Below are 71,557 nucleotides of genomic sequence, written 5' to 3'. Positions count from 1 at the left end.
CATCCTCACAATTTGTTTCTGCAAGAACAACGTCTAGACAAATCTACCTGTTTGCTTCAATGATAAACCTTTTGGGAAAATATGAGTCCCTTGTACTCTGGGGTCACACCGCAAACCATGACCTCTTTTGGGCAGATCTCATGTCCATTATAATTGCTCAAGCCAGGTGCAGACTGGGCATTCTGTACCAGATAAAGCCCTTCCTTGCTTAAGCCTGGCATAAAAAGCATTTATTACCAAAGCGAAGAGCGGGGTTAAGCAATTGGTTCACTACTGTCTCTACAAACGACAGTTCATGAGCGAGGAACAACTTGATTTCAATCGAATGTTATCTTTTGAACACAAATCGGAACATGAATGAGATTTATTTATTTATTCATTTTTTTTACTCTGCCTGTCTGGCAGTCAAACAAAATTTTAAATAATTTCAAACAGTAAACTTACTGTTTTATATGACGTCATAAAGGACACAAACAACAGGCACGAATAACTAATGTAACGTGTTCGATCGGGTGGTGGAAAAGGCACTGCAGCAAAGACGATAAACTTCCGAAATTTTTTTTTTTCTTCACCAACCTTCTTTCAAGTCTTTATTAGAACCTCGACAACTTTCACCAGAGAGGACGAGAGGTTTGCTCTCCGTCTGTCCGTCCGTCCGTCCGTCCGACCGATCAAATTTTCCGCTTGCAGATTCCGCCCATGTCCTTGTTTTTCAAGATTGCGTGGCGTAAGGTGTTCTCTGCGCTCTCTTGTTTGAAATATAATACGAACAGAATATTATTTTGCCTTGTTGGTCACTGCACCTGCATAAACCTCCGAGAGCTCACTCCTCGAAGGGATGGACGCCAACACAAAAATCTAGGCTCATCTCGGCGCGAAACAAAAGAGGGCGGCAGATTCGTGCTTCGATCCCCAGAACGACCTTCAAACTATTCACTTGTTGGTGGTCTTTCCATTTTCTGTTGTCTGTCATCCAGTCTTGCTCCCCTTCCTGTTTCATCAGTCCACCCCTCCGTAACTCTCCCAGGGAGGATGCGTTCATTTCGTAACCCATTCCTTGTCAACCTTCCAAAGTCCAGGCTTCTTGCTGCCTTGCTTTTTTTTTTTTAAGTTTCTCTTTTCCCCTTTGTCAAATTGCCTTCCTGTAAATGTCGCATAATTTTCCTGTTCCACCGGTTCAAGGTTGCATCTCGCTGCCACTTTTTTGTTACTCATTCCCATTGATGATATTTTTTTTTGTGTTTTGTTTCACTCCAGCACATTAACTGCCTCTTCTTGCAGGTCATCTTTGTCTGTGCACTCATTTCCTTCTGCGCCAGTCTATTGTTTATGGGTGACCAAGAGGGATGCAATTGGCTCCATAGGTTGATTTTATTCATTTATATATTAAATCTACATCGAACTGGGAGCGTGGCACTGCCGATCGGTTTTTAATCTCCATGTACAATCTTTGAAGCTTGCAAACGTTTTCTCATTTCTGTCTTTATTTGTCGAAAATATCCCGAGTGTTGCACAAACGTTCTCTAAAGGCTTCCAGTTGTCCAGCTACAGCAGGATTGTGTGACGTCATCGGATGTTGTGTTTTGGTTTAATACGAGACAATGGCCCTCAGATTGTCTCCCTCGGTTAAAATGAAACGTTTTAAAAGTGTAACCCAACTCCCAATAAACTGCAAAAACATAAGTTTTTGGTGATGTTTGGCCTTTTTTGTGAAGTTTATTTGGGTTTTCTGAGGCTCAGGACCTGAACTTCTGCTTGGTAACAATGGCTCGGTCGAATGCTTACCTTGTCACTTGCTGCTGTCATTCCACAGGTATCCATTGTGGATGACTACGCAGATCCGTATGACGCACCGATGGTCCGTCAAGGCTCTCGTCATACCCAGCCCCAGCAGCAGCATCGCAATGATGGCTATATGGAGCCATATGAGGCTCAGCGCATGATGGCAGGTAGCACATGGTTTATTCTATTAGGTTTCCAAGCGGACAGGATTATTATTCGAGTTCCACCGACTTGTGCAACGACTTTTGAAAAAGACTGCTCGAGCTGGCTACGGCAGTCTGTGCATGTTTATAACACACCCTTGGAAATTGATCCTTAAACGGATCTTATTTCTTGAATTTTATCTCGTATTGGTGGCCACGTTGGCGATCATGTACGTAACCTGGGTTATGGGTGATCAACCATCATTGTGGCGACCCCTTGTAAAAATAGAACCACGCGTCCTGAAGCTCACCCGGACCAGGAGCAACAATCACTCAACCCCCCCCCCCCCCGTAGACCCCCTCAGATCCTGATTTTTTTTAAATCTAATTTATTTTTAGCAGCATCTCGCGTAGTGAACGCTGCTCTAAGAGAGCTTGGCGTTGTTCTTCTTGTTCTTCTTGTTCTTGTTCTTGTTCTTCTTGTGAAGACAAAACCTTTATATTAGGACTCGACTCCTTTATATACACGATCCGGATCTCCTTAAATACTAAGCACTTGTACACATCCTCGCATTGAGGGTGCCTTTTGAGAGCGTCTATCATGAACTTTTAAATATATTCGGACATTTGCTTTAAAGTTTCGAAAAGTTCACGTTACTATTGAAAGATTATTCCATTTAATATATCGTAATTTCGTAAATACATTATTTATTTCGTGAATACGCGATATTTCGTAATTACGTAAATACACTATGACGGGTCTCGCTATTGGCTTAATCAAGGCACGTGACAAAATATCGGAAGTTGTTATTGTTGTTGTTTTTTTTTTGTTTTTTTTTAGCCGACAAAACCTTGAGGACGCTGATGCGCTCAATACACCTTCGTTAAGGATCGGGTATGAAGTTTGTGGCCAAATTTCATCAAAATCATGTGTTTGGTTCAAGCGATCATGACTGACTCACTCACCCACCTACGGACACTGCTCGATCGCATAAGCTCACTGGCCTAAAGTCCAGGTGAGCTAAAAATGGGAAAAGCCAACACAAGAAGAATAAGAAGAAGAGTGATGGTAATATTGGATTTTGCCCCAAATATCAAACTATCTTTTCCAGGAATACTAAACCGATCGCCATGAACTTAATTCGACAGCTTAAGCACCCTAACTCTGACATAAAATGATCCTGAAAGTTTGACTCTCACCAAATTGGGATAACATTTATTGGATTGACAGGTAGGTTTTACTGTGATTTGTGGATTGATGATGATGGACGTTTTATATATCAAGATTCCATGAATATCTCATGGATGTCCCTTGGGTAACATAGCCTCAAAAAATTGACCTTTATCAAAGTGGATAACATCACCGAATGGCCCTCTGTCCGAGTTCTGCTGCAATGTAATGTATGGATTGTCAAGGGATGCTTTATACGTGTTGTTTTTTTTTTCCTGCTGACGATGGATTTGGGCTCTGCGTTCCCAGAAAACGTACGAATGGGGCTCCGTGTGGACGGCAGGTTCGGAATGCTTGGAAGCCGACAGCGCTGCTGGCCGTTCAATATATTTTATTTCAAAAATTTTTTTTGAATTCCACCACCCTGCAACTTGTCTGATACGATGTAACAGTTGCCGGAAACGATAAATGAAGCAATAAACCGATGATTCATGTCTGACACGACGAATCCTCAGTTTATAGCTTCCTGTGAAAAGCAAAGGACCAAAATCAAATTTAAACACCACATTCATAAGTGTGGATTAATGATAATTGGGTGACGGCTTTCGTAAGGAAAAATTCCCCGTCCCTGTGACATGCCTGTAATCGGAGGTCACTAAGTTTCATGAAAGGCTCTTCTATCCTCTGGAGAGGATGAGACCTCTGGTGGAAGTTTTCAACTCGAAAAGTAAGCTCTTCGGATCAATTTCCCCCTTTATGTTACCCAATCCTCGATTTATATTGGTGAATGAAAAAAACAAAAAAACAATTACAAACAGTTTGGAAAAGCCAAAATAAATTTAGTTTTTTTTTTTGCCCCCCCCCACCCCCCGACTTCAAAATGACAAAGGTCAAAGCTTGATGCCATGGAAGTTTTCTGAATATTAATATTTACTAACAGGTTGTTCCTTCATTTTTTGGTGTTTGTGTGTTTAAATTTTTTTTTTTTTTTAATTCTCCTAATTTAGCGGGTCAATTCCCCTGCCTTCAATTCTCATGTACACAGAGATCAGGAAGCAGTCATCGATGGAGCGAGCGCAACCCTCTGCTCCATTGTACGACAACCCTTATGAGCCATTGCGACAGAACGGAGTGTTCCCTCAGCGGATGGAAGAGGTGGCCGTTCAGGCACACGACAGTTCCAGTGATGCAGCAGCCCGCGTGGCCCACAGCCACACGGCGCAGACTTCTCGGGAGAGTCACCTGCCACAGGACGACGAGAGGCCGCCGGATGAGTACGAGGAACCCTGGGAGTGGAAACGTGCCCCTTTCTCGAAGGCTTTAGGTTTGCCTCGTAAATTTGTTTTTTTTTCTCAAACTTGTAATATTGGGTGTGTTGTTCACGTTTCTATTTCATTTCATCGTTATTGATTTTAATTTTTCCAGCTCAGGATCATTTTCTGATGATGCATTGGATAGATTGTGCATGAAAAATTCTGATGTCTTGGCCATTTGTTGAACAATCTTTTCATTCGTTTGCCATCGCAGTCCAGCTAGAATCTGGCCCTGACCGTGCCGTCCGTTCTGCCGGAGACGATGATCGCCGCCTGTGTCGACCGTGCCACCTCGGGCCTCAGTTGGGCCTCAAAGGTCCACCCGGCATCAACACTGAACACTTCACACCCATCGGAGAGAAAATAGATCCCAACCTACCGCTTGAAAGTCAAGTGTTAGTTTGTTTTCTGAACCTCTTGACTTTTTGTCGAACATGCATTGTCATGAGTTGCAAGGTATTTGTATCTGGGGTGAATGGTTGGACTTTTAACATGGCAGGCGCATTCACCTGTTTTAAATGTGTCGCCCTTTTTGGCATTCCCGTCCAAGCACCTGGCTCATGAGGCTGCAATCTCAGGCCCCGTGAACTATCTGTATATTAAAACTGAAGGACTAATTTCGTGCTCCTCCGAGCGGTCGCGTCTTGTTTTTCTCGGGACTGTGACCTGCACTGAAAGAAACTTCGTACCTGGAAGAGTGCATCGCACATCGTGGCAATAGTCAACTTTCAAATATGAAGCGGAATAAACACTTTTCGTTTTACATTCGTTTACATGGCGACGTGTGACGTCACCGCTGAGAGGCGTAAGGATGTCATGACATCATCGGTCATTCGGTGACGTCACTACGTCTGCCGTCGACAGACTGTCACCGCTGAGAGGTGTAATTCCACTCCTCCAAAATAGCGTCTGCAATGTAAAACCCTCTTCTGCACATGCTGACTACTTCAGAATGTGAATTTGACACCAAAAATGTAACAAGAAACATTGTATCTTCTATCTATATATTAATACTGAAGGACCGATTTTGTGCTCCTCCTCGCGGTCGCGTCACGTTTTTCTCGGTACTGTGATCTGGACTGAAAGAAACTTCGTACCTGTAAGAGTGCATCGCACATAGTGGCAATAGTCAACCTTCAACTCTGAAGCAGAATAAACACTTTTCGTTGAGACAGGGGCGAGGAGTTAAGAGGCGGGGGCGGGGGATGAAGAAACGGGGGCAGGGGATGAAGAGACGGGCAGGGAGTGAGGAGGGGGGGGCGGGGGATGAAGAGACAGTGGCAGGGAGTGAGGAGGGGGGGGCAGGGGATGAAGAGACAGGGGCAGGGAGTGAGGAGGGGGGGGGGGCAAGGTAAGCAAATTTTTGGGCGAGGGTAAGCAAATTGAAAGCGGGAGACGGGGGAAATGGGGCAGGGGATGAGTGGGCGGGGGCTGGGGTGAATTAGGCGTGGTTGAGTGTGAGGGGGTGGACAGGGGGGCGGGGGAAAGTGGGGCGGGGAATCAAGAGACGGGGGCGGCGAGTGAAGAGGCGGGGGCGGGGCTGGGGTAATTAAATTTTTGGGTGGGGGTAAGCAAATTGAAGGTGGGGGGGGGATGGGGCAGGGCGGAGGATGAGTAGGCGGGGGTAAGCACGCCCTGTCCAGTCCATGTCCCTCGAGTGTGGGTGAGCTGGTGAGGGTGGTTGAATGAACGGAATCCGTCTGCGACGGGGTTTCGGCTCGTCTTGATTTGTTGATCATGTACTCATTTATTTGCGATTCACGTAAAAGTACAATGAACGATGCCTCCCAATGTCCCTCTCCGATTATTATGTGATGCAGGTACAAGCTCCTCCTTGAGTGCGAGACACTTTGACTCCGTTGAAGGTTTGCTTGTTTGAATTTGATTTCCAGGTGGTATCATGGTGCGATTAGCCGCGCCGATGCTGAAAACTTGCTCCGGCTCTGCAAAGAATCGAGCTACCTCGTACGAAACAGCGAGACGAGCAAAAATGAGTATTCGCTCTCTCTCAAGTAAGTGGTTGCGTCAGCAGAGCGTCAGTGGCACATTGCATCAAATTGATCCAGTGTTTTTTTTTTTATTGCAATCACAAACGGTTGGAACTTTCATTGGATGCTTTGTTTAATTTTTCCCAATTGCACAGCTGTTGGGCCATCATTATTTTCCTGTTCTTGTGTGTCTTCTTTTGTATGCAACACATGGCTGAGGGTGGTATCATTTGTTGGAGGGTGTAGCTGTGCGTCTGATGCAGTGCCCTCTGTAGGTTGGAGTTGGAATTTGTTCATGGTGCTGGCTACTGCTTGCCTGCTCTTCATGAAGGATCGATAACGTCGACCAACTAATGCCGGCAGACGAGACACCGGTTTAACGTCCATCCGAGAGACGGCACCACGCATTGATAAATCACCCTGCCTGCGAAACTCCAGGACGGCAGTTTATAGCTTGGCTGAGATTTCCCTGACAAGACGGCTCAAAGTCGATCGTGCATCCTTATAGGCCAGTGGTTTTGAAGCAGGGGTCCGTGGGGCCCCCAGGGTGGCACGCGATGCCTCGTTAGGACGTAAATGAAACGCATTTGGATTTGAGGCAGCGAAAGGGAAGCGGTTTGTACACGTAGTGTGGTTTAGTATATAAATGACCGAGTCACCAATGGCGCCTCACGTTCTAACCACGAGGTACGCTCACCAATAAAGGTTCACAACCACTGCTCTAAGCCATCCTGCCAGCCCACATCCTTTGCCAATGACGTGTACTTCTGTGGGTCGTGCTGTTTGAAGTGCCTTTGGCTTCCGCCCAGAGCACGCGATACCACCTCGTGTGTGTGTGTCTGTGTGCTCTTTGCCAATCGAAGTAACTGCATTATTCATCCTTGGTTTTTTTTCCCCCAAGACAATGCTCGACGTGAATTTTTGCAAAATATCCCTCTGGGCTCTCACCCGTGTCGGTAAATGAAATTGAGTTTCATTGATGACGTTGCACCTGTTTCAGCATTTGTGACCTTCATCTCCAATCGGCCAGGTTTAAGGTTGCCTTCCGATAAATTGACTATCTCTTCTTTTAATTCGAGATGATAATCCTCAGCCGGAGCCTCTTATGCATGCTCTTTGGTTGACTTACTCCATAACTGTCTCTGTGGGGTTATTTTTGTTTTTTAAATCTCCGGCTGTTAAAAACGAAAAATCTCTGTTATCCTGATGTTTGGGTCGCTGATGTTGATTCTTCTTTGATGCTTGAAGGAACATGATGAATTCTTTTTGGTGCTGTGCCCACAAGCACTCGACTGAGTGGTTAATATGATCTTGACAGGTGAAGGGAATGGTCTTAACTGAGCTTGTTGTACCCCTTGGTAACGGCGCCTTGACAGCTTGGAGTAAAATGCCACAAGGAGCCAAGAGTGAGCTTGGATCGCACGGATTTTTCTGTTGTCACGGCAACAAGCCGTTTGTCTTTTGGCTTTGAGCCACTGACCCTCTCGGTGGCAGAGTGGGTGAAGTTATTTTGCATTACTCTCGCGGGTGTGAGTTTCATTCTCACGGTTACACATGATGGAAATTTCTGCACCCTGCGACCGAGGAACGGTTCTGAGCCACGAGAAATGTTCACAACTTGTCGTGATCTTGTCCAGTGTGTGGGCTGAACCACCATCACCTGGGTTTTGATGTTGAAGTTTTGTTCAACTACACACTGGCTAAGTGCTCGTTCTGAAAGGGTTGGTTAAAGTTTTGAAGTTGAAGCACGTTTATTGCTTTTTAAGGGCGGGCAAAATAGCTTGGAGGCATGCGCACTCGCCTTTGAGCTGCCACGCCTGGGTTCGAATCCCTACCCAGCTATAAACTTTCATCCTAGTGTTTCGCAGGCTGGGTGTTTCATCAACATATGTGCCATCCCTTGGAAGGGCGTCATGCTGTAGGATGCGTCTGCCAGCACTGATCGTTGGTGGACGTTGAACATCCCACGACGTCTTTCTTGAAGAGTGGACTAGTTATCGCCAGCACCCTCACCAAATTACAAATTCCTACCACCGACCGAGTGATGCGAAGACCATGGCAAATCACCCAGCATCATCCTTGCCAATGTTCTTATGTGATCGTCAAATTCTTATTGATAAAGTCCGTTATCTTTACACCGACGCAAACTGACAGATCTTCATAGCGACTACCAGTAGTAGTCATTCAAGATTGCTATCCCACTTAATTGAAACTCAGAGGCAGTTTCATTTTACAAAGAACAACGAGGTGAACTGTGCATAATGATGCGTTTGTTTTTTGTCTTTTGCCTCACCTCCTCCAGGAGCAGTCAAGGATTCATGCACATGAAACTGACACGTTCGAAGGATGGCTTGTACGTCCTTGGTCAAAACAGTCCTCCATTTTCTGCCATCCCGGAGGTGATCCACCACTATACGAGTCGCAAGCTGCCCATCAAGGGTGCGGAGCACCTCTCTCTACTATACCCTGTACCGGTGCGGACACTCTGAGTTCAGTGTAACCCAACAGGGTGATTATTCGAGTTCAGTGCCGCGGTTCGAGTCGATCCCAAGTCATTTTGTTTTTACCCCTCACCTATTCCGAGGAACTTGGACCTGCCATCGGCTAAGGTCTTGAATCCAATAAGCACCGTGTTTGTCGGTTCGGTTGAGCGAAGGTGCACTACTGACGACGCAGAACCACGGATGGACGTTGATTTGCACACGCATGTGCAAATCAGTTACTTCAAGTGTCGCTTTGTTCAGCAGGTCTTGGCACCACGGCCAACGTGAAGCCATCTTCTTGTCCCAAGCGGTTTGGGGAATCGACTCATTTCACGGTTCGCCCTCTCACTTGTTTGACTTCGCATGCACAAGTCGAAGCGCCTTTTGGGCTCAGGCATTCCATTCCACTTTACGCCGATCTCTTATTTTTCTCTTGGAGAGGAGTGTTGTGTCGAGTGTTGCCAAAGTTATTTCCCTTTGTTGTTTTATTTTATTGTTATTATTATTATTTGGTGGGTGTTGCGTTTGAGGACGAATCGGTACATTGCGATGGAAGAATCATCTCCTTGCAGGTGTAGTTCGATACTCTTGCCACACGTTCTTGTTTTCCATGTTAAATTGGGAGACGCCAAAGGAAAACGCTTCCATCACTCCCACCTAGTTCAAAATATTTAATGAAATGAAGTTTTTGTTACATGCCGCGATGCTTCCGCAACAAAGGATGGCCAATCGTTTTTTTATTTTTTATTTCATCATTTCCTCTTTTAAATCTTTGTCCTTCCAGCTTGCGAGGTAAGATATGGATGGCGTCCTGGACCTTCCGAACCCTCAACGTTTTATTCGCACTGATTTTGAACTTCATCATGAAATCGTTTTTTTTTTTTGTCGACCCTTTACCTCTTAGACTCGTTTATTTTAGTGCCGTGTTGTCCAAACCAAACACCAAAATCGTTTTCAGTTCCAAATAATTTCACTTTCTTTGAACTTTCCTACAAATTGTGCAAAATGGTTTTTCTCCTCTTCATTTTCAGTCTTTTCTTTTGATATATTTATATTTTTTCTTGAGTGTGTTGTTCAATGTGATTCAGATCAAAGTTTCCCTCTTTCTCCCTCTTTCTCATTCTTTTTATTTCTCTTTCTCTCTCTCTTTCTCCCTCTTTCTCATTCTTTTTATTTCTCTTTCTCTTTCTCTTTCTCTTTCTCTCTCCTATATCTCTCTTCTATATCTCTCTCCTATATCTCTCTCTCTCTCTCTCTCTCTCTCTCTCTCTCTCTCTCTCTCTCTCTCTCTCTCTCTCTCTCTCTCTCTCTCTCTCTCTCTCTCTCTCTCTCTCTCTCTCTCTCTCTCTCTCTCTCTCTCTCTCTCTCTCTCTCTCTCTCTCTCTCTCTCTCTCTCTCTCTCTCTCTCTCTCTCTCTCTCTCTCTCTCTCTCTCTCCTACCTCTCTCTCTCCAATCCCAGCAGGTTTTTATCGTATTTCCACCAAAGTGACGTTGAGACTTCACGTTGGTGCTCATAACCTGTAAATCGTGCAATTTGGTATTATCTTAATATTGCGCCGGAGCGGAGTGTTTCTGCGTTCCCGTTTGCCTCCATGAGCCCAAGTGGCGTCCAGTGTGTGGAAGCAACTGATGGAAAAGATTTTTTTTTTTTTAAATCAAAAAGGGAAGTGTGTGTTTTACGACACCAATCTTGTCTGTTGGACTTGTTCATTTTGAGATGCCGTGGAACAGGGTCTTGCTGTGCATGTCGTGACATGTTTTGACCAAACTATTTTTGCTTATTCCCAAATCGTGAAACAGCCTCGATCTGAAACGTCCAGCGAAAATCGTCCATCTCCTGCTGCGTCGGTCCGTCGTGACGAAAGCACACCTCATCCATTTTCGGTTAAAACCTTTCACAAATGCCCGTTGTCATTTTGTATGTAGCTTTTTATCAAGAAAATTTCAAAACTTGATATTGTCAATGAAATGATCTATTAACCGCTGTGGCTATTTCATAGTTTAGCTACGTGAAACAATCTGTGGGTTTGGAAGGTGGGGGAGGCAGGGTAGAGAAATATGGCAGATGTATATCCACGTGTTTTTGTATTTGCACTCTGTACAGTAAGTTAAACGTTTTCAGGGGTTAATGCTTGCCAATAACCTTAATTCTGGCAAGAACCATAGATCTGTAATTGTAATAATAAAGCAATACAAACGGTTTGACGGTTTGTATTTGTTTATTAATTTGCGATTTCGTGAAAACCGAACACTTTGAGATCGTCCGACATGTACGGTGCCGCATAGCACGGCTCTTGGAATCCTGATTCATTGTGTGATATTCTCAAGGGTAGAAAGGAGTGGCTGAACATGGACTCCGGTGCCTGACTTTCTCATGCCTCATCGGCTGGGGCGTTGGCACTGCATTGTAATGGCTTGCATTCCTGTGATGGGAACGCAAGTTTGGAGTGAAAGTTTTCAAGTTTACAGTTATTTGGTGGTTTCGTCGGATTATGTTAACGGAAATACTAATGGCATAACTCACTAATGAGTGCTTAAAAGCGAGATGGTATTAATCTAAACATTCGGTCTTGATTTGCAAATCTTTTGTAAATCCACTTTTCTCCTTCATATTCTCAGATTGATGTTCCGCAAGTGTAGATGCAAGCTTCTTTTAAGCTTCAGTGCACAAAGGGCAAACTAAAGTGTCATGAGAAAATGAGTTATTGCTGAAGTTGAGTAAAACAATTTCCAAATCAAAGTTTTCATCTGTAATGAAAGTAAAATCACCACCAATAAGGCGGCATCCTGTTCAAACTATAAAAGCAACTCAGGTCATAGTCAGGAAGCCCAATGCAGAATAGTGTACGACCCTGCTGATTCCGTGTTAGAATAGTGCAACAGGTGTAAATTGACTGTCCAGACACACAGAAACGTGAATCAACTTGTTGCCAACTCTGGATATGGATAGTATGGCCGCCATGACAGTTTACAAAATGGTCGCCATTAAATACACTTTTCGTCATATTTCAGCCGCAAATTGACATGAAATTACAAAATTAGGGTCGATTTCCATGTTTTTGAGCATGCCTGAGCTGATGGGAGTACAGAAAAAAACATTGCTCCATCCATTTTCCAAAAATAATATGACTTGTTTTTCACTATATTATTTTTAAAGAAATGTTCAGGCTCGAATTAGAATGTCTGATTATACAAACCACAATCAATGAATTTTATAACTTTGCTATAAAATGAACCTAAACTACATAACTGTGTGTTTTTCTGTTACCCAGGACTAACTGAAAAATGAAAGCCGCAAGATTTCTCACAGGGGGTTCAAGGGATCGAGAAGAAGAAGAGCATGTAGACTGGAATAAATGCTTTATTTGCCAGGACAGTTCAAAAACTAGCAAGTCAACGCCACTTTGAAAGACTACAATCGTTGGTGTGAAAACTGTAGCTGAATGTTGCAAAGAAAGAGAGAAATATGTTGACTCATTCTCAAGAATCAGAAAATATTCTGTACCGGAGCACGTCGAAAAGATTCAATGGCACAAATTCTGCTATAGTGACTTTACTCACGCACAAAAAATAGACAGACTGAAGTCAAGGATTCAGCCACAATCTGTGACTTACGCAGAAGAGATACTCACAACATCAGGTTCCTCAGAGAAATACCATGTCCCAAAGTCACTAAGATCCGCGCACAGCGCTATGGATTGGTCAAAATGCGCTTTCTGCCAGACTGACATTCCTAGAAAAGCTGGTGTCCTGACAAATGTTGAATTTGATCACACATCATCCAGGATGCTTAGTTTGGCCCAATTTGACCCCACCATGCGTCACAGGTTTGCAGGTGTTTCAGACTTGATGGCAGCTGAAGGTAAATATCACCTCAAGTGTTATGTTTCTTTTCGCAGAAAGTATAAAAAGGAGAGTGGAGAGAAAAACCAGTCTCCTGAAAGCATCTGTTTCAGAAATGTGATGAACCAGCTTGAGAAAGAGCTGCAGAAGGGACATGTGTTTACCCTGAAAAACATCTGGGAACACTACAGCATGCTGTTATTGAATGATTTTGGAATTGAGGCTGGAGCCTACAAAAGCTACAATTTCAAGCAGAAAGTGGAGGTTCACTTTGGTAGTGACAAGGTGACATTCGTGCAGCCATTGGATGTCACAAAACCCCTCATAGTTGCGTCCTCAACTGTGACAAAGTTTGCCATGAGAACCGCCGTGAATGATTTATCTGAAGAAGGTGAAAGTTCTGAAGAAGATGAATTGGCCCAGTGCAGTCTGCCTCATCATGAGAACGAAATCCTTAGCTGGATCTTCAGAGTGGGCATAAAAATTTACAGTGACGTAAAACACTCTCCAGGGCATAGCATTATCGGTGGACTGAACACAGAAAATGCAGAGCGAATTGTACCTGAAACCCTGTACATGCTTGTAAAGCTTCTTTGTGGTGGTGACAGCACTGACAAGATGGACAATGAAGAAGCGGATGAGACAGATACCAAGAACAAAGTTCTGAGCATCTGCCAAGACATTATTCATGTGGCTTCAGGACACTGATGTCCTCATTCTCCTTGTTACCTATCAGCCGCATCTCAGTCCCTTTCTCTGGATGAATGCAGGGACACCCAAAAAGCAACACTACATTCCCATTGACTCCATCAATATCCCAGATTCGCAGAGGGAGTCACTTCTGGCATTTCATGCAGTGACAGGTTCAGACAGCACAAGCCAGTTTGCTGGAATTGCGAAGCGCTCTGCATGGGCTGTCTTTCAAAACAACTCCCACCTGTTGAATAACCTAGGCAAAGAGGAAATTCCTGATGAGAGTGTGATTGCAGATGCTGAGTCATTTGTCTGCAGGCTTTATGACCCTCATGGCCAAGATAACTCAATTCAGCGAGTAAGATGTGATCTGTTTCTCAGTCTGACCAAAGCTATTGAGAATCTGCCTCCAACTCGCGATGCTCTGATTCTACACATCAAGCGAGCGCACTACCAGACTTTTGTGTGGAGAAGAGCCTTGGAATCTGAACCACATCTACCTGCACCTGAGAACTGTGGGTGGGAACAGGTCGTCAAAGATGGCAACGAGACATTTCAGCCGCGACTCATGACTGCACAGCCTATTACTGCTTACTGTGTAGAACTGACGACATGCAAATGCCGTGGGTCATGCTCAACTCGACGGTGCAAATGTACACGGAATGGACTGCCTTGCACGAAAGCATGTGGATGCAAAGCCCTTTGTAGGAACCCGTTCAGTGTACAAGCCGATCAATAGCTCTGAAAATTGTACTTGGGTGTTCTCACAACACTTTTCTCTTCTGCAAAGCAACGTAATTTTGTGTTAGAAAGAATCTGACAGCTGTTGAAATAACCTTTGACTGACTGTAAACCCATCTCCATCAATAGTGCTAAACATTTTCTTTTTCACATTTGTTGCTCGTATGTGCATTTTCAATTTCGTCTTTAAGTTGTCAATTATGTGAAAAGTTGTGATCCAGTACAAAAATAAAGCACAAAATAGTGTTCCTCGTGTCAGATTACATAGTATTTCACAATCATGACAAATTTCTGGCTAGTACAATTTGCAGTAAGAAAAAGACTAAATCTGATGGCGGCCATTTTGATTACTGTCATGGCGGCCATAATATTCAGATGCAGACTTGGCAACAAGTGGAACTAGACTTGGTCATGCCTAGACTCTTCAAAAACACCAGTTGCACCATTCTAACATGAAATCAGCAGCGAACCTATTTTCTAGGCTAGCTACAGATTTTGGCTTCTAGACTATCAGGTATGGGAGCATGTGCCAGAACAGCGCGTCGCTTCGTCCACTTTCAGCCGGTACTCCAGGGGCCTCCGTCTAGCCATCCCCCAGGCAGATGCCAGGCCCATCCCCAACTCCTTGAGATGATGGTCAACCTGCTGCGACCACGAGGCACGTGGTCGGCCCACTGGCCCTCCTCCACTCATGAGACTCCCTCGCTGAGAGCATCTGGTGAGCAGGATCAGCGTCAGGAAAACGAGCCACATGTCCATACAGCCGCAACTGACGCTCACGGACTATGCAGGTAACAAATCTCATCCGAGTCTCTCTCAGCAACCGCTCGTTGGACACAAAATCCAACCAGCGATAGCCAAGGATTCTCCGAAGAGACCTGGTACCAAAGGAATTAAGTCTCCGTCTCAGATCCTTGGTCAGAGTCCAAGTCTCGCATCCATAGAGCAGGACTGGAAGTACCAAGGACCTGAAGACTCGGACTTTCGTCCTCCCGCACAGGTACCGGCAGCGCCACACCCCATGATCCAGTGAATCCATGACTCCCCAGGCCCGACCCAGACGTCTATTGACCTCTGACTCACAGCCAGCAGAGACATGAATATCACTGCCAAGGTAAGTGAATCTCTCCACGACCTCAACATCCTCACCACAAACAGACACAGACAGGACAGCAGCATCCAAGATGTGACCGAAAGCCTGGATCTTAGTTTTGACCCAAGAAACCCGTAATCCCAACGGCTCCGACTCCTCATTCAGCACCTCGAGGGCCCCAAAAAGGATATCTAAAGTCTCCGCAAAGATGACTGCATCATCTGCAAAATCAAGGTCCGAGATCTTGACATTCCCAAATGATGCACCGCAGCTTGATCTCTCCGACATCCTCCCTAAAATCCAGTCCATACAAGTGCTGAAAAGTGTGGGGGCATTACACACCCCTGACGAACTCCAGTAACAATTGGAAATAAGTCAGAGATGGTACCACCACACTTCACAGCACTCTCAGTACCAGAGTAGAGTTCAGACATCAGATTGATCAGTTTTGGTGGCACCCCACGAAGACCAAGAATCCTCCAGAGGACATCCCGATTCACTGAATCGAACGCTTTACAGAGATCAACATAGGCTGCAAGCAGCCCCTGCCGAAACTCTCTTCTGCGTTCGGTGAGGACACGAAGTGCAAGGATACGGTCAATCGTTGACCTCTTTGGTGTAAAGCCTGACTGCTCTGGACGCTGGTGCTCAAGCAGATGGTGGCGAACCCTATCAAGAATTATCCGAGCAAAGACCTTGCCCGGCACTGAGAGCAGCGTCACCCCTCGGTAGTTTTTGCAGTCTTGGCGATCACCCTTCCCTTTCCAGAGAGGAATAACAAGGCCCCTCTTCCAATCAGTTGGGACGATGCCTGTGTTCCAGGCAGAGCACAAAACTGCATGCAACGACACGAGTGCAGCATTTCCACCAGCCTTGAGAAATTCAGCATGGATGCCACAGATCCCTGGAGCTTTGCCCCGTTTCAACTGGTTCACCGCAGCCCGTGTTTCCACAAGCGAAGGTGGACCACAGTTGATTTGAGGGTCAGCTTCAGGGATTGTAACACCCTTGACGTCCAACTCGACAGTTGGGGGATCAGCCTGGTACAACCGCTCAAAGTAACCGGCCCAGCGGGCCTTCACTTCAGACTCCTCTGTCAAGAGCCTACCACTCTCTGCTCTAGCTGCAGTGCTCCGAGGGATGGGCTTGGATGAACGCAATGCGCGAATTCCCCTGTAAGCGGGACGAGAATCACCTGTCCACAGGTGATGCTCTACCCCCTCACAGGTACCTCGCACATAGACCTCCTTGTCCACCCTCAGTGCACGTACAGTTTTACGCCTCAGCTCCCTGAACAGCTCAGCTCTGCCATTCAGCCTGGCCCTGCGACTCTGGTCAATGGTATCCAGTGTCCCTTGAGAGACATTCTTCTTTGCCCTGCGGTGAGTTCCAAGACATCCACCGGCAACATCAAGGACGGTGGTCTTGAAGGCACTCCACAACTCTGCAGGACCCCTCAAAGCACCCAGACTCCCCAAGTGTCCACTCAGCCTGTTCGCAAACTCCTCGGCTACTCTCTCATCCCTGAGCTTCCCAACATCCAGCCTCGGCTGGGATGGTACCATTCTCCAGGATTTAAGGTGCAGCTTTAGAGTTGCTACAACAAGCCTGTGGTCAGTATTGAGGAACTGAGCACTCCGGTAGACCCTTCAGTTCTGGATCATCCTCCAATGACCATCAATGAGGACATGGTCAATCTCCTTTGCCACACCGCCAGCATTGGAATACCAAGTCCAGCGATGAGCTTGTGGGCGCTGAAACCATGAACCAGCCACCTAAGTCCATGACTTCTTGCAAAGTCAAGGAACTTAGTGCTATTCTGGTTCATAGTTCCTGACCCATGGGGACCAACACATCTCATAACCATCCCTATCAGTTCCAGTCGATGCATTGAAATCCCCCAAGACTAGAAGTGTATCTCGTCTGGGGCACTGATCAACCACAGACTCGAGTGTGGCGTAGAATGCATCCTTCACGGTGAGATCACTCGCCTCAGTCAGAGCAGAAACAGAGACCAGGGAAATGACACCGAAGGAGTGACGAATCCTTAATCTCATAATACGCCCGTTGACCGGTGTTACCTCAATTATCATCGGGGTCAGCTTATTGGACACAGCTACAGCAACTCTTTGGGTATGGTAACCATCAGAGCGACCAGACCAATAGTAGGTGTAACCACCCACCATTATCTCGCCGCAATCCGGTCTCCGAACCTCAGAGAGAGCTGCAATCCCGATGTCCAAACGCTTGAGCTGAGATGATAACAGAGACAGGTGATCATCCTCTCTTAGGGATAGGACATTCCAGGCACCCACCCGAAGGGACCGCCTCAGGTTAACCCAAGGAGACCGCCGTCTGGTGGACGACACCTCAGCACCACCCCCGACATACACGACCGCAATCTGACCCAGGGATGTTACCCCGTGGTTTCCATCCCATCATCAAAGATTGAGGGTCCCGAAGGCTTTGCTCCAATCCCGTCATCCGGTGAGCTGCCCTGCGAAGGGAAGCTGCACAGGAGGTATTCCCACGGAGTGGGTTTTCAGATTTTTTTTGCGTTTTTGCGTTTTGCGGAATGAAGGGTTTTCCGGTGGCCGGAGTGCAAATCCTGCCACCAACCTCCTCATAAAAAGTAACCCAACTGCAGGAGGACGTCCGCAGACACAGTTGGGCACTAGATATGGATGGCCGTTGGCTCACAATGAGCTCCTCCGCCCTTTGACAGGTTTTGTTTTTAATCCTGCTGGGTGTCCATATCCAAACACCCTCCTCACCAGAAAACCTGGTGGGGGAGACGGTTTAGTCGCCGACAACCCGACCATGGAACAGGTTAGTACAGGTTTACATGGTACCTGTAGCAGGTCACAGATATAACCTGACCTGACAGACCTGACAAAGCAACTATTTTTTTTTAATCACTTTAGATTCCCTTTAAAACTACTAAATCCTTGAACTAATTTTGAAAATTATGGCAATAAAAAAATCGTCTTTGTAAAATCTGCGAGCCCTGGGTTCAGACGGGAGTGCCAAACAGGCCATAATCCGGCTGGCTGGTTTATCCTTCCCATCTGAACCCATGGATTATGTTAATGGGATGCCAAGTTCAAAGCCTATAGGTTTTGTTGACTTTTGCCCCCCCACCCCCAGACCTCCCCCCCCACCCCCCCCTCCCATTGCTCTGTCCTTGCAATTTTCCTGGTTCTTTCTCCAGCATGTTATTTATGTTCCAGCTCCACCAGGATCCTTGGATCATTGTTTTAATTTTTTTTTCTAGGGTATTATACGTTAACAATCATTTGAGATAACTGGAATATAAGGGTTTGGTTTTGAAAGCTTGAATTGTTCAATCCTGAATATTAATTTAATCAGCCATAACGAACTGATTCTGGTTTTACACATTAATCTTACTAGATATAGTAATCGTAGCAATGGCAGCGCACTTGAAATATTTCATATTTAATTACATTGCATTTTGGGTCACATGACTTGCCATTCTTTTGGTCATTGGTTGATTAAATAAATTATGAATATTCAACATATTTAGTTTGCCTTTTGGCTTGAATATCATTGTAACCTTGAGCTCTTGAATACCAATCTCTCATAATCCACATTATCAAATATATAACGCTTATATTCACTTTGGCTGCATGAAAGATGCACCCGAGTAGTTGCTTGCAATGTGAAAGCATGCCCCATTGGTAAGTGTTTTGTGTATATGTATGTGTATGTGTATGTATGTATGTTCTGTATATGTATGTGTATAGGGGGGCTTCGCTCGTCTCCACATGTCGTTGCAGAGATTGACGTCACAGATTTTCTGTGTTGTCATGGTTTACACCAATCATAATGGAAACATTTATTTATAATCTTGGTGATATATTTTATTATATTTGAAATTTCATTTGTGATATAAGAAGGTCCAAGTGATCAAGGGTCTAATCTGTCGGGTATAAGGTATTGAAATGGGGTCTGTTGAGTCTTGAGTCCTCAGGGTCTTCAAGGGTCTCAGGAGTCTCAGCAGTCCAAAGGTACATTCCAATAGTACTTAAATAAGACATTGTCACACGGATGGATGGAGGGAAGGAAGGACAGATGGACACATGTCGAGACCGAGCTCTTTTCATATATATATATATATATATATATATATATATATATATATATATATATATATATATATATATATATATATATATATATTGTTGGGGGTCGGGTGAGAAGACCACTTGGGGAGAAAGCTATCTCAGCTCGCACCAGACTCCCCGGAATTGTAGGCCGTCGCACACGGATAATTCTGTGACGCGGTGGGTCGCTTAACCGACCGTGGACGTCAATAACTCAACCACGTGACTTCGGGTCCTCCGTCGAGTTAATCCGGTTACCTAAAAATAACAACGTGATTGAATTACCGGGGAACACGCCCTCCGTACGCTTTGTCCGAACTGGATCACACTACCGGACCGGATCACTTTATCAGATGCAGCCGAGCGACACTGTCAATGATGTACCGGCTAAAAGGAACGGATTATTGGGAATATAGTCCCGGCTAAACAAGGATTCGGACCAAGCTGGATCAATGAAGGAAAAGACAAAAACAAGCAGGGAACATTCCAAATAGTAATTTATTTACAATGGGTGAGGAAAGATGTGTGGTACAGGGAATAGGTTTATTGGGGCGTGTTGTGCAGAGATAGGGAAGAAGGGTGTGGTGCGACAATAAACAAGCAACTTATGAAAGCAGACGCAGAGCAGACCTAACCTGAAAATAATAATAACAATCTTCTGCAGGCTTACTTATATAGACAGGCGCCAGGACACACGCACACGCACACACACACAGACACAGAAAACCCGATGAAGAGGAATTGAAGCAAGACAGGAGAGGAGTTGAGAGTACGGTCTCTCGGTAACTTTGTATAATTGATACACGGTACCCGAACGCACCACCAATACATTTGGGGGGAATGCTCCGTGGCACGGTACCCCCCCCCCCCCGACAGCTGGCGCGTCATCTCTTGCTTCGGGCAGCTCGCGTCAAGACTGTGGGTGTGAAGGAGGGGCTTGAGTTGGGAGAGTGGATTCCAGAGCGAATGTACAGAGTGGTAGGCAGGATCTGGTGGGTGAGTGGAATCACCGTCATGTGGGCGGAGAAGAGGAGGAGGAGTCCAGTGATGACAGAAGGTGGAGTCGAGGTGATGATGACAGTAGGCGGAGTCGAAAACCAGCTTGAGCGGGAGGTGAGACAGGGCAGAGAGAGAGAGTGAACGGCCCCACGGGGTGGGAGGGGCACCCCGAAACGATGCGTCATCACCCGGACCGGGCGCTCTGATTGTCCTGGCCCCCCGCGTGGCCCGGCCTCGATGGCTGGAAGCAACAACATTCCACGTCCGGCAAGGTGACCCCACATCGCAAACTCGATCTCACGACATGATACGAATCGCCCACACTGAATTCCGCGCCATGAATCGCCCTGCAAGAACCCCCAGGCCATTCATTCCTGACGACCGGCCGAGGGCAGCATTGGTCCTGCATGCCCGCTCGGGTGCCCTGACCAGCGCTGGTCAATGTGCCCACTCCGTGTGCACCAACGTGGCCCGAGCTGTACAACATGCCTCCGCCCGATCGCAGCTTCGCTGGCCGTAGAGGCGAGGGGACGTTTGCCGTCCGCGGCTGCCAACGAGGACCGAAGGTACGATGTTCTGGCGAACCCATGCACAGACAGTAAGATGTGTCCATTCGTGCACGGCTCTGCACGATAACAAAGAGCGGCGCATGGTCTGCCTTTGAGAGCACGTTCCGAACAACATCTTCCGTTCCGATCCGCCATTACGCACGTGGCCAGCGCTCGCCCGATTCTGCTATCATGTGCGTGGGGACAAAACCCGATCAATATAATTAGTCCAGAAATGGGTTGAAAGGAACGCGCCACTTGCGCCGTGCACACTCGCATCCCGCCCAACGTGGCGTGGTTTTCGTTTTACTATTATCGGCCTCGATTGAGGGATCGCTTGAGGATGGGAGCTCTATGCTGTCGATGCTCTTGTGGTGTTCGAGCACCCTTTCTAGGATGCTGTTTCTTCCGTCTCCTTGGTACGTGTTTCATGCAGCGTGGGCGTCGTGTTGAGTGTGCTTTCTACGGAGGGGTGTCCAGCGTAATGTCTGCTTGGCCTTCACTGAGGACCCATCTCACAGTGAAGGGCGCACGTAGCTCAGATTTACCTCAGGAGTAATCAGAAAAGAAGAGTAGGAATGAAGTTAGAAATGAAGAGAAGAAGGAATGATGTAAGCAAATCTAGCAATGAGATCCTCGCACCGCACGCCCGTGTCGTCATGCTAGACAAAAGGGAAGGGACTATCTACAGGTATATTAATGGAATAACTGTCTTGGGACCACGATCTTAGATGCATGCGGTTCCGAGAACCATAACAATATGTATGTATGTATAAATATATATATATATATTGTTATGGAAATGGCCCTTATTGGACAACTAAATATAGGATTAGCTCAGATCCCCCATTAAATGCATGTATAGATAGGTTGTTTGGTAAAATGGACGTTATATGTGTGTCGGGAGATTAAGAGGCTGTTTTATTGTTTGTGCGGTGGTGGTGGAACAAGGGCTCCCTCTTGTTCCTCCCCTCTACGGACGATAGGCCCCGCCCAGTCGGCTGAGAGGGTGTGGCCAAAAAGAGGAAGTGACGCGAAGGGGAGGAGTTTGTCGGCTTCGCCGAGAGAAGGCGTCCTCGTGTGTCGAAGGAGCGAATGAGAGAGCAAATGAAGGCCCCGTGAACAACTTCAGTTTGTCAGTTTGGAAAACTGCAGTCGGTTGAGAGGCGTGCTTGTGTAACGAGAGAACAAACGAAGACCTTGTGAACAACTTCAGTCTGGCAGAAGTGCAAAACTGCAGTCGGTTGAGAGGGTGCTCGTGTGTCGAAGCGAGCGAACGAAGGCTTTGGAGAAAAGAGTATCGTTTGTGGAAAACAGTTGGGTTTTCGAGGCGTGCTCTGAGTGGCTTCGAACCGAGAGAAATGAAGGCTTCGTGAAAAGGTTGAGTTTTGAGAGGCTGCCTGCACGTCGAGTCGACGATCGACTCGTATGGGGAGGTGTTCGACAGGTTCGGCCTGCGTCTGGCCGCGGAGCCTCCGTACTTACTCACCTCACGGCTTGACATGTTTGTCGATCCGCTTGCCGGAGCCCGTCAACCTCGATTTGGGCCTTGTCTGGAGAACGGGCCAGGCCGGGATTTGTATGCTGGACCGTGAGAGAGATTGGCTGAGGCCCATCGTCAACATTGTGTGGGGCCGGAACACGCTGAGGAGGGCGTGCGCACGCGGTGCCTTGAGAATAAAGAGTACGGCGCCGCCATCTTGCCACGCGGCGCGTTCGAGCTGGGAGTTCAAATCTGTAGACATCCGCCTGTTGCGAGCGACATTCGTGCTTTTGACACTGTCCTCTTGTCCATGAGATCACCAAGTACTCTGTCTTGTCTTGCATGCATGCTATCTGTCTGTCTGTTTTTGTCTGCATGTTGTTTAAGGCATATTTCGGTAGCGAACCCCTCGAAACCTGTAGTCCGTGGTTCCCTAGTTAAGAACGGGTTGAGGATTGTTAATAAAAGCTTTGTCGTGAATTTTGCTTGTGTTGTGATCCCCGATGTTCCCCAATAAATCTGGTTAATTCGTATGAAGTTCCCGCTATGGATTAATTCGAGTCGTGTCGAGGAACGATCCGTTCGATTGGCATATAAAACCAAAAATAGTTACAGACTGGCAGAAAACGCTCGGCATCTGACAAAACCAGTCTGTAACCAGGGGTTCTATTTCCCCAACTGGTAAGGTACAGGGATTACGTTGATATCGCGATTGAAGACGCGTGACCCAAGGCCTGTGCTGAGCCGGCTGGCTTTATAAACCCCGGAGACGGTGGTGGTGAGGGTGGCGCCTAGGACCGGGTAAGAATCCCGCCACCCTGGATCCGCAACAATATATATGTATATGTATGTATATATTTATATATATATATATATATATATATATATATATATATATATATATATATATATATATATTTAGAGAGAGAGGTGAAGTGTCTGTGTTTGTTTTTGTTTGACTTCTACACACTCCTCAGCCGAATGAGTTGAAAACTGGTGGTTGTACCTGGGGGTGCACAAAAAGGTTTTATGGGGGGAGGGGGTAAAAAAAAAAGTCTTGGGGGTTCAGGTTGGAGGAAGGACCCGAATTCTCTCTAAATGTGTGGCATAGCACCATTCCCGATGTGGGTGAGTATTGCATGTCGTCAATCCGTAATTCTTCGCTCGTCTAACAAACTTTACCCTCACCTTGTCAAACATGTGGAAAGATTTTGTGAAGCTGCATCGTTTGTAAGGGTGAACCACCATTCGTCTTCAGCATTTGTTTTATGTTCCTTGTGTTTGCTCTTACACGAGCCTCGACATTGTATTTAAAAAAAAAAAGCCAACATTCTTTTTTACCTCCGCCACTGGAGGTGGATGGAGGTTCTGATTTTACCCCTTCTGTCTGTTTGTGAACAAAATATCAAAGTTGTTGACGGATTCAGATGAAACTTGGTGGGCAGGTTATACATGGAACAAGGAAGAATTATTTTGACTTTGGTGAACATCTGGATCCGGATCCGAGAATTACCTGCGCCGCTGAAGGTGATAGATATTGGTTTCTCCTCTTTCTGTCAGTCTGTTTGCAGAATATCTCAAAAGGTTGTGCACGGATCCGGATGAAATTTTGTGGACAGGTTCGGTGTGTAACAAGGACGAACTGATTAGATGTTGGTGAAGATCCATATCCGGATCCGACTACGAGAATTTTTAAAGTGATTCTTCACCATTGAGTGACGGGGCTAAAACATTATATAGCAGGATATTTCAAAAAGTTTTGGATGGATTCGGACGAAACTTGGTGGTCGAGTTGGTTAGGTGACAAGAATAAGCCGAGTAAATTTGAGTTCAGGTCAAAATCCAGATCCAGCCATTCGGTGGGATACAAAACGTCAATGAATCAGCCAGGTAGAGATATATTCTCTAACGAGTGCCCTTCTAGTTCTCTTTATCTTTATCTCCCCTTAGGTCTGGTGTTGGCTTTGCGTCTCGGGTGGCTGGCTTAGGATCCTCGAGTCTTGAGTTTAAGCTCCGTTTGCTGCTAAATTAACACCAGGTGAGGTTGACTCAGCCTGTCATCCTTCTGAGGTCGGTGAAATGAGTACCAATGTACTGGTAGAGGGAAACAGCATCGTCGGTATAGCTGCGCTTCCAAGAAATGATAGCTACCCTGTAGCCAAGCTGCCATATGCAAGAACAGAACAGAGATCTCCCCTCGGTATGCAACTCTTATCACGTACTGGAACAAGAATGGTATTCATCGCAAGTTCCAACGTAAAATATATATATATTTTAAAAAAATTAACATCATGTACAGACTGTGAGTGAAGACGTGCTTGTGAATTGAAGCCCTTCTGTTCATAATATCCTTCACCTGAGAACTTAACTCAACTGGGAAAGATCACACATCTCGTGAATGCCTTTAAAATGGGCTGCGAGCTCTTCACTCCCGCGTGACTCGTTCTTCCAGTTGGCCAGGCTTGGTGAAAGCCAGTACATGCTGTGTGTCCTTTAATTCCTGAGGTCATGGCAAGATAATTTTCCTGTCGCCAACCGTCTTAGCCACGGCATAGAGCCGAGGACAAACCTCACTTGTTAGTAAATGGTTCAACAAGATTTTGGTCCAGTCCGAGGGTACTTGTGATCATATTTTGTTGACACGTTTGCATTCATCTCATGCTTTCGTAGGAGGGACGTATCTGCTTTGCATTACAAGAGCTTGCCACGCCTGAAACCTCTGATCTGACACCGAGATTTTCGTGCCTATTTGTGTTCTCTTCGTGTACAGCCTTTTTTTGGCTGCTGGTTACGTTTGGTTAGGGGCACGGCTATGCCGCTGATGCAGTGCCCCTATTACCAGTACACTGATGTTCATTTCGCCGACCTCGGAAGGATGACGGGCTGAATCAACCCCCTGGTGTTAATTCAGCGGGAAAAAACGGGGCTCGAACTCAAGACCTTGAGATCCCAATCCAACACCAGGCTACTAAATTTGTGTGATTGCGGTTGATTACATTAACCGGTGCAAATCCATCAACAAAATGGATAGATGTTAAAGTGAGAAGCACAACTGTCCAAATGGGGCAATATATATATATATATATATATATATATATATATATATATATATATATATATATATATATATATATATATATATATATATATGAAACAAAACATACCTACTGCTGATAATGGAAAACACCTCACTGCACTGGAAAACGTGGGACAGGAATACTTGACTGTAAATGGTGGAGACTTGTAATACCATCCCCCACCTGGAGGCGGCGCTACATGATACACATTTACATGGAGAATTTGCGTCGTCCCCCACTCCCTCAAGACCACCCGCACAGAGAAAAACACCCCTTTACATTAATTGGGGTCTTTTTGATCCTCCATTACAAGTCTGGATGTAATCGGCCAAGAACTGGAGGAGTCGCGCGACAAACACACAGACGAGCCGGTAGGCGACATGGGTGGTCGCTATATAATTGCATACTAGTCATACAGTTTTTGACGGATCGGGCTGAAAATTTTTGACAACGAGGTTGATTATAGTGTGCATAAAAGCGTGGAAGCCGATTTTTGATTTTCAAAAAAAACCCCAAAAATTCGGATTTTTTTCAAAAATTTAAAAGTCCCATTGCTGGGCAACGGTGGCGTCCAGAGCAACGGTGCTCAAAAGCATACAACTACATCCTGGAATGAACCTACCAGTCAAGTTTCATCAAAATCGGTTGACTCCTCTGGGCTCCAGAGCCGTCCATTACATACAAACAGACAGACAGACAGACGGAAAACCTGAGAATATGGATAGTCTAGCGACCACCCAACAACCAAACACCGGTCTGTGAATTGTCAGGACACAGGGTCTTCAGAAAGTATTCATCCCCCTTGACTTTTTCACACTTTGTTGCATTTCAGCCTCAATTTAAAATGGACTAAATTTAAAAAAAATCGTCACCGATCTACACATGATACCCCACAATGACAAAGTGAAAACTTGTTTTTAGAAATTTTTTACAAATAAATTTTAAAAATGAACACCTGAAATGTGTTGCATCAATAAATATTCAACCCCTTTGCCTATGACACTCCAAATTGAGCTCAGGTGTATCCAATTTCCTTTGATCATCCATGATACGTCTCGACAACTTGATATTTGAGTACTCTCATATATATATATATATATATATATATATATATATATATATATATATATATATATATATATATATATATATATATATATATATATACATTTCTCTTGCAAAATAAAGTCTGCACCGATAAGTTAGTGTCATGCTCTAATCTTCAGTCTGGACCATCATCCTCACTGTCACAGTGATCTGCAGTTGATTGTGATCCACATTGAGTGGAGAAAGTAATGAACGATTCTGGTGGTTGTGCCATGGAAATATGGAAGGGCAACCCTGTCATCTCCGTCCTGCTGCGCTCGGCAGTTACTGAAGGCTGTTTACTGCGAATTTTGTATCCGCTCATTGTTTTTGAATGTAAGACGTGGGTGTGAGGGGTTTTTGGAAGGTTTTCATCACGGGGGTCAGGAAGTCGAGTGATTCAAACCCTGCGGTTCTGAGATTGGCCTTGATGTTACAGTAAAAGCTCTCGATACTCTCTGCATTGTAAAGTTTTTACAGCTCACAATACTTTACCTTGCACTTTTATTTCATGAAACTTTGAGACTTTCTTTTGCACCTGTGCAGTTGTTCGTTACTCAAGCCACGAGCTTCAGAGTTGTGTGCAAGGTAACGGCTGCCGCAGTGATTGTGGTGGTCATAACACAAATTTGGCGGCAAAGGTTGAACAAGACCCATTGGTTGGCTAAACACATTAATTCGTAAAGTCAGTAAATGGGGATTTTTTTTTGAAAACTTCTCTGAACTTTGGACAGCTTCCAGTCAATGTAACTGGTTACCTCCACCACCGAATGTGAAGGAGGTGATGTTTTCAATCCTCTCTATTTCTTTGTTACTTACAAAATCGAAGATTTTTCAAGTATATTGGTCAGTCGATTTTGTTATACTGTCTGTTTGTCGCCTACAGGTCACAAGTTCAAACCTCACCACGTGGTAGAGTTCGTCATAAGGAAGAAGCCGATTATTTTCGAGGTCAGCATAGGCCAAAAGGTCAACATAGGACGAATTTCTAAAATTGTCAATTTCATCCGATTCACTTGAAATTTGAAGAGGAATTGCATATTTGGTCATTTAATTCAACCCTTAATTATTTTTGAGGACCGATTATTTTTATTTTGTTTTATGGATTTTGCAAGTATCATGCTCTGCATGACGTCTTCTTGTTTGTTTGTTTGTTTGTTTGTTTGTGTGCAGGATATCTCAAAAAGTTGTATCCGGATGAAATTTTGTTGACGGGTTCGGTGTGTGACAAGGACGAACTGGTTAGATTTTGGTGAAGATCCGGATCTGGATCCGACTACTAGAATTTCTAAAGTGATTCTTCACCATTGAGAGATGTGGCCAAAAATGATATTTGGCACGATATCTCAAAAAGTTGTGGACGGGAAACTTGGTGGACAGGTTGGGTGTGTGACGATGACTAATTGATTCAATTTTGGTGAAGATCTAGACACGAGAATTATTTAATCTTGAAAGTGATTCTCCACCATTGAGAGATCGGGTCAAAAACGATATAGTACTGTATGGAATGATATTTCAAAAATATAATGTGCCCGATATGTTCTCCTGGATCAGGCATTACGTGGCCAAGATATGCGCTCTACCGAGTGCCCTTCTAGTTAAGTATTTACTTTGATCATATCTACTACTTTCTTTCATTAACTTTTGGGAGTGAACTGGAGAATTTGCTTAGATTTAGAGAAATAAACGTTCCAATCTATTCGGTAATAACCATGCAAGCACTGAAAAGTCTCCGTCATATCCGTCTTGTTCCTCCTTGATTTAAGGGGTTCCAATTCAACTTCTCCTGCAGTAAGTTTGAAGCATTTCCTTTGGACTTTCTCTAACCTTGTGATGTCTTTTACAAACCAGGGATTCCATACCGACCGGAGAAGCATATTCCAACACAGGGCGTTGCACGGAGCTGTACAAAACAGTAAGTTTGCACTTAGAAAAACCACTCAAACATCTTTGAAACGTCCCAATTTTCTGGTTGCTTTCTTGACAAGCGCAATTATCTGTTTAGATGGTTTCAGGTCATTTTAAATTCATATTCCTTGATCTCTCCGTTCTTCAACAATCGAAAGATGAGTTCCATTTAAAGCAGTGATCTTCACTCTTTTTTTTTCGATGAAGGCCACTTTTGCCGATAAGGCATCAGTGCGAGAGCCGCCACACCACCTGCAATATTCAAAAATGGCTGCTATTAGGTCCCACCTCCATGTGCTTTATTTTTTTTTTTTCGTTGTGATTACTGGGCTGCAACCATAATTGTTTGCACACTGCCATCTGCTGGCATCTGATGGTAGTGATGTTACTTTTACGCTTCAAATTGGAACACTCATTTGAAACCATTGGGTCAATTTGAGAGCATTTATGGTGGATTATGATGGGGTGTTTTCACATTGTGTATCAAGGATTGCACTTTAGGCCACCAGGGGCTGCCAATGGCTCGTGGGCCACGCAATGAAGAACAGGGATTTACGGAGTAGCTGTACTGTATTAATGCATCGATCATCAGCAGGACACATTTATCACTGGGGTCTGAAACCACCATGTTTTTTTTTTTTTTTGGCCTGCTCAACCATGCTTTGACTTAGAACAAGCTGAAACAATTCCTTAACAATAAAGTTGTTGTCTTCACTTTCCTCACTCGTACTATCGAGTGCCTGTTCATCATAGCTACGAATCGCTGGGTATATTGCAATGCTTATAAACGCCCGGAGACGTCCAGATTTGAATGTATCAGCATTTCGGACTCCCGAACTGAAAGTATCAGCAGGTGGGGTTCATCAGGTATCAGCAGTTTGTATGTTTCCCTTTGTGAGTTTCAAAGCAAAAAAATCTAACACCCGATTTTCTGAGCTGTTTGATGTATTATGTATTTTCTAAATTAGAGCCAAATTTTTTTCCCCACCCATCATACGCAGCTGTTTATAAAGCATAATGTCTGTGAACATCTCCCTGAAACGTCTATGTAAATGTAACATTGTTTTTCGGTGAAAACTACTGTGGAATAAAAATAATTATATTCATGTATTCTCATGTATATTCACGTGTTGAATTGTTGCTGGTACTTTATAAATTTAATGTTTGTGCTATAGTCAACTTGGCTGTCAGTAATGTTTCCTTTTTCCCCATGAGTCTTTTGACCTACATATTGATAAAAGGAATATCTTACGATGAAAAAGGTCTTGCTCGCTGCAGAGAAACAGGGTGACCTGTTTGATAACTGCAACTTTTACCATGATTGTGTCATTCTCTCCCTCCCACCCAAAGTGGACAAGTATTGCAGTTCTGAGTTATTTTGCCCAGTGATTATCAGCTCATCCCTGGTTGAATTGCCAAATGTCTCACCCTCCCATTCTTTGGAATGTCAAATTGTATACAAGAGGGATTCGCAAATTGCTCGCATCTGCTCGCAAATTGCTGCTCTGCAGATACATCTTGAACTTGCCGTGGTCGCACAATGTGCAACGAAGGCTTTGAAGGTCCATATGGCGAGTGATCTGCAATGTGTGTTCAATGGTGCAGGTGGGGCTCATGCAACCATCGTGGCTGCCTCCAAAGTGCACGGCTTGCTTGGTGAATCAAACTTGATTGCACAAACTGCTGTTACGAGGCCCTAAACTCTCCTGGGGATGGATCTCTGGGTCACATCTTGAGTCCTCTTCGTTTCCTTCAACCCAGTGTCATCTGCAACCCAGGGTCGGGCCCAAACCTCATACATGCCAAAATCTACCTTCTCTGCAGCTGAAGGAGTGCCGAGACTGTGTTTCCCATTGGGTGCTGCTCTATCTCCACCCTGTCCAGCTTCTTCTGGCCTCGGGTGAGGAGTCTTTTCGATTTGTGACACCTGCTGATGAACAGGCCATTAATTAAATGGAAACTCACTAACCTGGCTGGGACACGATTGAAATGGCCGTCATCCAGCATTCTTCTCCGATGAGCGCTCGCTACTATTATTGATTGAACTTGTGTTCGGGATATCTTTTCTCCACTGGGAACAAGGTATGGTGATCATGTGTAATATAATTATTCAAATATTTCCTGAAATGAAACAAGTGAAATCCTTCAATACAGCGCATGTGGTGAAGCAAATGAGTACACCAATGTTAAAATATGCAATTTATGCTTTTTCAGTTGAAAAACAATTTAAAAACGTACTTAATATTTGAAATGTAAAAATCTTGTTATTATTGTGATAAGCACATTTTATATATAACAAAAGGAATGAAATCGTTTGATACAGCGTGGCAGGGGACCGCAAAAGAATGACAGCATAAGAAGAGCTTAGCTTTCAGCATTCGGCGCGAAATGTGATGGTGAGCGGAAGTGACGTCTTTCGTTTGTTCGTACATGAGGGGCGCGTTTCTTCATTTTTTTCCATCAAGCAATACATTAAATGGTTTTCACATATATATAACACATTAGTATCACAAATTTCCATTGAAATACTCGGGTATTTCCGTCAATTGTTGCCATTTCCGTCGAGGTTACACACTGCATCTACCGGATGGCCGTCATTGGCTGCCTTGAGGCACGTGGGGGGGGGGACACGGGGGACACCGGAGACGTGGTAGACGCCGGCGGGGACATTTCAAACTCTGTGCAATTGTATGCAGTGCACGCGCTGTAAAAAGGGGAGGGGGGGGATGTGTAAGAAAAATAATTATATTCATGGATTCTCAATTATAATTGTTGCTGGTACTTTATAAATTTAATTTTTGTGCAACAGTCAAATTGGCTGTCAGTCATGTTTCCTTTTTCCCAAGAGTCTTTTGACCTACATATTGATAAAAGGAATATCTTACTATGAAAAAAGTCTTGCTCGCTGCATAAAAACAGGGTGACCTGGTTGATAACACTGCAAACTTTTGCCATGTTTGTGTCATTCTCTCCCTCCCACCCAAAGTGGACACGTATTGCAGTTCTGAGTTATTTTGCCCAGTGCTTATCAGCTCATCCCGTGGTTGAATTGCCAAATGTCTCACCCTCCCATTCTTTGGAATGTCAAATTGTGTATAAAAGGGATTACTTTGGGGTACTGTTTCAGTGAAGTCCATTTGAATGTTTCAGTGAATCATTGAATGTTCTTCCTCCGTATATACAAAATGAAAGATTCTCCGTTTGTATGCTGATCCAACTTGTGGAAATTGAGTTATTTTCCACCACACGACTCAAATTTTCTGAGTTATATACAGTATGTACTGTAGTTGGTAATCACACTGACTCTGACCTGCCGATTCCCAAAAAATTTCCGATATCGGCCAAGTGTGTGTGTGTGTGTGTGTGTGTGTGTGTGTGTGTGTGTGTGTGTGTGTGTGTGTGTGTGTGTGTGTGTGTGTGTGTGTGTGTGTTGTGTGCGCATACAAGTGTAGGAGTTGCTGTTGTTGCCTGCTATCTCCACATGTAGGTGGGGTTCATCAGGAGGTGAAACAGAGAACTACCAGGTGTGTGTGTGTGTGTGTGTGTGTGTGTGTGTGTGTGTGTGTGTGTGTGTGTGTGTGTGTGTGTGTGTGTGTGTGTGTGTGTGTGTCAACATATGCTGGTTTGAAATGGAGTCCTCCCAGGGTAGGTTCAAAGCTTCCACCTTCATTTCGGTAAGGGGTCACAATTCATAAAATCCTTTCCGTAGGAGTACCTCCTGTGCAGCTTCCCTTCACAGGGCAGCTCACCGGATAACGGGATTGGGGCAAAGCCTTCGGGACCCCCAATCTTTCATGATGGGAGGGAAACGATGGGGTAACATTCCTGGGTCAGATTGCGGGAGAGTGTGTCGGAGTGGTGCTGAGGTGTCGTCCACCAGACGGCGGTCTCCTTGGGTTAACCTGAGTTAATGTCCTATCCCGAAGAGAGGCTGATCACCTGTCTGTTATCATCTGAGCTCAGGCGTTTGGACCGGTATTGCAGCTCTCTCTGAGGTTCGGAGACCGGATTGCGGCGAGATCATGGCAGGTGGTTTCACCTATTATTGGTCTGATCGCTCTGATGATTACCATACTCAATGAGTTTCTGTAGCTGTGTCCAATAAGCTGACTCCAATGATAATTGAGGTAACACCGGTCACCGAGCGTATTATGAGACTAAGGATTCGTCACTCCTTGAGTGTCATTTCCCTGGTCTCTGTTTATGCTCTGACTGAGGCGAGTGATCTCACCGTGAAGGACACATTCTACGCCACGCTCGAGTCTGTGGTTGATCAGTGCCCCAGACGAGATACACTTCTAATCTTGGGGGATTTCAATATGTCGACTGGAACTGATAGGGATGGTTATGAGACATGTGTTGGTCCCCATGGGTCAGGAACTATGAACCAGAATAGCACTAAGTTCCTTGACTTTGCAAGAAGTCATGGACTTAGGGTGGCTGGTTCATGGTTTCAGCGCCCACAAGCTCATCGCTGGACTTGGTATTCCAACGCTGGCGGTGTGGCAAAGGAGATTGACCATGTCCTCATTGACGGTCGCTGGAGGATGATCCAGAACTGCAGGGTATACCGGAGTGCTCAGTTCCTCAATACCGATCACAGGCTTGTGGTGGCAACTCTGAAGTTGCACCTTAAATCCAGGAGAATGGTACCATCCCAGCCTAGGCTGGATGTTGGCAAGCTCAAAGATGAGAGGGAAGCTGAGGAGTTTGCGAACAAGCTGAGTGGAGATTTGAGGGGTCTGGGTGCTTTGGGGGATCCTGAAGAGTTGTGGAGTGCCTTCAACACCACTGTCCTTGATGTTGCTGGGAATTGTCTTGGAACTCACCAGATGGCGAGCAGAATTTTGTCTCTCAAGGGACACTGGATACCATTGCCCAGAGTCGCAGGTCCAGCCTGAATGGCAAAGCTGAGCTGTTCAGGGAGCTGAGGCATAAAACTGTACGTGCACTAAGGGTGGGCAAGGAGGCCAATGTGTGAGGGATCTGTGAGGGGGTAGAGCATCACCTGTGGTCAAGTGATTCTCGTCCCGCTTACAGGGGAATTCGTGCATTGCATTCCTCCAAGCCCATCCCTTGATGTACTGCAGTTGGAACAGAGAGTGGTCGGCTCTTGACAGAGGAGTCCGAAGTGAAAGCCCGCTGGGCCGGTTACTTTGAGCGGTCGTACCAGGCTGATCCACCAGATGTCGAGTTGGACGTCAAGGGTGTCACAATCCCTGTTGCCGACCCTCCAATCAACTGTGGTCCACCTTTGCTTGTGGAAACACGGGCTGCGGTGAACCGGTTGAAACGGGGTAAAGCTCCAGGGATCTGTGGCATCCATGCTGAACTTCTCAAGGCTGGTGGAAATGCTGCACTCTTGTCGTTGCATGCAGTTTTGTGCTCTGCCTGGAACACAGGCATCGTCCCAACTGATTGGAAGAGGGGTCTTGTTGTCCCTCTCTGGAAAGGGAAGGGTGATCGCCAAGACTGCAACAACTACCGAGGGGTGATGCTGCTCTCAGTGCCGGGCAAGGTCTTTGCTCGGATAATTCTTGATCGAGTTCGCCACCATCTGCTTGAGCACCAGCATCCAGAGTAGTCAGGCTTTACACCAAAGAGGTCAACGATTGACCGTATCCTTGCTCTTCGTGTCCTCACCGAATGCAGCCGAGAGTTTCGGCAGGGGCTGCTTGCAGCCTATGTTGATCTCTGTAAAGCGTTCGATTCAGTGAATTGGGATGTCCTCTGGAGGATTCTTGGTCTTCGTGGGGTGCCACCAAAACTGATTGATCTGATGTCTGAACTCCACACTTCACAGCACTCTCATTACCTGAGTAGTGGTACCATCTCTGACTTATTTCCAGTTGTTACTGGAATTCCTCAGGGGTGTGTACTGGCCCCCACACATTTCAGCACTTGTATGGACTGGATTCTAGAGAGCATGTCAGAGAGAGCAAGCTGCAGTGCATCGTTAGGGAATGTCAAGATCTCTGACCTTGATTTCACAGATGATGCAGTCATCTTTGCAGAGACTCGAGATATCCTTTAGGGGACCCTCGAGGTGCTGAATGAGGAGTTGGAGCCGTTGGGATTACGGGTTTCCTGGGTCAAAACTAAGATCCAGGCTTTCCATGACTGTGGATGCTACTGTCCTGTCTGTGTCTGTTTGTGGTGAGGATGTTGAGGTCATGGAGAGATTCACTTACCTTGGCAGTGATATTCATGTCTCTGTTGGCTGTGAGTCAGAGGTCAACAGACGTCTGGGTCGGGCCTGGGGAGTCATGGATTCACTGGATCATGGGGTGCGGTGCTGCCGGTACCTGTGCGGGAGGACGAAAGTCCGAGTCTTCAGGTCTTTGGTGCTTCCAGTCGAGCTCTATCGATGTAAGACTTGGACTCTGACCAAGGATCTGAGACAGAGAAATTATTTTGATACCAAGTCTCTCCGGAGAATCCTTGGCTATCGTTGGTCGGACTTTGTGTCAAAAATAAACCCCAAAAAGAAACATGCAGCACAGGCATTAATGGACAAAGTTGTTTTATCTGTGCCACAATGACCTTGCGAGCGATATTTCTTCATCATCGTCGTTTAGGCGTTTGATGAAACAGGTTCACTCTCCATTGCTGTAACAAAATGATTTGTAACACGCGTGGGAACGTTGGACCGATGGACCAAATTTTCATGTCTTCACAGCCTTGTTGCATTCCCACCTGCTATACTGCTTGAGCATTTACCTTCCTTTCACCAAACCCAAATATTCTTGGGACCAGCGTAGCAATTACATCCATTGGAACTGGCGTGGTGATTACATCCATCAATCCATTGGGACCAGACTGTGCAGAGCGTTGGTGCTGCCGAAACAGTCTCCTGGGCTATTGGACACAATCCTGGACGGGTCGCCACTCCGACAGAGGACACCAGCAAGCTGGCACTCATTTTGCCGACCTCAAAAGGATGACAGGCAGAGTCAACCCCACCTGGTGTTAATTCAACAGCCGAGTGGGATTTGAACTCAGGATGCCAGGATCCCAAAGCCCACCACCCCTAACCATGAAGCCAACACCAGGCATACGGGGATGATATGTTCGTTCTTATTATTGCCATTTCTGATTCTGATTATTGTTGTAAATATTATTGGTGTTAATTAATAAATGCTTTGTTGCAATGTTATCATTGTTTTTATTATATATTTTTGTAATTCGAACGCCATGCTGTGGTTGGAGGACATATTGAGCTGCTTTATCGACCTCAACGTGGCGTGCGTTTAAAACATGGGAGTTTTAACGGATTTTTTGTTGTATCATCGAGTCTTGGAGAACTTTTGGGTCTTTTGGGCCCTTGGGAAATTTTGGGGACTTTTGGGTCCTTTGGAACTTTTGGGTCCTCGGGGAATTTTTGGGACTTTGGTTACTTTTGGGTGTTTGGGGACTTTGTCATCTGCGTCTTTCGGGTCATCTGGGTCTTTAGTGATCGTAAGGGTCTTCAAAGGTCGAATGGGGGTCACAGCAGTCCACACAAAAAGCATCACACACACACACACACCATACATTTATAGTTGAAGATGACACCCAAGGTCGTGGCATTGAGCAGCCAAACAGAAGTCAGATGGTGAGTCCAAATAACAATCGGCAGGTGCACGTTTGAGTGTGATCAAAGAGTGCAATGTGGAGGCTGTTTTTTGAGAATGGTGTTAATTTGAAAGCTAGAATACACTTGAAGCACTCTGAACAATTATTTAATTTGTAAATCATGTTTCCCAAACAGCAAGGTGTGTGATGGGCCCTGTCAGTTGCAGTTGTAACTGAAATGAAACCTGGACCCTTCATGTTGCTAACATGAGTTCAGTATATTACGGTTTTTAATTGATAACCTGCAGGACATGAAATGCTCACTACGCGACGAAGCCCTCCCGCACCATGGTCTATTCTTTTTCTCTCCTCTGCAATTCAGTGTCGTACTCGAGATAATCTTTCAATTTTGTCTCTTTCTCTGCTTTTCCAGGTCCTTTTCGAGGTTTCTCACTTGTAATCCTTCCATGCTTGTTGCTGAGTGACTACATGGTTATGGAACTCCACCTTATGGCGGTGCTATAGATTGCCTGTTCCAAAGACTGAAAAAAAAAACAAACCAATACCAGCCATATTGTCACTTTCGATGCTGGAAAGGTCAGAGGAGGACCTGGACGAAGAGAGCTCCCTCACCAATTTATACTGGCAAGCTTGGTGAGTACTCAAAGGTGTCTCACCACAATGTCCCAGCCCCCTGGATGAATAATCTCATGGATTGTGCTTTGATAATTTTGAATGTTCCAGTTGTTCTAGAACCTGGTATTGGTCTGTTTCAACAAATGGTAAGGGCTACATTGTTTCTTTTATAGAGCAAGGACAAGAAATAACAAAAGAAAGGTTGTTTGTTTTATTTTGAATAAACCCTGAAAAGATGTTTTGTTGAAATGGAAAACAAAATTTTGTTCAAGAAGGATTTGCGAAAGGAAAGGTGCAACAAAGGGAAGTATAGTTGTGAGCATCTTGAGAGCCCCATCCAAGAAAAAAAAATAAAAACAACAAATATCTGGGGAAAAGTACTGAGCAGCTGCTTTCTAGTAATAGCACTTCGAAACGTGGTAAAGATATTCCTTTGGTGATGAAGATAAACAGCTGTAACCAACTTTCCACTCACCGATTGGCAGTTTTACTCGTACAAAGAGTGCACAATTGAGAAGATGTAAACATCACCCAATTAGAAGGGCACTCGGTAGAGCGCATACCTCCGCTACGCAATACCTGATCCACGAGAACATATCAGGTCCAATACAATGTTCTTGAGATATCGTGCTATATATCGTTTTTAGCCCTATCTCTCAATGGTGAAGAATCACTGAAAATTATCAGATCCGGTTTCCAGATCTTCACCAGAATTGAATCATTTCGTCCTTGTCACACACCCAACCTGTCCACCAAGTTTCATGTTTGTCCATCCGTCTGTCTGATCAGCTTATGATCGAGGAACAGCTTATTTAAATCCAATGATAAATTTTGAAGACGAATCGGAACATGAATAAGTAGACATGTTTCTCGTTTTATCATACTTAAGCTCAGAATTTAGCTCGACCGCACATGCGCAGAGAGGCATGAGATAATATTTTGAATCTGCCTCCCGAGCAGTCAAACCAAATGGAAAATCATTTCAAACAAAAAATTTACTGTTTTTAAGGACGTTTTAATGGACACAAACAACAGGCATGAACAGCTAATGTAATGTGTTGGAGAGGGTGATTAAGCTGCAACTTTAGAGTTGCTACAATAAGCCGGTGGTCGGTATTGAGGAACTGAGCACTTCGGTAGACCCTGCAGTTCTGGATCATGCTCCAGCGACCATCAACGAGGACATGGTCAATCTTCTTTACCACATCACCAGTGTTGGAATACCAAGTCCAGTGATGAGCTTGTGGGTGCTGAAACCATGAACCAGCCACACTAAATCCATGACTTCTTGCAAAGTCAAGGAACTTGGTGCTGTTCAGGTTCACCGTTCCAGACCCATGGGGATCAACACATGTCTCATAACCATCCCTATCAGTTCCAGTCGATGCATTGAAATCCCCCAAGACCAGAAGAGTATCTCGCCTGGGGCACTGATCAACCACAGATTTCAGCACGGCATATAGTGCCTTCTTCACGGTGAGATCACTCGCCTCAGTCGGAGCATGTGCAGAGACCAGGGAAGTGACACCAAAGGAGTGACGAATCCTCAGTCTCATAATACGCTCGTTGACCGGTGTTTCCTCTATTATCATGGGAGTCAGCTTATTGGACACAGCTACAGCAACTCCTTGGGCATAGCAACCATCAGAGCGACCATACCAGTAGTCGGTGTAACCATCCACCTTAATCGATCACTATCCACCCTCCGGACCGCAGAGAGTGCTGCAGTACTGATATTCAAACACTGGAGCTCAGGTGATAGTGGGGCAGATAACAGCAATTTTTTGAGAGGAATCGTGCAACTGATGATACAAGCATCAAATTTGGCACATTTGTTCTCCAGGGGATTCTAATCAAATCTGCCCGATTGGCCATTTGTAAATCCAAATTTTGAAAAATTTGGATTTTCAAATGGCCAATCGGGCAGATTTGATCAGAGAGCCCTGCAGAACAGAAATGCCAAATTTGAGGCTTGTATCATAATTTGCACGATTTTTCTACTATCTACTACACTATAGCTTAGCCGGGACGTTATTCCCCAAGAATCTGTTCAATAGCCAGTATGTACTTGGTAGTTCCACTTGGCTGCACCTGATCCGGTAAGTAATCTAAATAACACAAGTATGTACTGAGGGTACGATCCCCGATAATGACGTCATGTGTCCTTCGGTAAACGGTTGTTAGACGGAGAACCCTAAGACACGTGGTCAAGTTATTGGTGTTTGCAGTCGATTAGTGACCCACCGCGACACAAAGTTATTCGTGTGCAACGGCCTGCGATTCCCGGTGAGTCCAGAGAGGAACCCAAAACAGCCTCTCCTTCATGGTTCCCCCCGCGACAATATTTTGAATCTGGGTTCAGGGATTTAAATCAAACTTGGCTGATGATTTTATATGTGACTGTTATGACATCCTAATTGCACAAGTCAAACGCTTTATCCGATCAGGATGAAAATTTGAGGGTTATGTAGGGCTAAATTGTATGGGAGGGGGCACCTTTCGTACCATGCACCTGCTCTGCCTCATACAACCTCACCTTCACTGGACTCACCTGGTTGCGGTCTACTTTGAGGGACCGTATCTTCTCCACCTGTACCTCGAGGATGTTATCCTGACCCTTACATCGGGTCTCAACAACACATTCAACGAGCTCCGTTTTCAATTTCTTCCACCCTCCCCTCTATTTGAGTTTTGTCCTCTTTTTTTCCTTATTTATGTTGTCCTTTATCTGTTTTATCTCCCTTTGTGTTGCCGTTAATTCCTCCTTTGCTTTCTTAAGACCCTTTTCGATCTCTTCCTTGTGTTTTGTTCGTCGTTCGTTTATTTCTTGATTCCCCAATTCTATTTTCTGTCCCATTTCCTTTACCTTAACACCATTCACTCTCTCCTTCACCTCGTTCATTTCTCTCACACCACCTCGATTCTCGTCATTTCCCAGCCCATCACCTCCATATCAGCCTTCACCTCAATGCCCATCCTCCTCATTCCCTCGCTCAATACCCTTACATCCACCCTGGCCTTTCTTTATGTCGTTTCTCAACTTATTACCCATCACTTTTTTCCCCACTTTTATTTCAGCCATCATCTGGCTCATCATCACTACCAATCGGTCCATTTCTGATGGTGCCGGTGAGGCCGATCTGCTACTCTGAGGTGTGGACTCGAGGGAGCATCACATTCTCTGGGAGACAGATTTGGGGGTGCGCCCCCCCCCCGAGCATCACCAATGTCTCTACTGTGGTTGTGGCCCCACTGAATATTCCCCCAAGGAATTACCTTCCTCCATACTGCCGTCCTGGACCACGGGTTACTTTACCATCTACATTCCATCTCTGTCCACCTGGACCAGCCCGTTTTGGTCTGCACGAATAATTAAATAATTTTCACCCTAACCTGCTCTTTTATAAAAAAAAAAATTAGGGGGGGGGTGCTCCAGTCGTACCCCAAGACCGAATCTCGCCCTCCACGTCAAAATGTAATTTTGAGGCGCGGTAAGCGCACCTCAGGTTCGAAACCCACCCCTGGTCATCAAACTGTTATGGACTGGGGGTTTGAGGGTCGCCATGATCAGAAGCACTCAGGTCCCTCCAGAATGCCTCGTCCTGAGGCCGCTGGGCACATAACCCTGCACACCAGTGGGTTGCGAAGCAACCACGAACGACGAATGGCACTGCCAAGCGTCGCAGGGTTACACTACCTCGTGTGATACCTTACCTGTGGATGGCCAAACCAGGGGGGTTGGTGGGGGGGGGGTTGTCTTGTGCCCCAAGTGCACACCCAGATTACTGCCGAGGATTAAAGAAGAAACGAGCTGGATACATTTCTAAACTGAGCAATATATTGTTATGGATCTGGAAACTATATGCATTCAAACATACAGATGTCCCAAGAGTCAGTTATTCCTTTAAATACATGAGACAGGTCCCTTCCTTTTGTCTAGTGGTAGAATCAAAGGTGAGCGTTGCGATGTCCTTTTAGGTATGTTATTACATCTAATGACCATCCAACAGACCATCCAACGAACCATCCAACCATCATCCAACAACCAACCACGGTACCTTCCAGCGTTTGCAACCCTCGCCTCGCTGGCCACAGCATACGGGGCAAAAACGTCCAGTCCGCCGTTCCTTTGCGTTTCTACAAATGTTCCTTTTCAACGTTGGATCTTCCCCTTGACGAGTCCACATGCATGGAGGGGGGGGGGCGGGCCTCCCAGTTTGGCTGAGGCCCCGCCCAGAAAGGGCGGACCCCATGAAGACCCTGTCCAATCGGGGCGGACGGTGACGTCTGTTTCACCGAGCCCCAGCCCCGTTCGGGGAAGTCCATAAAAATGCGGCGCGATCCTCAGAGTGGAAGTTTTTTGGAGGAGTTGAATTGGTTGGTGTGCGTCGTGAGGCTTCAGCCGGAGTTCTGCATTTGGCTGGCGTTCGTTGGATTTTCCTGGGTCCCGTCCACGACCCTGATCGACGCCCTGGGACTCTGACTGCTCTGCTTGGTTTCCTCCACGGGCACGAGCACCACGCGTGTGACTGTGGGCAGAGCCGCACGACCATTAGCAGGTGCCACACCGTGGAGCACCCCCTCCCTTCAATGTGCAGGTACCCAAGCGAACTGTGACCCCCAGCTCGTCTCTCCTCTGGCTGCAGGGGTCTTTTAGTAAATCATCTGAGTGTGCGTCTGAGTGTGTGGGCCTGTCTTGTAAGTGGAAACTGTTTAAGTGTTTTTGAACATTGTAAATTCTTACTTGAATATTCCGCAATAAGTCTTGCTGTGTCCTCGTTTATTATAAATAAATTATTGTAGAAATGTCACCAGTTCGTTTCCATCCTCTCTATCATTGGTCCAGCATGGTCCGGATCTGAGTTTTAGCCAGGTCTTTATTCCCGTTAATCTGCTCATCATAGCCGGCACGGCTTTGGCAGTTCCGCTCGTCTGCACCCGAACCGGAGTTGGGAGTCGGAACTCTACCGCAGTTGGTGGAGTAACCCAGTTCGAGCAAGACGTGCCGAGGGCATGGTTCCTCGGGAGTCGAAATCGCGTAGTTAATTAGGTAAATTGGTCCGAGACAAAAAGACCCTATGCAACGCGGTTGAGATATTGGCGTCCACGGTCGATTTAGCGACCGCCGCCTCACGGAATTATCCGGAGCGACGGCCTGCAATCACGGGGAGTCTGGTGGGAGACGACGTAACCTCCCCCACCTCGTGGTCGTTCTCGCCACCGACCCCCGGCCCTCAACAATATTAATAGGGTGAAGAAAAGTATGTGTAGCAAAAAAAGGCTTTATTCCATAAAATGTACAGGACGGAAAGCAAGGATTCATGGGGTGTGGCAAAAGAAATGCCGTTATGCACAAAAAGAAGACACAGGGCAGAGCTAAACCGATACAAAGAACTTGCACATTCTTATCTTATGCAAACATGACAGGCACCATCAGACAAACACCCGTGGAAATTAGAGTACAGAAAGAGAAGCAGTTGAGGGGTTTTCGACCTCTTTCATGGACAGCGGATGTACGCTTCCCAGTTGCTGAGTAGCGGTGAGGAGGGAAGAAAACTGGGGGTGTCCATGGTACATGAGTGGAAGGTGCAAATGTGATGTAGAAGAGGAGTGGTGCAGGACTGCATATCTGTAATCGGGTTTTTCGTGATTTGCGTCTCCAGCAGACGAGACAGGAGATGAGAAAGACAGACGTATGAGATGATAGCTTAACGTGGCGTGTGCGATAATCTGTAAATGTTAATGGTAATGAGTATTGGCTGTGGAATGCAGCAGAAGCTGAGCACTGATGACCCAGTGATGATTCGGCAACTGCTCGCTTGGCTGTCTTGGTGATTCATTGCTTGGGTCGGATTTGGTGACTCGCGCTGTTCTCTCGGCTCGGTCAGTGTTGCTCTCGCTCGGTGACCGTTGCTCAGCTCGGGCTTCGTGAGTGAGTCAGATCTCCACTCAGCTCTCTGCCGCGATCTTTGTAAGAGCCTGGGCGAAGGAGGAGCTAGAAAACGGATCAAAAGACTCTAAGCATTTCCAAGCATTCTCATTGGCATGCAGATGCCACCCTGAGGAATAGTCCCACCCCGTCAGACTCTGGAAATGAATATGGCTTCATTTGCTCCCAGGCTCGGCCACCCAACGAAACGAAAGACCAAGAAGGAACCCGAAGAAGTAAAGAGCAAAGACGGAGTCATCAGGAGGAACTTGGATAAGATTTTGGTTTCACCCGCTACTCCATAACCTTCAAAACCATCCATGCACTGGCTAAGAGTAAATTAATATGGGGTATGGATTTCTGGGAGCACCCTTCAGCCATAAACATGTGCTGGGCAAAAATCGAGCATTATAATTATTTCGCGGAATGGGCCCCAATGCATATTTGCGCTTCGAGATAAACGCCGATGTGTTCTGACTCACAATGTCCTCCAATCCCCAGCATCCCAAAGGACTATGGTGAGCGTCGAGGAAACAAACTGGAGTTGCAGAGGTTGGAGTGAGGTGGAGGAAGTGCTGTGGTGTTCATGGTAAGTACATTGAAGCATTGAGCGGTTGAAGCAGTTGTGGTGAGGCTGAAGCGTTTGTAGTGATTGTGGCGAGGAGGTTGAGCTAAGGTTTCTGTGGGGATTTAAGGAGGCATGTGATTATGGTGAAGGTTGTAGCATTTATTTATTTTATTTTTATTTACAAGTTTTTATTTATTTATTTTATTTTAATCTTGATGTGAAGGAAGAGAAAACAAATGGTGAAATAATTGTGTTTATTGAGCACTTGTCAAAAGCCATGTTACCATTACAAACTCTCCCTTTTTGGTGGTAATCCGCTCTGCGGTGATGCCCGAGCTGAAATCTCGTACAAAACGGTGAAAAACATTCCGGAGGTTTTCCTTTCTCTTTCTCATGGTCTAAGGCTTGTGAAGGAACTTCAACAGAAGTTCTGCACATATGCTGACAAATCCATCAGAGACATCAGCCTTGACTTTAGATTTTAAAAAAGTGACAATTTCCCAGGGCATTCTGGGTACCAGCGATGCCATAGTTGTGACATTGCTATGGTCTCTGTGGTCAGTGGGGAAATTAAGTGCATTTCCAAAGTTGGTAACTACAAATGCCAGTGAAGCCCGATTGGAAAAAAAAAGAAAAGAAAAAAGTTTCTATGTTGTTTCTAATGTCTAATGTTGTTTCTAATATCTAATATGTTTCTAATAATGTTTCTCATCTAAAAAAAGAAGTTCTAAAAGACCTTTATGAAATTACCCCGTTGTTGATCCACATACCCTGGTTGAGAGATGTTTAGCACGTCTGATGTATCAAGTTTAGGAACCGGTTTTACTTTTGTTTCAAAACGCACACCCACACAAACAATAAAATGTTATCTTTTATGTTCTACTTTTACTTTATGCAAGTATTCCAATATTGTTACATAGTATAACCTCCAAAACACTTCTGGACATGTACAAATCATGGAAAAGTAAAGCTTCGCAAAGTAGGCTTTGTTTCAGCAATGCAGGCGAAATGCATATTTTAAAAACAGAAGGAAAAAAAAAATGTCATCACATCTAATTTCCATTGAAGATAATATGAACGATGATTACAGAAATCAAAATAATCGAGAGATGTTAGTATTTCCGTAAATGATTGAGAGATAGATGGATACACAAGTTACCCAGAAATCAACAAAATAACTTAATAGCTCTGCAACGGCATGAGAAGTATACCCATCAAGATCACGCCAATGTTACATAACAGAAAGACAGACATAAGATTCACCCGGAGGAAAAGCATCGGTGTCGGCTCCATCCACGGACCTGTGGCCTTTTGAAGAGAGAGCGTCATGAAAACTATCCATGATGGTTGCGTTGCAAGACTCCAAGAGAGATTTGCTCCACCGGCACGACTGCCCCAGCCAGCACCACCCACCCCAAGTTTCAGCTTCGTCTTGAGATCGGAGGCCGAGGTCGTATGTCAGCGGTGGAAATCTAACGTCATCCGCCACCCGTGGTCGGGCCACGCCGACCTTGTCTCCACCCACAACTGCTTCCACTGCTTCCGTCTAGAGGGTTGTGATCTGCCACGGAGAGTCGGCAATCAGACATTCAGTGTGGAACAAGGAAGGATCAATAAAGTGCCATCCAGCTTTTCCACAAACATCGATCTCTGAACTACCAACGTAGAAAATAAAAAACACCATAATTATTTGTAAACTGCAAGCATTCAAAATATCAATATAATTCAGCCCCCCCCCCCCCCCAACAAACGGATGCCAACGTTGTCAGACGGAATGAAAACCCGTCATTCTTGTTACAAAAACAGCTAAAATTGATGAAAAAGCGGCCGAAGGTGAAACCAACAAAGTAATTTCGGTCGCAATAGCAGATATAATGGAAACCAACACGTTTATTTTACACGGAAGAACGGTCGTGACAAACAAGAACAGTCAATCCCGAAATAGATTGGTGGGGAACGGAAGCAAGATTGCTTATTTCCGTCGGGAAACGTCCGAGAGCGAAACAAAAGCGGTTCATTCCGGTTATTGTGGTGCGAACAAGATGGCGGATGCAGTAGAACGACCTGTTATGGTATGTAAATTTTTAGTGCTTGTGCCTCGAACATAAATGTAATATAGATAATATATAGTGGGTTGTACCTGATGTAGTTTTAACAATTTATTAAACCGAATTTTGTTGCGATGATAATGTTTGGTTTGCTTGTATTTCGAGCCCCCGAGTGAAGGATCGCGAGTTGTGTATGCCCAGTTCAACATAGGGGATCATGTATGGGATCTTTTTACAGTTTTTACTTCATATTAACTTTGTTATTTTATTGCAATTTATTATAACTATCAAATTTTACCTCTTGCAAATATAAATGATCAATTGTCACTGATTGCTGCAGCACGGGGGCACGAATTACACGAAATGTCAGCCACACATTAAGTCAAGAGGGCGCATTTATCGCTGCTTGTATAATATCCCGTACCACAAACGGGTTTTCATGAACAGACATGATATATTAAAAGGCATACGACGTTAAAGTTAACTTACCATAACTTCAAGAACTTTTCAAGCCGCCATGTTTTCCACGTTATGGTAACCAGAATGAAACGCTTTCGCTTCGGTCTCCGCCGTTTCGCGACGGAAATAACCGATGTTGCTTCCATTCCCCACCGGTCTATTTCGGGATTGTCCGTTCTTGTTTCCGTCACGACCGTTATTGCATGTAGAATAAACGTGTTGGTTTCCGTTATATCTGCTCTTGCGACCGTAATTACTGTGTTGGTTTCAACTTCGGCCGCTTTGTCATCAATTTTAGCTGTTTTTGTAACAAGAATGATGGGTTTTCATTCCGTCTGACAACGTTGGCGTCCGTTTGTTAGCGGGGCCTGGAATTGAAAAGGAATAAAATTTGACAAGTATTTTTGTTTATAAAACAGAGTGATATTTGCAGACCGAGTTTTTGCTCGAGACGATATCTTCATGGTGTTGTAAACCAATACCAATAATCACTTATTTCCCGGCTTTAATGCCAGAGGTGAAAATCAAAACAGTGGCGAGTAAGGTGACAAGGGTGGAACAGTAAATGTAATATGACATTTAACAACAAAAGATCACCATGGTGAAAATTGCACACTGCGCAGTGTGGTAATGATTGCCTGTTAACTACGTCCACATTAATGGCAAGAAGTTTGGTTTTTGATGAACGAGGCTATTATGAATCATGTCATGCACCGACTGAATATACCACGTCCAAAATAATTCTCCACTGAAGGCAAACAAAAGTCTATATTCGGATCAAGCAGGTTCCAAAAGCTGGAGAACAATTTGAAAAGTAAAGCATCATTCTTGTAACCAAGGGCGGACAGAATAGCCCAACGGAGAGGCAGTGACTTTCCAATTCAAAAAAATATATATTTGTTTTTCTTCAAGTCTCCGCATCTAAAATCCTCTCGGTGACCCAGGGCGATGGGTGTATTTTGCTGTCAGGCTGACACAAACACAGGGTATAACAAGAACATCACTTGGTGGAGTGCATACTCCCACCACGCTTAATAGTTTACGTTTTGTATGCCACCGATCGGTTTGATCTAGATCTTGACCTTAATGTAAATATAATATGTGCTTGTTCTCATCCACCAAGTTGTCATAATCTGTTGAAGATTTTTTAGATATCGTACTATATATCGGTTTCAGCCCCATCTCGCAATGGTGAAGAATAACTTTTAAAAGTTCTAGTATCCAGATCCGGAACTTCACCAAAATCTAATCAATTTTCATCCGAATCCATTCACACCTTTTTGAGATATCCTGCTCAGACAGACAGAAAGACAAACAAACAAATGAAATTGCTCGTTGAGCAAGGAATTGCCGGAATAACTGTCATATCTCCATGATCTCTGAAAAAAACAAAAACCTGGAAATCAATTTGGTTCTTTTCAGTCGATAGTGCGACTGTTTAATGACTTATAGCACTTAGTTTGGTCATGATCACAACTTGGAAGTCAATCTGACTTGAAATGGCGTTTTTATCGCAATTTGAAAGTTTTGACCCGACCCCCCCCCCTGACATTCGACCCCCGACCGCGAAGAAGGGTGTTGGTGTGACACCTCCAATGAGACATATGGTTGGATGCAGAATTGGAAGATGCACATTTTGGATTTGGTTTGAAGTCGATACGACCATTTTAGCGGACGTTATTGCGAAAATAAGAATTTCGGTTTTTCGGTGACCTTGTCCTTTGACCTAGATTCACCAAAAACGACAAGTGTCTTCGTTAGACCATGGCCGACGTCTGTACCCAGTTTGGTCATGATCGCTGAAACGGTGTGGCTGCTACAGGGTAAACAAACACACAAACAAACAGACAGACAGACACAAACAGAATGACACACACAACCGACCAACATAATTGCCGATATCCGAAGGATTCCGGCAATTAACAAACAAACACGGGTGAAAGTGTAACCTCCGTCCACCTTCATTGTCGGAAGGAATAAAATCACTTTTAAAATTCTAGTATCCAGATCTGGATCTCGATCTTCACCAAAATCTAATCAATTCGTCCGTCACACACACAAACCTGTTCAACAAAGTTCGTCTGAACCCTTCCCTAACTTTGAGATATCCTGCTCACAGACAGACAGACAAACAAACAAACAGGGCTGAAAACAATCTCCATCCACCTTTAGCGGCGGAGGTAATAAAAATTAAATTAAATTAAATTAAATTATGAAAAGCAGGTGGGAAAAACAGCTGACGGGATGGCTGAGAGATACGCACACTTGCACACTCGCCTAGAGATAAGACATTATTACATTCTATACTCTAAGACGTCTCGCCTGGGTTTGATTCTGAACCCAGCTATAAACTATTAGCCCGGTGCTTCAAAGGCAGGGTTGTTCATCAATGTGTGTGCCGGCCCTCGGGTGGACGTTAAATGGGCGCCCATCGCAAAGAGTGGACGAGCTATCATGGCCAAATTACAAATTCCTTCCCTAACTAGTCAAACGTCATACCTGGCCAGCCGGTTCAAGCTACCCCAGGGCCAAGACTCAGGACAAGCGACTCCTGGCCAACCCCACAAGAAATGTGGGATGATGTTGGCCATTAAAGATGAAGTAGGTGGTGAAAATTTGGAAACTGGATCCATGGGACGTGGCACTTAAACAAAATTAATCTTGCTTACAATGTCCAGGTATCCTCACCGACAAAGGAAGTATGCAGACGTGGCATAATGTACATTGGCAAACACCAAGTAGAACATCCTGCCCTGGTGCTGCTATGAGTGTGTAATTTACTACATTGCATTTTTTTTTTCCGTGTCAGATTCAGTTTCTGTGAATTCCGTATGGTGTCCGTGATTGCTGCAAATCACTGGCTCTACTTGAGGTACGCAAACTCGCCTCCGAGCTCTCTTGACTGGGTTTGAATCTCGGCTCAGCTACATGTGCCATTCCTCGACGGATGTTAAACTGGGTGTCCTGTCCGCCAGCATTAGTGGTGGACGTTAAAGATCAGCGTCCTTTTCGAGGAGTAGGCTATCGCCGGTATTCTGAAAAATGACTTCCCGCTCTAACCGACAGAAGGCACTATCTAAATCAGTGACACAGCTGCACCCCAAGCAAATGATGCTATCCACAGCCATGGGCTGTGTACTAAAGAAGTAATATACACAAGTCTATTTACGAGTTAAGACATCTCATGCTTTTGATACTGAATGGCACCCGGCCTTGCTTCCAAATCTCTCTGCTAATCTATACGAACGTGTGTGTGTGTGTATGTGTATGTGTGTGTGTGTGTGTGTGTGTGTGTGTGTGTGTGTGTGTGTGTGTGTGTGTGTGTGTGTGTGTGTGTGTGTGTGTGTGTGTGTGTGTGTGTGTGTGTGTGTGTGTGTGTGTGTGTCCGTCCTCCATAACTCTAAACTATAAAACCTTGCAGCCTGAAACGTTGCATGCACACTAAGAAAACTCCAAGGAAGTGCAAGAGTGAAAATTGGGAGTTTGGGTTAATTAAAACACCCCTTTTGAAGATAATTAATGGCCTTATTTAATTATATCCTTCATCAGGCGATCCTCGGCCACCTCGCTGTCTGGGGTCTGAAGGTGTTTTCTGGGTAACCTCGCTGGGGTCTGCAGCTGCCATGTTTTTCGGCCTGCTCAACCATGCCTCGACTTGGAATAGGCCGCAACGATTTCTTAACGGTAAAGTTTTTGTTTTTTTTCCCCCACTTTCCTCACTCTTATTATCGAATGCTTGTTCATCGTAGCTATGAACATTGCAATGATTGGGTACATTGCAATGCTTATAAATGCCCGGAGACGTCGGCGTCCGTTGCTTTATTACATTTCCGCACATGCGATCACCATGAATCTCTTAAACTCAGGAGAATTACAACATTTTAGCTCCAGAATCGAACTTACAAGCAGTTCCGTCTCTGAGAAAAGGTGTTCATTTGTCCATTTCGGGAGGTGTATGTTGAATATGACGGTTCGGTGATTGCCAACTGGGTGCTAAGGGAGCCGTTTCTTATCAACCGTTTTGTTGAAGTGCTCAAGCCAGCGCTCTACAATATTCACACCGTCACTGAATATAGATCGACTTCACCATAGTTCAGAGCTACTTGCCTGCGTTGGCCACGTATTGTTCTGCGGTGCAACAGGCAGTGGTTGCCTCGCCGTGTTTCACAGGTCGGGTGATTCATCACTGTGTGCGTTGTCTCTCGGCTGGACGATAAACTGGGCGTCACCTCTGCTGGAATCCCTTACCCCTCTCCCTCCCAACCCTACCCCACTTTCAGACCCCGATCCCTCCCCTCCCTCTAACTCTCACTCCCTACCCAACCCCTGGTCCTCCACCTTTCCCCCCTGCTGAGGGGCCTGCAGCATGTACAAATCAGATTCAGAGCCAACTGGTGGAAAGGTAGCTGCATGTCGGAGCTGTTGGTTTTGTATGCTCCCAGGAATTAGGTTTGAAGGTTAATGAAGATTTAGGAATGAGGAAGAGTAAAACGGGGAAGCTCATACCTCCGACCATTGACTCCTTAATGGCGGCCCACAGATGCAGCATTTTCTCTCCCAGCCAACCGATCTTGCAACTCTATCTTTTCACACAACGTCATAACCATTCTCTGCCTTTTGGCGCAACTAACTTTGTCCATTGCTTCACATCTGGCCTCACCAAAAACAGTCGCGACAAACACCACTTGGCACGTAATGGGAGATAATCGTTCATGCACAGGATGCAAACGATGACTCCTCTCAGCTCAAAAACTGCGATTGGTCGAAATGAAATCCCGCAAAAACAGAAACAGAACACAATAGGTTGCCTGCTATTGGAGGATTTACTGTACATAGAATTTTCCCTCCCCAGCCCTTTTCTTTCCACTAATGTGTGACGTCATCTTCCCTGTTCCACTTTGATACCGTCAGTCTGCGAATATGCTGCCCTCTGTTGATGAGCTCCTCAACTCGCTAAGGTTTCTGTCAACTAAAATAAAGGTCCAATTTGAAGCACCCTCCGATTTCTAAATTCAAAAACAGCCGATTCATTACGTGGTTATAATTCTGTACACTCACTCGATATAATCTTAGAGTTCTTACCTCCACCACCGAAGGTGGACGGAGGTTATGTTTTCTATCCTGTTTGTTTGGCTGAGCAAGATATCTCAAAAACTTAGACAGATTCAGACAAAATTTGGTGGACAGGTTGGGTGTGTGACAAGGACGAACTGGTTCGATTTTGGTGAAGATCCAGATCTGGTCATGAGAATTAAAAAAAAAAATTCCCAAGTAATTCTTTCACCATTGAGAGATGGGGCCAAAAACAATATATTGTTACGAATTTGGAAATCTATCGCACACAACATTCAGGTCCGATAGATAAGTTATTTCAGTAAGTATGTGTTTTATAGATAGCTTCCTTTCCCTTGTCGAATGGGTAAATAAATGTTCATGCGCTGTGATTTGATTTGGTAGTTAGGATTTATTTTCATTTCAACGCCGACAACAGCTATGGACTACTACGGCTCCAAGTAAAACAACAAGCAAAAACCCTCCGCTCCCGGTATTCTCCGCGCGTTCAGTGGGGGAAAAGTCGAGCCCCCCACCCAACACTGAACAAGCCGAATTTCATGCCCGAATATGGACAGAAATCGGCTCATGTGGGGAACTCCAAGAAATGGGGTGCGACAGCCCTCACCGACGGCGGATGAGTCATGCCGGAAGCGAGTGACACCAGAGGGATAAAAAGGGAACGGAGTTGGTTCTTGGCGCCCTCTGCGTTGTTGCCGTTCTTCTTCAAGCCTTCCTGGTTCTTGTTCATGAGTCTTGTTCGCCCTGATTTGGTTCGGTTCCTGTGCTCTTCTTGGTCGGTGGTTCTTCAGGGGAATCGACGCATCGGATCGGGAAGGATCGGCGCCTCGTCTCACCAGCACGTGTTCTGGAGCGCGAGGGGATCCGCCGGAGCTCGAAAAGCTGATTGCGGCTCGCGGTGGTTGGATCCAGCTCGCCCTCACTGGTGCCCGGTCCGAACAGCTTGAAGACCGCACGAGGCGGACAGGTCCAAGTTAGACCCTGGTCTTCAGCCTGCCTGTCCCTCCGAGTTGAAGGTCCGATTATTTGGGTGTGTGTGTGCGTCCGTGGGCCCGTCTGATAAGTAGTGAAATGTATAAGTGTTTTTGCCTGTATTTACGTGCTCAATAATAATATAATTGGTTTAGCTCTGCTTCTTGCGTGCTTCCCTTCATTTCCCCATTACTATTCAAAAAATATCCCCAGTTGTTGAATGTTTCAGCTCGTTCGTATCCATTCCTTCATTGGCTGAGCGTGCTGCGTGTTTGAGAATTAGTAAAAGCTGTTACGGCCGTAAGGGGACATTTGGACCGACGGTTCTTGGCGATTAAACTGCTCGGAATCGCACACGGAACGAGCGCAGTAAGCGACTCATTTCGTACGAGTTCCGTTGAGGGTGAATTTCCCCGGTAGATTCCCTGCGTGGATACTTAGGTATATAGAAGTTTGGCTATTCACCCTATTCCATGCGGGTGACCTGTTGGCGATCTTCGGTCCAGTCAGGACCCATCGGCTCTGGAGTGACGACCTAAATTCCGGGCGATCGGTCGAGCCAACTCTGCAGCTCCATCTCGCGGTCGTGCTCGCGGCCGACGTCCGGCCCCACAACAATATTTCAAAAAGTTGTGGATGCATGACAAAACTTAGTGGAAGAGTTGGGGAGTTGACAAGAACAAGCGGATTAGATTTTGGTTAAGATCCTGATGCAGATCTGGCCAATCAGTGGACTATAAAACGTAAACCGTTCAGACCGACGGTGGCATACGCTCTACCGAGCGCCGTTCTCATTACCCTCCACCACCAAAGGTGGGCAGAACTTATGTTTTCAACCCCATCTGTCTGTGAACAGTACATCTCAAAAAGTTGTTGACTCATTCAGACAAAATTTGGTGGAGAGGTTGGGTGTGTGACAAGGATGAAATGATTACATTTTGGTGAAGATCCAGATCCGGATACTCGAATTTAAGCGATTCCTCACCATTGAGAAACAAGGCCAAAAACAATATATAGCACCAAGTTTCAAAAAATTATGGACGGATTCGGACGAAACTTGGTGGACAGGTCGGGTGTGTGACAAGGACGAATCGGCTCGATTCAGGTGAATATCTAAATCCGAATCCGGACACGAGGATTAAAAAAATTTCTTCAATCGATTCTTCACCATCGAGAGATGGGGCCAAAATTGATATCGAGCATGATATTTCAAAAAGTTGTGTTCGAGTTATGACAAAACTAGACGGATGAGTTGGGGAGGTGACAAGGACAAGCCGATTCGATTTTGGTTCAGGTCCGGATTCAGATCCTGCCTATCAGTGGGATAGACAATGTAAACTGTTCAGCCTGGCAGCGGTATATAGTGCCATTCTCGTTTATTTCTGCAGTTGGCTTTGTTCTGATTTAATACAAAATAAAGTTTGTGTGACTGGGCACAAACCTTCTGTTAAATACATCTATTTGATTGCGTCCCAGATACCCACCGAAAGACACACAAGCACACAAACCTGCTGTCTAAAAATAGCATTACCATTGGGGCGCAGCGTTTTTTTCTGGGGCTGGGAAACTGTGGAAGCAGAAGCCTCGGCAGCTACAGCCTAAGGAATGGCGGGGGGGGGGGAGAAGTTTCAATCCAGTGTGCAATCAACTTCAAAATTACCAATGGTCTCAGCTTCCGATGCACACGACCAAATTCGGTCTGATGCTATGGTTAAGTTTCAGAAAAAGGCAGAAGAATGTCGAAACAGAATGTGGCTTCTACAAGGAAAACATCATTAGGTGTTTTACTGAACAGATCAGGAGAACAACACGGACCTGAGACAGTTTGGCCTGTCCCCTGTGGCTCATTCCCTCCTGGGATCTTTCCCATGCAAGGATCTTCTCTCGACGCTTTTCCTCTTCACGCTGCAGGTGTACGCACGTAAAAAAAAAAAATTACCAATACGTTTACGGCACCTGAATTTGAAGCAAAATACCAAGTACACCACCCTGCCGTATTAAAAGCAATGCACACAAAGGCCTCAAACAGAACACAAACTTTAAAATAGTTCCATTTCAAAAATTAGCACCCGATTACTGTATATATATCTTTTCATTTTGTGTCGTCACATTCCATACCCTTTTCATCCTCTAAACGCCGGCAGGATCACCGAGGCACACACTCCTCCAGGCTGTCTGGTCTGGGTTTGAATCGTGGCCCCAGCTTTAAGCTGCCATCCTGGTGTCTCACAGGCAGGGCGATTCATCAATGCGTGCGCCGTCCGAGAGACGTTAAACTCGGCGTCCCGTCTTGCCAGTTGTTCGGCTGGATGTTATAGATCCCACGGCGTCCTTCAAGAAGAGTAGGCGAGCTATCGCCGGGCACCTTGGAACAAATTACAAATTCCTGCCTGAACCCGCAGGCTGCACTGCACCAGCGACGCAGCCATGCTCCCGGCCACGATGCAAACCAGCGGCCACGAGCTTCACACAAAATTAATGAATGGACGAATCCTACAAATCAATCCACCTTTTGTTCTTTAACAGGATATTTCCTTTTTGTTTTTGGTACAAAATAAATTCAAATGACCGGTTTTTGTCGACACACCTTCATCTTGCTGAATGCGCAACAAAAAAAAAATGTAAACCAATCAAATGATTAATGAAATAGAAAGAATGTTTGCAGTTAATAGTAAGCGACCGAGAAGAATATGTACTGCTCGTCTCACTCCAAAAAAAACAAAACAAAAACATTATTTGTTTGAAGAAAGGAATCCACCATCAAAAGCGATGCTGTAAAAATGCATTGACGGCACAAACCATTTTCTGTTTCTCCATAAAGAGTGCAGAGGCTGCATCCATCTGTTGCTGCATTTGCATGCGTGAAGCATGCATAGCTTCATGTCGTTTTTGTACAGTCTCAGGGTCTGCGCAGGTATCGAATACACAAGGTAAGAGGTGGGGGCACAGGGAGAGAGAAAAAAAAAGCACAATTAACAGTGAGGGCATCTCAACCTTGATGTGTGATAGCCATTTCCAAAGTGGACTATTTTATAGTGTCGTGTCCAGGGGATCTAACCCCTACCTGGACGGATGGAAAAGCTTCTCCCATGAAGAACTACAGCCGAAACTCGGAGATTAATGCGCACGCGGGAAGGGGGCCAATGGCAGAGAGGCGGAGGAGCACAGCACAAGGGGGGTTTATACTCGAACCCCACTGCAAATACACGGCTACAGCTTCTTAAAAGGAATACATTTAATGGAAATAAACAAATAATTACAAAGGACAACAATTCAAAAGGGCAATGATGATAATGAAATAAATAAATCCGACAGTCGAGGCACCTCTTCACACAGACTGAAATACAGACAGAGAGAAAGCAAAATAAAAAGAAAACCTCTCCTTTTGAGTATTCTTGCACTTAGCTTGGCCCAGAGCTGGTCTTTGTGGAACTTGGAATTGAGGCGCTTCTATTCGCATGTGCAGACGCGTGCAACAAAATGGCGCCTCGTCGATTCTCTCGTAGCGGGACAAACGCACACCAGACAATCCGCGAGAGGCACTCCACACCAAGTCTCACAGCCCCTGTGTAACGGCTTCCCCACTGATCGTCCTCACTGACCCAGGAGCCAAAGGCCAGCGTCTTGCTTCACACACGGCATCCTCACCGGGTGCACGCACCCTCAACTGCTCACCTCTCCAAAAAGCGCCTCGTGCCTCCGCTCTGATCACTGTTCTCCAAAAATGCGCAAGCCAACCTTGCTCTCGATCACGCCTAAATATCCTCCGCCTCCAGGGCATGGCCTGCTCGCACGAAACCCGGGAAGGCGGGGCTTCTGCCTACCGGGCAAGCCTCTGACGTCACGCCCATCAATCATCAGCCTCGGCGGCGTGACTTCGCCTGTTGTCACCCTTTGAAGGCGAGGATTTCTGCCCTCTCGTGGTTGTTTTAGGGACGTGTTCCCCACATTTATTGTCGATCTTGAAATAAAATAAAAAAAAACAGGGAAAAAAATCACAGAAGTGGCGATTACAAACTGGGGGAGCTTATCGTTAAACCCGAGCTAATTAACACGACACCACCCCCTCGTGTGGTGACACGTAACACTTAAGCTCACAGGTTCCCCACTTTTTTTCTTTTGTATACCTTGGTCGAGGCTCGTATGAGAGCTAAGACACAACTCGCAGCAAGGAGGCATGAGACAAGAGGGGCGGGAGTGGAAGGGACAAAACAGTGGGGAACAGACACATTAGGTGAACTGTGGAAGGGAGAGGGATGGGGATGGGACGGGGAACATGGCGAAGAGAAGATGGACATTACAGGGACTTTCAGGAAGGAAAGCAGGAGAAATGAAGGAAGTGGGCTTGGGTGGATTATCGGGGGTAGAAAAGATCGAGGATTTGGATGGGGGAAGATAAGAGGTGGTGGTGAACAGCTGTTTTGAAAGCCTGGAGGGAAGAATGGGAAAGAATAGAGTGAGGAAGTTTATTCCAAAGGCGGGAAAAAAAGAGGAATGAAAGAGTGAAGATGAGCAGTGATTCGTGATTTTGGTAGTTTTACCAGAAGGGGGTTGTTGGCGGACCTTGAGCGCCCTGTGGAAATGTGGTGGGGACAAATCGCAGAGAGAGCAGGGGGGGCAAGGCTGGAGAGGAGTCGGTAGAAGACAGAAAGACCACCGACCAACCTGCGGTGATTGAGTGAGAGGCCCAAAGACTCAGCTTCATTGCGGGAGATGCCGATGATCTGAAATGCCCTGGTTTCGACAGCGTGAAGCCGAGAAAGGTGGGAGGCAGGAGCACCAGCCCAGAGGGGAGAGCAGTACTCCATCAGGCTACGGACAAAAGCTTTGTAAGTGGTCAGGAGCTCAAGAGGGCCGAGGAAGGACTTAGCACGACGGAGGATTCCCAGTCGGCGACTGGCTTTTGAGGCGAGGTTGGAAATGTGACTTTCCCAGGAAAGGTCATGGCAGATAGTGAGACCCAGAAGCTTGAAAGAAAAGACTTCTTCCAGAGCATTGTTGAGAAAGTGGATGGGGGGGTTTTGTAAACGGTCCTTTCGAAGAGACATAGTGAGAGTGTGAGATTTGTCTGGATTGAAAGACATGTTCCACGTGTTGGACCAGTTTGTGATTTTATCCAGATCTGCAGTGAGCGAAGAAGCTGCTGCTTGCCGGTCTGAGGGATGACAGATGGTACGGCAGAGGGTGGAGTCGTCGGCAAAGAGAAATAGAGGATTTTCCAGAGAATCCGAGAGATCATTGATGAAAACCAGAAAAAGAACAGGGCCCAGAACGCTACCTTGAGGAACTCCAGCCTGCACAGGAAGAGGGGATGAAAGAACTCCATTTAGGGCCACACGTTGACTGCGACAGGAGAGGAAGTCTGCGAGCCATGAGTGGAGATGGCCTTGAATACCATGGGAAGAGAGTTTGGTGAGTAGGGCAGGGTGCCAGACTGTGTCAAAAGCACGTGATATGTCCAGGGATACGGCTCGGATTTCCTGTCTGGCATTGAGGACCTCCATCCATTGATGGGAGAGCAGAAGCAGCATATCCAGGGTAGAGTGACCTGGTCTGAAACCAAATTGATGATTGGAAATCAAGCCATTGGAGAAGAGGAAGGATTTCATGTCTCAAGCGATGATGGATTCCATCACCTTGCTGATGATTGGGAGAAGGCTGATTGGTCTGTAGTTACAGGGATCTGTTTTTGCACCTTTTTATGCAGGGCTGTGATGTTAGCAGATTTCCAAGCAGATGGCAGATGACCTTGGGCAAATGAGAGGGTGAATAGAACAGAGAGAGGGTGAGCAAGAGCAGAAGAGCAGGCTTTGAGGACACGTGGGCTGATGCCGTCTGGACCGGTTGCAGAATCTGACTCGAGGTTTGAAAGCAAGCTCTCCACCTTGTCAGGAGAAAAGGATAGAGTCCAGGGACAGTTGGGTGCGACTGGGTAAAGTGGGTAGAGATAGTGATGGGTTTCGGACACAAGATTTAGCTGCAAACACCGAGTTTAGACATTCAGCTTTATCACGTGTGGAATCAGCAGTGCGGCCATTTGAGGTAAGGGAGGGGATGGAGGGGGAACATACACCAGAAACAGATTTGATTAAACGCCACCAGGATTTTGAGGAGGGAGAGAGGTTTGAGAGTTCAGACTTGAGATGAGAAAGATGTTGTTTTCTGGCTCTCCTGAGGGTAGATACACACTTGTTCCGAGCTTTGTGGAAAGAACTGAGATTGCCCTCAGTTGGGTTTGCTTTCCATGAGGCAAAGGCAAGTTGTTTCAGGACAACTGCCTCGCCACAAGCTTCAGTAAACCAAGGGCAGGAGGAAGGGTAAGACAACTGAACATGAGAGGGGATAAATTTGTGCATGAGGGAGAGCAAGTTTCTTTGAAAGAATTCCCAGGATGAGTTGATGTTTGAGAAAGTAGTGATAGGAGACCAGTCTGTCAGTTTGATGGCTGCTCGGAGACCCTGCCAGTCGGCTTGAGTGAAATGAAATGAATGAAAGAGTGAAAGTCGGCCAGACTCGACGGCGGTGAGGTGGTTCTCTGATAACAGCCAGAGAGATGTCCACTTTAACAAGGACGTGGTCAGAAGAACCAATTGGAGCGAAGGAAGAGCAGCAGATATTGTCAGGGAAATTTGTCAAAATCAGATCCAGAAGAGATGGAGTACCATTGGTTGAGATCCGGGTCGGGAAGTTGACCGATTGAGTCAGTCCCAATGAGTCGCAGAAAGCTTTTGCTGAGGTGCCATGGCAGGTGAGAGAGGTACCCACACCTAGCCAACTGGCGTGATGACAATTGAAGTCACCACATAAGAGGAAGAGAGAGTTTGGATGAGAAGATAGAAGATGGTCCATGTTTTCGGATAGTGAGGTGTAGATGGAGTCATCACTGTTCGGTGGACGGTACAGTACACATATAAACATGAGGTGGGAGTGGAGGGGAAGCCGAAGCCAGAGGTATTCCTGGGGGTGTGGGGGAGTGAGAGCAGTGCATGGAGAGTGAGGAATAGAGTCTTTGATGAAGAGAGCAACACCTCCACCAGGACGAGGCTCAGGTCTGTCATACCGCAAGAGGGAGTAACCAGGGAGAGATACTTGGGAGTCAGACACGTCTTGGGAGAGGAAGGTTTCTGTTAGGCAGATAATGTCTGGTTTGTCAGTGGCAACCTGTATGGAAAGATCTGAAAGGTTTGAGCGAAGGCCCTGGATATTTGAGGTCCACACTTTTAATGAAGAGGTAGGGGAGCAGGCTTTGGGTGCAGGAGGTGGAAGGGAGGGGGAGGGTAGGACAAGGGACGAGGGGGGGAGGTAAGGAGGGTTGCTGAAAGTGTGGGGTATTGCAGAATAGCGAGGGGAGGAAGCTGAATGAGGAGGAGAAAAGGCTCTGTGGTGCTGGGGGAGAGGGGGGACAAGAGACAAGGAAGAAGGCAGTTGAGGATTTGAGGAGGTGGAGTGAAGAGATGGAGGTGAGAGGGAAGTGGAGGGGGGCAGTTTGGTGGATGATAGGGGGCAAACTTAGAGAAGGAAGAGTGAGGGGGATGAAAGGTGGGAGAAAGGTGAGGGGGGAATTTTTGAAAGAGGTGAGAGGGAGGCTTGGAGGGAGAAGAGTGGGATGGTTGCTTTGAGAGTGAGAGTGAGGGATGAGGGGGGTGAGTTGGCACTGAAGTTGGAAAAAAAGAATGGTTGATGGAAAGCGAGCATCCATGGCAAACTGTGGTTTTTAAAAGTTTTAGGTCAGAGATGCGATTTAACACAATTCTTGATGGATGCAATGAAGGCGAATTCAGAGAATGGAGAGAAGAAGCGCTGTAATAGTTGGATTTTTTAGGCAAGGAATGAAGGAGAGGTCGAAATGAGAGCAGTCTGTTGAAATAGCAGAAGAGTAGTGCATTATGAAACAGTAAAGAGTACCACATGTGTGAGAGAGGAAGATGAAGCATTATAAGATCGTTTTTGTTGTTAATATTAATGTATGAGAGAGTTCAACAGATTAGGTCATGGAAGTGTAAAAAAAAAAAAAAAATAAAAAAAATAAAAAAAAAAAAAATCGAGGAAGAAGACGCGGAGGAAGTTAAGAGGAAGAAGAAGAAGAAGCAGAATCGGGAGAAGGTGAGCGTGTTGTTGTTGTTGTTGGGTATATATATATATATATTTTTTTTTGAGATAAGAAAGAGATTAGTTGGGAGAATGGGGAATGTTTCGAAAGTGGGGAGGATGAAAATTGAAGGTAATGGGGAGGATAGAAATTGAAGGTAATGGGGAGCAAAAACAAAAAAAACGATCGAACACCGAGTGGAACCGGTAGGCCTCAGGCCTAGGCCTAGGCCTCAAACACCAGGTAAGAACGTCGACAAAAATACTCACAAAATAGCACGATTTTTGAAACAAAACCGAACTAGGAACACACAGTAGGTGAGAAAATTAAACAGTTAAAACGGGACAAATAACAACCGGAAACTTAACTTTGAGAACGTCAGCAGGGAGCCCCGAAGGAGACCTCTCGCCGCTCCAAAACCGGAACCGGAAGTCCTCAATTAGTTACATAGAGATGCCTCCTACACGTCCACGGACCAAACAACTCTACACAATGCTATATTCCCAATTAAATTCCTCAATCTACCCCCACAACTGTAACAATAGCATAAGTCATAGAGTATCTCATTAAAAGGGTTGGTGGTTTTACCTTCCAACAACGAAAGGATTCGATCCTCGCCTTGCGCGCCTCACCGTACCCCCTATCCCCCCCTCCCTGCGCGTTCAGCCGTACCCCCTATCCTCACCCTTCGAGTCTCGACGTACCCCCTATCCACGCCCTGCGCGTCTCGCCATACCCCCAGTTCGTCCTTGTCACACATCCAACCTGTGCACAACTTTTTGAGATATTCTGTACACAAACAAACAAACAGACAGAAAGGGGTGAAAACATTACCTCCTTCACCTCCGGTAGCGAAGGCAATTCAAAGCAAGGGTACAATTTAGCTTGAACTGTACACGTAATAGGTTATTGTACTTAACCGGACTGCAGATCTATTCCAATCGATACAAAAATCTAACTTTTCCGACGATCAAAAGTGAAACAGCATACCATCTATATTTTCCCTGGATCCTGTATCTCACAGGTGATAGAAATTTGGTCTTAAAAATGAAAAAGTCGGTGCATTACTGGAAGCAAACAATTCACAGTTTGCACCGCACATTTGTGTCTCCCATTAACCCCTTTACATCAGTACGTCATGTGCATCAGTACCACGGATCCTGCTTTTTAAGGCACACCTGAAATATGCAGCACCTCGGCCTTGCGTTGCGTCCAGGCAGCCAATCGCGAGTGAAGCAGGGGTTGAAAGTAGTAATAGAGGGCACACAAAACAGCGATTCCAAGAAGCAGAAACCAGCCATATTGTGACAACAAGCCACCCACTGCCAGGAGACCATGCACACACGTAACAGGAAAGTGAGTAAAAGTGAGGGTTCAAGTAAGCCAGCAGCCAGAGTACCGTGCATGCGTTCACAAATGATCAAGGTGACGATATTTTGCATTTACTCGTTTTAGGAAATCTTCAGTTAGCGTTTCAACGTCAATTTGTGTGTGAGCGGCGTGGATTTCAAAAGCACAATTGGCATCAAACGTTTCAATCTGCTCTCGTCAAATCGAAAACACACCTTAACAGTCGACGTGAGTTGGTGATGAAACACTAACTTTACAAGCATTATTTTACTTTTAAAATGCACCTCATTCATAAAAAAAAAACAATGAAAAGAGAGCAAAGGAAGCGTTTAGCTTGAGAGACAAATGCCAGGTGATCCATATGTCCAGTTACCCCTGCGAGCAGATATAGAATGTCATGGTCACCGTTTTGTATATTAGGTTAATGAGCTTGCTTTGTTTTTGAATGAAAGCAGTGATAATATATATATATATATATATATATGCAAATACAACCTGTCGCTTCACTGACGGTGGTGTGAATGGGAGGGGGGTGGAGGGAGAGAGAGGGGGAAGGGGAGACAGAGGACGGAGCGAAGGGAGGGGCGGGAAAAGGAGGGAGGGGAAGCGATGAGTGGGAGAGAGAGACAGACAGACAGAGAAAAGTGTGGGAGGAGAGTGCTGCATTTTTTTCGGAGAGGAGAGTGAGGAGGGGTCAGACAGAGAGAGAGTGGGTGGAGGAGGGGGGAGAGGAGGGGAAAAAAATAAATAAAGATAGGTGAGGGGTGGAGGTGGCGTTAGCAAAGAGAGCGAGTGATATGTTATGCTTCATGACTGGAAACAATTTTTTTTAATCTCATGTCAGAACAGCTGCACACACGACGACACAACAACGTTTGTAATGTTAACCACAGGCACACCTGCAAAAATTTTGGTACCCCAGTTCTAGAAAATTTGTGGAAACAACCAAAAGCATGGACTGAAAACATGAAAGCACAGCTCGCGTACGACCTAATGATCCCATCGAGCGTGAACATCAAAAACAAAGTGTTGCGGCCAGATATTGTTGTGGGCCGGGGTCCGGTGGCGATAAACGACCACTGGGTGGGGCAGTGGAGTGAGTACCCTCTATTACCAGTACACGGGTACGCATTTCGCCAACGTCGGAAGGATGACATGCTGAGTCAATCCCACCTGGTGTTAACTCAACGGACAACAGGGGCTCGAACTCAAGACCTCAAGATCATAAGTCATCCGCCTTTACCAATAAGTCAATATTAGGCATCATAATTTCCAAGGACTTGCTAACAGAGAGGGAGCAAGGATTTGTTCCAGGTACATCGCGTGTCATGGAAGGGCAGAAAAGGTCGTTGGATCGAGGAATAAGGAGGACTAACCCTAACCTGTAACCTGGGTTTAAGGAAAGCGGTCAAAACGATCCCCTGTGAAAGACTTAGAGAAACTGAAGGCATACATCAATTAGACGTGATGTCCTAACCTGGATCCAAGCCTTCTTGAAAAGCAGAGAACAGAGAGTGGTCATAAATGGAGATCCCTCAAATTGGTCCAGCGTACCGAGTTGGATTCCCCAAGGCAGTTTGCTGGGACCGGTATTGTTTGTAATCTTCATCTATGACATGCATCATGAAGTGAAATCCTGCATCCAACTCTTTACAGATGACATCAAGCTCCATGGATCTGTTCATAACCCTCAACATGCTACGATATTACAGAAGGACGCAGGTAGCCGAAGCACCTGGTCTGAACAATGACGGCCGTCCTTGAACCAGAGCAAGTGCAAAATTGCTACGTATAGGAAGAAGTGATGGCAAGGCTGTACGTGTCAAATGAAGGGATTTTAAATGTCGAAAGCAATACAGGTAAAGGACCGAGGTGTGCGCACCTCAAGCTAATATTCACCGAGGTGTGATCGACACAGACATCAAGTTTGATGAACATGCTTCGACTGGCGTTAGAAAAGCTTAACGGCTTCTTGGAATCATGAAGCAAACATATGCCAGCGTGGACATAAGAACACCCCCAACTTAGAAAATGGGAATATTGTAAGGAAAGTTCGTTGGAAAACAGATTTAGGAGAAGGTTGAGAAAGTGCAATGGAGGGAAACAAAGATGATCTCAGAAAGGTTACAGATCCTGGACCTTCACTCACTGTTCTACAGGTGGAGGTGGAGGAGGAGGAAGTGGAGGTGGAGGTGGAGGTAGTGGAGATGGTGGAGGAGGAGGAGGAGGAGATTGTGGAGGAGGAGGAGGAGGAGGAGGAGGAGGAGATTGTGGAGGAGGAGGAGTTTGTGAAGGAGGAGGAGGAGGAAGTGGAGATGGTGGAGGAGAAGGAGGAGGAGTTTGTGAAGGAGGAGGAGGAGGAGATTGTGGAGGAGATGGTTGAGGAGGAGGAGGAGGAAGTGGAGGAGAAGGAGATTGTGGTGGAGGAGGAGATTGTGGAGGAGGAGGAGGAGATTTTGGAGGAGGAGGAGGAGATTGTGAAGGAGGAGGAGGAGGAGATTGTGGAGGAGATGGTGGAGATTGTGGAGGAGGAGGAGGAGATGGTGGAGGAGGAGGAGGAAGTGGAGGAGAAGGAGATTGTGGTGGAGGAGGAGGAGGAGATTGTGAAGGAGGAGGAGGAGGAGATTGTGGAGGAGATGGTGGAGATTGTGGAGGAGGAGGAGGAGATGGTGGAGGAGGAGGAGGAAGTGGAGGAGAAGGAGATTGTGGTGGAGGAGGAGATTGTGGAGGAGGAGGAGGAGGAGATTGTGAAGGAGGAGAAGGAGGAGATTGTGGTGGAGGAGATTGTGAAGGAGGTGAAGGAGTAGGAGATTGTGGAGGAGGAGGAGATGGTGGAGGAGGAGGAGATGGTGGAGGAGGTGGAGAAGTCATCATAGTCTGGAAGATCCCGAATTGACTCATTAAACTGAACCCAGATCACTTCTTCATGGTTGTGGAGTTCAGGGCAACACCAAGAGGGCATTCCTTGAAATTATTCAATAACAGAGGTTATCTCGACTTGCGAAACATGTTCTTCAGGGATGATGATGATGATGATGATGATGATGATGATGATGATGATGATGATGATGATGATGATGATGATGATGATGATGATGATGATGATGATGATGATGATGATGATGATGATGATGATGATGATGATGATGATGATGATGATGATGATCCAGTTTGTGTAATCAAGCAGATTCGTCACTCGATCCGTACACAAACACACTCATCCGCCGCTTACCCATCTCAGCGGCGTCTTGGATAATGCTCGGGTCCTGGTTCCGTGGTCCCGACATCTCAAAGAAGTAACACAACGATGGAGTAAAAAGAACAGTTTAATAAAGCAAACTTTGCAATTCGCTCGATGATGATTTACGATGACGATTACATCGAAAGGGGCTCGGAAATATTTCCGGTAAGTGACGTGTTTACATGAGAGGAGAGTCACGTGGCCACGTGACGTCGCAAGCGGCCAGAAACTTCCGCTTTACGGCCGTCACGTGATCATTTTTTTTTTTTTTCCTTTTTACAAACTTGAATGTATTATATAATAGTTGAGTTACTGGACTATTATTATTATGTTACATATTTGGGAAAAATTATAAACGTATATTACAAATTTTTTTTTAAGAATCGAATTTTCTTGAAAGGGACGGGACATTGTCGAGCCCTGCTCAGCTATTATTTCACTCTCTATACACCGCTCAGCAGACAACACAAGGTGTGTGTTCTCATCAGCTTGGAGAGTCGCTCGCCAAGTAGCTTAAGCACTCCAACGAAACGGTTAAGTGACGGTTGGCATGACATGCGATCGTAAACTGATTGGTAATGAAACACCTCAGATTCCTTTCAGGAAAAAAAAAATGGCGACTGATTGACTGATGGGACAAGGTTATGAAAGCCCAGTGTTTTGGCGGGCTCCGTGTTTTGTGTCATATTCCTCGAAGCCTGAGGGAGAGTCGAGGAGTCATTTTACGGGATTGATCCCTCCATTGAAATTGATGATATTGTTTCGAATCTGGAAGCCATTTGCACACAACAGCCGGAGTCCCCACAGTTCAGTTATTTCGACCACGGCCGTGGGCGGAGGTCTCCTCACCTCAGAGCACCGACTCCGCCCAGGAAAGGAGGGGGTTCCCCCCTGTCCAATCACGGATGGCCAGCACATCACGCCACGAAACCCTGTCCAATCAGGGCAGAGATTACCTCTGAGAGGACCGATCACCTCACCCCGCTCGGGGGAGGGATAAGAATCACCTGGCCTCCCCTTCGTGCTCCCTGGACTTGGGTGTTGGAATTGTCGGAGAAGAAAGAGGTCGCCATTGCTCTTGGTGGTCGTCGTTGCCGTGTCTCAAGCTGGTCCTCCAACTATTCTACAGCCGTCGACTTCCATTTCTCATTTTGTGTAGCAATAACCCGGAGTCCGAGCGGGGAATCTCCGCTGGCCCTCTGTGAAGAGCGACCCTGGACCCCGCCGACGACCCCGAGTTTCACACCTGCAGTCGCGGGCCAAACCGCACGAGGCGGCCAGGTACCGACCAAGCTCTGACTTCCATCCTGCCCAGCCCCTTGGCTGCGAGGATCGAAATAATGATAATCCGGGTCCATTTTATTTTGGTGTGTGTGTGTGTTTTGTTTCACAACCCAGAGTTTTCATCGGATCTTCGTGAAACTTGCCATGTATCTGCAGAAAGCCCACGCGCAGGCAGTAACCATCTCCGATTTTGGAAATTCTTCCTAGAAAAAAAAAGTTGACGTCATAATATCGCCGCTAAAGCCGCTGTCAGACCTTGACGATTTAGCCAGCGTATGCCGATTTATGAAAAATTTGTCTAAAACGCTGGCACACGTCAAATACGTTGTGGGTACGTTTTGTATACGTTAAGAGCACGCTGAAAAACACTGCCATACGTCGTAGTACGCTGGCTTTAAACGTTGTACTTTTGGGTTGTCCTCAAATTTTTTCATGCTTGAAATTTTACGACGTATGCCGGCGTATGGCTCACACGTTCCGCTACGCTGGCCATAAGTTGTAGGCACGTTATGCGATCATTGACACACGTCGCCACACGTTACTTGTAAGTTACTCATAAGTCGAAACACGTCGAGGTAATGTTTAGCGTACCCGAAACTTATTTCTAACCTATGAGTAACGTGTTGTAGGCACGCTACACGAACGTTGTTCACACTTCGCAACACGTTACTTGAAAAAGACGTAGGCGTATTTGACGTCTTCAGGACGACAACAGAACTTAATGAACGCGTTTCTAACTTACAGATACCGTATAATGGCGTATTGGCAGCGATTAGGGGAAATGGTATATAAAAAGGGGCTTCGCAGGAGGAACCCGTCTTTTTTTAGACTTCGTGGTGAGTACATGTCCACGTCATTCCGAGAGATGGAGGATACGGCAAGGCTGAGATGACAATACCTACCTGTCCTCGAACATCAACATGACCTCATCGAGTTGACACTGCACCAGTTGCGTGCCAATAGAGCCGGGAGAAGAAGACGTGAACGGAGGAGAAGGAACTCGGGGAGACCATGGATCGGGAGGCGACGCCATTACGGCATATATGACCAGCTCATGGTAGAACTCCGGAACGAGGACCATGCATCCTTCACCAACTTCCTGCGAAAGCCCCCAGCGATGTTCGACGAGCTGCTAACCAGAGTGGGTCCAAGGATAACCAAGCATTATTATTAAATAATTTCAATAGTCCAGTGGAAGCGATTTAACTCGTTCAATGGAAACGATTTCAATTGCCGAGCACCAGCGTCCAAAAACAATAGGCGAGTGACAGCCATTTATTAAAAGTGAAGTTGCAGCCTATGAATAGAAAACCTCACGTAATCGTCGACGATACGCTGCCACGCCATGCATACGTTAGACTATCGTTGGGCATAGGTTGAGGACGCCTAAAACACGCTAATCATTCGTTGGTATAACTTATGTTTCAGTTATCGAAGCGTTCTGTGTTCATTACTAGTACATTATGCATTTGTCCAAGTCGTTTTGAATACTTTAAAAACTGAAACAAAAAAATAGTTCATTGTGGGAATGAGAAAAAAAAAATTAGCCGAAAAGAACATCGAACAATGGTGCAAAGTAGTCTCCTATTCGTGGACGCAACGAGGATCCATCATCACCCACACCCTCCCCATCACGCTCACCCACTACTACTGACATGGACCTACTACTCCTACCAATAATACTACTACTACTACTACTACTACTACTGACACGCTCACCTACTACGACTACTACCAATACCACTACTACTGACGCGCTCACCTACTACTACTACTACCAATATCTATAATTAGCATAAGTTATCTATATCTGGTATAAGTTATCTAAAACACAACGAAACGTTCTGTGCCCGTTACTAATATGTTATGCATATGACCAACACGTTATGAATACGACCAAAACTTAAAAAAAACAACCTCAAAACTTCAGCGTACGCCAACGTTTTACATACATTTTTATACGTTGCCATTGCTGGCTAAAACGTCAAGGTGTGACAGCGCCTTAATGGAAATCGCCTATACCATTATCTCCGAAACTAGGCAAGCTGTTTGAATTTTGTTTGCGAGAATCAAGCCGGGCATTAGCACAGATAATTTATCGCAAACCTGATACATCACAATGACGTCATATTCGTTTTTATGACATCATCATTAAGAGGACGAGGATCTTATCTCATTTGAGCTTGTTTATGTTAATGCATGCATACATTGGGTGCACCGGGGCATGATTAAGCAGTCATGTGACCCGCCCATGTTCAGATGCTGTGTTGTGTTGTGCCCGTGTCGGAATTCAACCTGTCGTTCCCGCTTCAGAGCCTTCGTCCCTGTCTATCGAGTACATCACAGGGATGGAGACGGCAAAAATGCAAATGGTGTCTTCTGTCATCGTGCTGGCAACCTGGGATCAACAATGTCCATGATTTCCACATCTGATGCAATGTAAATGCTCTCATGGCGGCGAGGTGCTTCGTTTGAAACTGTTTGTTCGATATATGTAGATTTTTGATGCTTGGCGTCCCTCATAATTTATTTTTTTTTGTGTTGGTGTTAAAACCAGTGAACAATTGGCAATTACAAATGAATAGTAGTCTGAGCACGAGAGCCCGCTGGCCACTGAGTTAGCATCAGGGGGGTTGACTCAGTCTGTCATCCTTCTGAAGGTCGACGAAATGAGCACCAGTATACTGGTAATTATCCCTGCAGGGTCGAAGGCAACTCAAGGGTTGGCGTCAGGAAGGGCATCCGGCCGTAAAAACATTGCCACAAGAAAGGGGTACCATGATTGGAGCCCACAAAAAGCTGACCCCTGCTCAAGGATAAAGGCTTTTAAATGGTGTGATGAGTAGTCTGAGCACGACACGGCTCATCATAGGTTTTTAACATGACATGATGCCGAGCCATTGGATGCGCCAATCCAACAGAGAATGGTTTCAAAATGTCAAGAATCTCTGCCAATGGCGGAAGGAAATAAAAAAAATTGGTAAAGTAAAGTTATTCGTCTGAGATGGAAACCGACTTCGGGCTGATGTCTGCGCCAGGTAACCGTGCCGGATTAAGGCATGGGCTTTATGGGCTGCAGTCCAGGGACCTCCGCCAGCTGAGGGCCTCCAGAGATTAAGTGAAATTAATTTACTGTGAAAAGTTACTTCATTTGTAAATGCAGAATGAAAGTATAAGTATGCTGAATTATCTCTTGAAAAAGGGCTCAATTAATATACTGTATAACATACTGGAATTTTTATCTTGCCCATTATTCCAACTCCTTGGCACTGGCAATCCTGATTACAATGAGACAATCTCATACTCACTTCAGGCCTGTACAAGAAATCGCTCATGCCATCGAAACTTTCTTTCTTCTTCTTTCGTCATTGCTTTGTTGGGCAATGTTCACTTTAAAAACTTTGTTGGGCAATTTGATGAATTCAGGGACAAGCAAGAAACACCGCAAGCTTCTGATATCTAGACGCTTGTGCTAAAAAAAAAAATGGATTAACTTCTTCATTCCCTAATGTTGAAATAGCACGACGGATTTACTTGTGTTTAATGATAACTAATGCGACTGCAGAGAGAAGTTTCTCCAGGCTGAAACATATTGTTACGAATTTGGGAATTCGATTGCACACAACATTCAGGTTCCTTTAGTCAGCTATGTCGATAAGTGCTTGTTCCCTAGATGGTTCACCTTCCATTGTTTAATGGGCAGAAATCGATTAAGTGTGCTGCACAATTCAATTTAATAGTTTGGGAGCGATCATAACACAATGGAGATGCCCCTCCCCCTCTTCTGCGAAGAGGAAGAAGAGCCCTCCCGTCCCGTGATTCATGACGTCAACAACTCCCTCCCTCCCGTGATTGAGCGGGGGATGGATCACGAGGGCATGAGTCACGCCGGGAGCGGGGGAGGGGGCGGAGAAGAAGAAAAAAGGGATACTCTGCTTTGTTCGGGCTGGCTTTCAGTGGAGCTTCGGCTTCTGCTTTGGCTTGGGTTAGGGAGGAGGATTTTTGAAGGCTTTCTGCTTTGGAGGCTTTTTGGAGAGCTTTTTGCTTCGGCTTGGCTTTTCAGCAGACCTTCGGGTTCTGCTCGGCTCGGAGTTCTTGGTTCGTGTTGAGAGAGACTTTGTTCATCGGAAGAGAGTTGAGCTGGTTGCTCGGCTCGGAGTTCTTGGTTCGTGTTGTGAGAGGCTTTGTTCATCGGAAGAGAGTTGAGCTGGTTGCTCGGCTGGCTCTTCTTGGTTTGTGGAGCTCTTTGTTCTCCGCTTGGTTACCGGCTTGGTGCGACTCATCGGCCTCATCTTGGAGGTGGTTCTTTGAGATAGCGACGCATCGACGGGAAGGATCGGCGCCTCGTCTGACCAGCACGTGTTCAGAAGCGCGAGAGGATTCGCTGGAGCTCGGGAAGGATCGCGGCTCACGGCGATTGGATCCAGCTCGCTCTCGCTGGAGCCCGGATCGAACAGCTTGAAGACCACATGAGGTGGAGAGGTTCGAGATAGGTTCTGGGTTTCAGCTCATCTGTCCCTCCGAGCTGGAGTCTGTTATTAAAGGCATCAGCTACCATTTCGTGTGTGTGTGTGTGTGTGCGTGTGTGCGCGTGCGCGTGCGTGTGTCCGTGGGCCCGTCCAATAAGTAGTAAACTGTTAAGTGCTTTGTTTGCTGTAAATGATTGTATTGCATTTCATATAGTCGTTATAGTTCTGCTCTGACGTGCTTCTGTAGTTCCCCATTATTATTAATAAATACCCCAATTGTTAAATGTTTTCAGCTCGTCGCGTCGATTCTTTCATTGACTGAGCATTTCGTGTGTTGGTCGTTAGAAAGCCGTTGGTTTGCCGTAAAAGGGGGACATTTGACCGACGGTTCTCGGCGATTAAGCCGCTAGGAATCACGCACCGGACAGGCTCGCATAAGCGGCTTGTTTCGTACGAGTTCCGTCGAGGGCGGAATACCCCGATAGTTGGATCACGTGTTGGATACTCCAGTAGTTGGATCAATCGACCCTACCCCACGTGGTCTGCCCATTGGCGTATTTCGATTCTTGCACAAGGACCCGTCGGCCTCGGAGTTATCCAGGTGGCGATCTATATTCCGGGCGATCGGTTGGGCCGGCTCAACTTGCGGCTCCGTCAGAGCGGTTGGCTCTCGGCCGACGCACCGGCACCGTAACAGTGGTTGTCATGAGTGCGATTCGGCCCCCTCCGCCTCCATAGCAAAATTCATGGAGTCGGATCAGGGGTATACGGAGCAAACCCCCGTGTCCCCAAATTACGAGCGTTATAAATTTTATTCCCAGCACGCAAAATGTTCAGCCAAGGCGAGCTGAGCCAGGTGGGTAGTGTAAGTGTAGATGAACCCATGGTCCAGGACACCCATGAGGAAGACACATCTTTACCCCAGGGTTGGGAAAAGTGGCGATGCCATTCATCTGGTTTGTTTTATTATTACGACCACACCACTAAATGTCGGCAGTGGGAGCGGACTGAGCATGAACTTTGCCGGCAAACAAACTCGGAGTCGCAAAATGGCGGCACGAAGCGTGAGCGGGCTGCTATTAATGGAGCAACGAACGGCATAAAACAAGGCGGGGGCTCCCAACCAACAATTCAAACCACGTGGTCATGGCAGGCGAGACAGGCGAACATTGGCGGGCTTCAGGCACAATTGGAGGAAGAATGGAAAAAAAAGAAGAGGAAAAACGGAAACACAATTTGGAGTTGGAACAACTGAAGCGAGAGGTAAGAATAGGCAATCAGGACAGAAAAAGCCTCGAACTGTTGATAAAAATGAAAGAGGATCGCCTGGAATACGTAATATAAATAAATACAGGAGGGAAATGGACGAAGTGAGGAGGGAAGCATGCAAAAGAGGTGAGGAGGTGAGA

The 71,557-nt window shown here is 45.8% G+C and overlaps 3 protein-coding genes across 4 annotated transcripts in view; 2 read left to right on the top strand and 1 right to left on the bottom strand.

Annotated features, from left to right (window-relative positions):
- The window catches only part of LOC147020999 (SH2 domain-containing adapter protein F-like), an 18,472-nt gene extending 7,389 nt beyond the window's left edge, over positions 1 to 11,083 (top strand). The window contains exons 2-6 of the mRNA XM_085890781.1: positions 1,814 to 1,949; positions 4,142 to 4,420; positions 4,624 to 4,804; positions 6,302 to 6,421; positions 8,700 to 11,083. Of these exons, the coding sequence (XP_085746907.1) occupies positions 1,814 to 1,949; positions 4,142 to 4,420; positions 4,624 to 4,804; positions 6,302 to 6,421; positions 8,700 to 8,886 (903 nt within the window). The 3' untranslated portion in view covers positions 8,887 to 11,083. The remainder of the gene's footprint in view (positions 1 to 1,813; positions 1,950 to 4,141; positions 4,421 to 4,623; positions 4,805 to 6,301; positions 6,422 to 8,699) is intronic.
- Positions 11,084 to 23,455: 12,372 nt separating this feature from the next.
- LOC147020998 (uncharacterized) lies at positions 23,456 to 43,896 on the top strand. Its single transcript, XM_085890780.1, has 6 exons — positions 23,456 to 23,932; positions 27,455 to 27,519; positions 28,420 to 28,483; positions 29,827 to 30,558; positions 36,464 to 36,684; positions 43,097 to 43,896. The coding sequence occupies exons 1-4, from the start codon at positions 23,833 to 23,835 to the stop codon at positions 30,174 to 30,176; spliced, it is 579 nt and encodes a 192-aa protein (XP_085746906.1). The 5' UTR covers positions 23,456 to 23,832; the 3' UTR covers positions 30,177 to 30,558; positions 36,464 to 36,684; positions 43,097 to 43,896.
- Positions 43,401 to 64,635, bottom strand: SELENOS (selenoprotein S). 2 transcript variants are annotated; one of them, XM_085890778.1, is made up of 6 exons: positions 64,387 to 64,635; positions 60,983 to 61,126; positions 54,515 to 54,621; positions 53,531 to 53,620; positions 53,247 to 53,313; positions 43,401 to 44,724 (listed from the first exon to the last, which is right to left on the bottom strand). In XM_085890778.1, the coding sequence occupies exons 1-6, from the start codon at positions 64,439 to 64,441 to the stop codon at positions 44,642 to 44,644; spliced, it is 546 nt and encodes a 181-aa protein (XP_085746904.1). In that variant the 5' UTR covers positions 64,442 to 64,635; the 3' UTR covers positions 43,401 to 44,641. The 2 variants fall into 2 exon arrangements, 1 of the variants encoding a protein (XP_085746904.1); XR_015060696.1 differs by lacking the exons at positions 43,401 to 44,724; positions 53,247 to 53,313; positions 60,983 to 61,126; positions 64,387 to 64,635 and adding an exon at positions 54,780 to 57,652 and having other exon boundaries at positions 53,591 to 53,620.
- Between the last annotated feature and the right edge of the window lie 6,922 nt (positions 64,636 to 71,557).

Source organism: Eptatretus burgeri, chromosome 8 (assembly GCF_056783735.1).
Source record: "Eptatretus burgeri isolate ZD-2024b chromosome 8, Ebu_testis_v1, whole genome shotgun sequence".
Taxonomy (NCBI): domain Eukaryota; kingdom Metazoa; phylum Chordata; class Myxini; order Myxiniformes; family Myxinidae; genus Eptatretus; species Eptatretus burgeri.
Note: the sequence above shows the minus strand (reverse complement) of the source record. Positions and strands in the feature narration are given on the sequence as shown.

Excerpts from the sequence above, each read along its gene's own strand:
- LOC147020998 (XM_085890780.1), top strand. The coding sequence starts at position 23,833 with ATGAAACTTGGTGGGCAGGTTATACATGGAACAAGGAAGAATTATTTT. Across the intron at positions 27,520-28,419 it reads AGAAGCCGATTATTTTCGAG|GGATTCCATACCGACCGGAG; the intron begins GTCAGCATAGGC and ends TTTACAAACCAG. Across the intron at positions 28,484-29,826 it reads GCACGGAGCTGTACAAAACA|TGGACAAGTATTGCAGTTCT; the intron begins GTAAGTTTGCAC and ends TCCCACCCAAAG.
- SELENOS (XM_085890778.1), bottom strand. The coding sequence starts at position 64,441 with ATGTCGGGACCACGGAACCAGGACCCGAGCATTATCCAAGACGCCGCT. Across the intron at positions 54,622-60,982 it reads CGAGGTGCTGCATATTTCAG|ACCCTGAGACTGTACAAAAA; the intron begins GTGTGCCTTAAA and ends ATACCTGCGCAG. Across the intron at positions 53,314-53,530 it reads GACAGGCCAAACTGTCTCAG|GCTGTAGCTGCCGAGGCTTC; the intron begins GTCCGTGTTGTT and ends GCCATTCCTTAG.